We start from the raw sequence: 71,504 nt of genomic DNA on the forward strand, positions 1-71,504 counted from the left end.
TCAACATTCACATTGACTCACCCACCTGCAAGCTGGCATCCGAATTCACAACCCTACTGGACAATTTCTCTATCACCCAACATGTCACCTTCCCCACCCATGACAAAGGACACATTCTTGATCTCGTCTGCTCTACCAACCTCCCAGTGATTGACCTCCACCCTTGCCCATTTCCCCTCTCCGACCACAAACTCATACAATTCACCATTGCCTCCCCCACCCGAAAACCCTGCCCACCCAGAAACATCATCTTCCGTAATCTACACTCCATTGACCATAACCATCTCTCCGAACTGCTATCGTCTAATCTCCCCCTGGACGCAACCCTCAGCTCACCTGATGATCTGCTCAACCACCTCAACTCCACCCTACTCACCTCCCTCAACACTTTAGCCCCCCTCAAAAATAAAACTGTTACTTTCAAGACCTCCTCACCCTGGTTCACACCCGCACTGCGTAAAATAAAGCAGCGAGGCCGCCAACTTGAACGTCTTTCAAATAAATCATCCCTGACGTTCCGTTACATAAGCTACAAACTCCATCTCAATGCATACAGAGATGCTCTTATTGCCGCTAAATCTGCCTACCTCTCCAACATCTTCACTGACCCCTCCCGTAACCCCAGGACCCTCTTCTCCACAGTTAACAAGCTCTTCAAACCTCGTGCTGATAACCTCCCTACTTCTATTTCCGCTACTTGCAGCTCATTCCTCCAGTTTTTCGCAGACAAAATTAACGCCATTAACCACTCCTTCTCAGCTCCATCTGATATACAAGCATCTCCCCCAACCTCCACCACTACCATTTCTCCCCCCATCTCCCTTGACATCCTGACTCCTCCTCCCCAGCGCCTCCTTTCCCAGTTCAACCTCGTTACCCCACTTGAAATACTCCATCTGATCGGTTCCTCAAATCCCACAACCTGCTCTCTTGACCCTCTACCCCCTCCTCTCCTGAAGTCCTGCCTCCCCGTCCTCTGCCCCTATCTTGCTAGCCTTTTCAACTCCTCGCTGTCCCATGGAACCGTCCCCTCTGCCTTCAAAACTGCTGCCGTTACTCCAATCCTCAAAAAACCTGGTCTTGATCCCTCCTCCCTCACTAATTACCGCCCCCATCTCCAACCTACCATTCCTCTCAAAAACTCTTGAACGCATTGTAGCCAAACAAATTCACTGCCATCTCCAAACCAACCAGCTTTATGAACCCCTTCAGTCTGGATTTCGTCCTCACCACAGTACAGAAACTGCACTCGTCAAAGTCCTCAATGACCTCCTCACCTCTGCTGACACTGGTTCCCTCAATATTCTCATCCTCCTCGACCTGAGTGCAGCCTTCGATACCGTGAGCCACAACATCCTGCTCACCCGACTCAGGGACATTGGTATTGAAGGTATTGCACTCAGATGGCTCCAGTCCTACCTCACTGAACGATCCCACTTCATCTCCCTCCCCAACCACTCCTCTGCCACAGCTTCAGTCACCCAAGGCGTTCCTCAAGGATCAGTACTTGGACCCCTCCTCTTCATCATTTACATCCTGCCCCTCGGTCAGATACTCCGCCACTTCAACCTGGACTTCCACTGCTATGCTGATGACACTCAGATCTACCTCAGCACCAAATCCCTCCATAACCCACCCCTTACCCATATCGATTCCTGTCTGACAGCTATTAAAACTTGGATGCAACATAACCTCCTCAAACTGAACAGCAACAAAACAGAACTCCTCCTAATTGGCTCCAAATCCACCCTCAGCAAGGTCACTAACATAACACTCACCATTGATGGCACCATTGTTTCCCCCTCCAATCAGGCACGCAACCTTGGCGTAATCTTTGACCCCACCCTCTGCCTCGAACCTCACATCCGCCAAACAGTCAGAACCTCATTTTTCCACCTCCGCAATATTGCAAAAATCCTACCGTCTCTCATCCGCCCCGCAGCCGAACGACTAATCCATGCCTTCATTTCCTCCCGCCTTGACTATTGCAACTCACTTCTTTACGGCATCAGCACTACATCCCTCAACAGACTCCAACGGGTTCAAAATGCAGCTGCACGTCTCCTCACACATACCAAATCATGGCATCACATCAGCCCAGTCCTCAAAGAGCTCCACTGGCTTCCTGTCTCCCATCGCATCAATTACAAAATTATGGTCCTCACCTACAAAGCACTCCACCATTTGGCCCCCCCTTATCTCACAAACCTTCTCACTCCTTATCAACCCCCACGGTCCCTCAGATCCACCGCAGCCGGACTCCTATCCATTCCCACATCCACACTCTGCAGCTTTGGGGACATAGCCTTCTCAGTGGCAGCTCCTAGGCTCTGGAATTCCCTCCCCCAAGATCTCCGTGACTCTGAGTCCCTCACAGTCTTTCAGTCCCGCCTCAAAACACATCTTTTCAACTCTGTCTACCCATAAGCCCCACTCCTCTCAATCAACTTCCTCTTGACTGCCTTTTTATTTATTTTACTATACTTACTTGTTTGCCTGTCCTTGTTTGTCTACCCTCCCTCATATTGTAAAGCGTCTTTGAGTTGTGAAAAGCGCTATATAAATAAAATGCATCATTATTATTATCTGCCAGTGTGTGTGTGTGTGTGTGTGTGTGTGTGTGTGTGTGTGTGTGTGTGTGTGCGTGCGTGCGTGCGTGTGTGCGTGTGTGTGTGTGTGTGTGTGTGTGTGTGTGTGTGTGTGTGTGTGTGTGTGTGTGTGTGTGTGTGTGTGCTGGTGGTGAGCGTTGCCGCGTGTGTGTTAGGGGTGGGCGGATCGATCCCAAATATCGATACTTCTGATATTACGTTACGTTTCAAAATATCGATACGAGAGCCAATAGGATCGATACTTTTATACTTTTTTTCCCGTCTCCTCTACTCGTCAATTTATTGTCTTCTATGTGTGCAGACGAACACAATATGCTATTTTCTTCTCTCTCCACTGCTGTCCTCCTCTCCTCGAGGCTCGCGCAAGCGCAGCGCGCTCCCTGCCTGAACGCCGATTATCAAACTGACTGACAGCAGCCAGCAGGGCAGGACAGCAGCAGCCAGCGACTCTTGGCTGAGAGAAAGAGCAGCGTTGTGTGGAGCAATTTCACAACTGGCAATTCAAACTTAGCAAACTGTGATGTGTGCAAGAAGACAGTTCGCTACTCTGGCCACTTTGTATTGTTATATTTCATGTTTGCACTGTAAATTTGCAAAAGTAAAACTTTTTTTTGTCTATAAAAACTGTTCTGTCTTTATTCATGAAAATGAATTCAGATTTAGTCTATTTATGATGATTTCAGCTCAAAAATCATGTCATGCAGCTCTCCCCTACATAAGATGCTTTCGGTATCGATATCGGTATCGGCGATACTGTAAGGTGACCTGATTTTCAAAATTAAAACCGGGGACATTTTGAGTTTTGCGGTCAAAATATCATTAACATATCCAATTTTCTTCACTGTTAAAGAAAAAAGGGGGACAATTCTGGTTCAATGTAGGCTAATTCGAACATTTGAACGACGATAGCTCATGATACTTCAAAGGTCTTTTATTTTGAAACTGTACAGATTGTCCAGATTCTGTGAGTGATTAGATTGGGTGTCCTGCTATCACCCTGAAGTTAAATAAGTATTTGATACTGGATAGTTTTTTTATTTATTCTTGTATAAAAACAGAAACACGATAGCCCATATATGAGATTTCAAAAGTATTTTATTTTGAAATTCTACATCAGATTGTCCTGATTTTCTTTGATGGACTAGATGGGGTCTCCTGCTATCACCCTGAAGTGAAATAAGTATTGGATTGACTTCGAATGACTCTTTCATTATGGACGGTTTCCATTAAATAATAATCAAAATATAGATGGACAATAGATCTAATTTGAGATTTTAAACAGCATACATTTTAAATAGTCACCCAGTGGAAATGTCAGATATGTCTTCATAACTGTATAGGCCTACTTACATTTTACATTCACTCAGTTATAATGTGGTAGTTATACGTAGTTTGTTTTAAATTATTATTGATCACATTATAGTACATATTTCTTAATTTAAGCTCCAGTATATATGAATATGTTTGGTGTGTTTTTTAGGTATATTTGTTATTGACCGAGTAAACGCTTTTATTTTGAAGGCAGTTTTTACAGGCCTCTACCGTAATGCATAGGATATTCGCTCACCCAAAAACAACGTGCGGGCTGGCTTGACTGTGTTTTCCGAAGTGGGGGCTGGCTTGACCACAGTCTGTTTACCCAGTGTTTCCTGACATGAAACGTTTTATTTAACCTTACTATGTGTTTTTAACGTATATTTAAAAAACGGGGACATTTCCGGGGACAGTTTCAAACGGGGACAGGCCAATACAAACGGGGACTGTCCCCGGAAAACGGGGACGTCTGGTCACCCTACGATACTGGCCCTGAAATACTTGGTATCGGATCGAATCCAGATTTTGTGGTATCGCCCACCCCTAGTGTGTGTGTGTAAGCATTAGCAAGTGTTCGTGTGTGTGTATTTTCCCCATAAGACAAGACCCGCCCAACTCTGTCTCTGATTGGCTTACCCTGAAATGTTACCCCGCGTTAACCAATCATCACTCCTCTCTGGTTACTTTCACTTTTCCATGGTACTGTGAGAGGACATCGCTGTATTTGCCTGTAAATTACATCCGCAGGGAGATTCGGTTCAGTTCCATCACATAATGTAACGCAGTAACGCACCCATTTAAATCACAGTAACTATAACGGCGTTACTTAACGGGAATAGGTAACTAGTAACGCTATTAGTTACCGCAAAAAGTAGTTGCGTTACAGTAACAGTTAGTCCCAACACTGCTTGTCACTGAGGGCCCTCTTTACTCAAGGGCCCCTGGGCACTTGCCCAGGTTGCCCATATGGTTAATCCGGCCTTGACCAGGTCAGGTCTGAAACCTGTCACAGGGCTAACTCATTCAGCCTTAGATACAAATATTTGATTTATAATACTGATTGTCTATTTTGCATGGATAACCTCAATTAGCAAAATAATAAAAATCATTATATAAATAGATTGGAGTGTTTGACAAAACAAATGTAATAATGTACATATAAAGCTTTTAATTAAACCTAACCAATGTTTTAGGCAAGTACCACCAGTATCATAAGCGGACTAAGCTCACATTATCCAAGAAAAAAAAAAAATGTAGTTACTTGATGGCATTTTAGCATACATAACTAATAAATGTTTCCTTCTTAGAACAATGGTCTCTTTAACAGGAAGGCAGCTCTTTATGCTGGTTCCGAAGTGGTGCTTGGATCCCTAATTATTGTTGAAAATCTTGTGGCACATCACAATGAGGCAGCTGAGCATGTTGGTAAACTCGCTGAAGTCCACACTGTTATCCTGGTTTGCGTCCAGTTCCAGTTCCATTAAAATGCTGCCCACAGCTGCCTTGTCATTGGCTTTCTGCAGGTGTGAAACGAGTTGTCACTGGGGACGTGCACAACTTAAAAGCATTCAGCATCCTCTCCAAATGCACCACAGCATACATGTAAAAGAAGGCCATGCATACTGTTGGTTGTGCAGAACGGAGATACAGAGAGGCCAGAGGTCACTTACCCCCAGCAGATCTCCAAGTTCATTCTGAAGTAGCTCCTTCAGCACAGCCTTACTCAGGGTGTGATTGTCCCTCTTCTTGCAAGCGTACTTCCGACATGCTAGCTGGTTTATAAGGACATAAAGAATAAGGGGTTAAAAAGCGGCAAATAAAATGTTTCCTCATTACTCAGTGTTGGTTGCATGGTATAATGTTATGGGTTCAGGTCAGGTTGGACTAATATTTTCCCTATATGTCTTCTGATGACTAACTGAAGTTTCTTAACTGCTGCTATGACTCCATCCAGAGTCAAATTATGGGTCTTTTCACTTTCTATGACGCACACTATAACATAGAGTGTGGCATTGGTCGTATATTGGGATGTCGGCTAAGACCACATTTCTGAACAATAGGGGGGATGGTTGGAGGTTCAAGTGTAAATTGATTTCTGAGAATTAACCGGAAAAAACAAGGATGCAGAGACTTGAGTGATGTCAGACACTGAAGGCTTATTGACTGTTTGGGCCGGAGAATTGACAAATGACAATAGCATGGACACAGAGATGTGCCATACTGTCATCACCAAATCTGAAGTTTCTCTATCCAAACATACTACTGAACACACCCAGAGAGGGCAACCAACCTTGTTCATTAAAGTGGACCTATCATGCTATATTTGAATAATATAGTGTAGGACCATACCTATATAAGGCATATTTATACTTTTTATTTTTCAAAATACCAAACAGATCATGCATTTGATCCATTCCTCATTTCGCTCAATTTAACACTGTCTTTGCATGGGCTTATTCTGTGAGAACAGCACCATCTACAGGCCTGGCATATGTACTACAGCGTCTCCAGCGCTTTCGAAGGGCAATGTCCGTGGCTGTCTCCTCCTGATTGGTGGAATTGGACCAATAGCCGTAGCGCCACTTCTGTGACGAAATAGAAGGGTTCAAATCTGGATCAGTCTGTATCAGATCCGTTGCAGCCCCTTTTTTAGAGATTTGGGTGGAGGAAAATAGAGAGAGTTGTGTTTTCTGACACTTGGTGAGTTCCCTGGAACACCGGGGACACACATTCATGTATAAAAGACGTACAAAAGTGCATTTTGCATGATAGGTCACCTTTAAGTCATAACAAGTTGTTTCCTTTACAAGGGTGGCTGGCTCCAGAATTTAGAGCAGAGGCCCAATATTAACACAGCTGTCGTTACGGCAACAAAATAAATAAGCATGGATCACCTAGTCATTTTGAAGCTGTATTTCATACAAATAAAAACACAAATATTCCATTTAAGTTGTTGCATTCAAAATGACTTACTATTAGAAAACCTCTGCCCAGATCAGTTAATCAAAACAATCAAAACAACATTGTTTGGATGTTTTCTCACCAAAGTGGTTTTGCAGCAATTCAAGAAGATTGGAGAGTGAGACTTAGTCTTGCAGGAGCTGTCATGATACATAAACCATATTTCCAACCACTCATTCTCCCCTTGTGGGGGCTTGTTGGGGTTCTGGGTTACTTTATTTATAAAATAAATGCATTCAGGACAAAAACACAGGAAAGCCCCCCATTCACAAATGCAGTCTTACAAAGCGAAGATCTATCTATCGAAGTATTTAAGCCCCTTTATCTAAACGGATTTTGAAACAATATTACAAAAAAAAAATCTACTTATCAATGGTTACTTGGGTTTCCTACTCCCCTCCCCTCTCTCTTATTTTCATTACACTGATTTGTTGTCCTGTGACACGGTTTTAAAACTGACTTTATTTCAAATGATCTTGGTAGTTGATCTAAACTGGGACAGGCAGTCATGTGAAACCGAGGTGCTGATTTCTAATCGAAAACAACTTGTGGCAACTCACTGTGTTACATTATTAACACTTCATGAGTCATAAGAAGACTGTTATGTATTCCTCGAAAAGGAAGTCTTGCTTTAAATAGAGTGCTTTGCTGAATGTGCTCTACCTCTATGATAATAGCAACATCAGTGACATCCTTCCTGTCATAACCTGCCATTATTTTTGTTCCTTTTCTGAAGTTAATCCAGCGCTAAGATTTTAAGGCAGAAAAGCTTAGTGTCAACAAAACCTAACCACTTCAAGTGTTTGGGCAAGTATCACTAGTACCATGAGCTTACTCAGTCTACACTGACTTGTCTCTGCAACAATACAATATAGTACCTATTATAATTCCCCCCCACACATGCAGTAAAACACAAAGAGCACGATCATGTCTTTCAAAGAAAAACCTTTATTTCATTGTGCATTACAATATAATGTTTTGTGACTTCATGGCTATTTAGCATCATCTCTCTCACAGGAAGGCATGTCTTTATGCTGGCCCTCAGAGGACGCTTGGATCCTTATTTTTTGGTGAAGTGTCCGTGGCACATCACAGTGAGGCAGGTGACCATGTGGATAAACTCCTTGAAGTCCACACTGTTGTCCTTGTTTGTGTCCAGGCCTTCGAAGAGGCGGTCCACAGCTGCCTTGTCAGTGGCTTTCTGCAGGTGATAAAGTGTTGTAACTGGGCATTAGAAGCATTACAGACTGTTGTGATGGACAAATGCATGCATCCTATCGGTTGAGCAGAACTGAGATAGAGAGATGTCAGAGGTCACTTACCCCCAGCAGATCTCCAAATTCATTGTGAAGCAGCTCCTTCAGCTCTGCCTTACTCAGGGTGTTATTGTCCCCTTCCCTGCCAGCGTACTTAGTGAAAGAGCCAATGAGGAGGGCCATAGCATTCTGGACGTCAGACATGATGATAGCTGATTTAAAAGAACACAAAGAATGAAGAGTTAAAAAGTCACATTATGTAATCCTGTGTTGGTTGCATGGTATTATTATCATGGGTGCAGGACCGATTGGCTTAGTGTTTAGCTCATAAAGCTTCACACAACAAACTGAAGTCTTCTTATGCTCTCATTTAGTGCTGCTGTGTCTCCATCTAGAGGCGGAGTCTGTTCACTTTTACTGACGCACACTGTAATGGATCATGTGGCATTGTGGTCAAATTCGGAATGTTAGCAAAGAACATCATTTACATCCACAACAAGAGGGGCTGGTTCCAGGGGAGAGAAAGACACTGATTTCATAGAAATAGAACAGGAACACTTTTATGATCATTGTACATAATACATACAATTAGGAAGTGTCACTCAAGTTAAGTGAAGGTAAGAATCACAGAATAAAAACAAGTAAAGTATTCACTGTCGATATGAACAAGTTTCAAAATAGTTAACAAAATACAATGAAATATCACACGATAATAAGAGAAAATTGTGCAATGGAGGTGATCTACTTTTTTCACTAACTTAATTATGATAATTATTTTGCCTGTAATAGCTGTTTTTCCTCCTCTCCTCCTGCTACAGTTCATGGCTGTATTTTTCAATATCCTGTAATTATAGAGACTAGTGTACACAAAGGAATGCAGGATAATTGTATTCATTTTTGAGTTCTGGAGCAGCAGACAGTGGCTGAGTGCTTTTGTTTCTTCTGCCAGTGTTGTTCTCTGGGCTTTCCATTGAGCTGGGTAAAAACAAACCCCAGCCACTTTTATTTCTACGCCACAGGACTCTAAAGCACGGTCTCTGCAGAGTGAGATATTGTTATGGCAACAGTTTAATCTCTATAGGTAACTCAGCTGAACTAGGTATAGAAACAGGTCAATACTTGATTAAAAGTCCCAGTAGTGATGTGTGATGCCTGTTCCCTCAAAGCTGTATGTCTAAAAAGGGTTTTTCTTTCCAAAGACTCCATGAACCCCAGAGAGTCGGTTCTGGTTGTATTGTGACTCACGTGACGCTGCTCCCTCTCTGGGGTGTGGTAAACGGAAACTGTGGCAGCAGAGGGTTTGTAAACAGATGGAGATTCAGGAGAAGTACAGCACAAAACAAATATCATATTACTGTTCCAATCTTTGATTTAGTTTGGATTGGAAGCAGGATGTAGATGCTAAATTCTGAATCGACAATGCCTCCGTAAAAAGCACATTCCAAACTAAAGTTAAACAGATAACTGGCACCGGAGCAACAGGAGAAATGTCCGTTGCAACGTTTGTTCCACAAGTAACTATGGTTTGCACTAAAACACATTAAAACAAAAAGATAACTCCGGAAACCCAGTAACTTTGAAGTTAGAAATGAAAAACACTGACGTTTTTGAAAAAATGTGTTTGTGCATTCCTTTTGAATGAAGTGAATGAAATCAAACATAAAAAAACAAACATTGTTTAGATGTTTTACTCACCAGAGTGGATTTGCAGAGATTTAAGAAGATCGGAGAGTGAGAGTCAGTCTTGGAGGATCTATAGTAATGGAGAAATACATGCAAAGGATGTTTTATACACCACCACACCCTTTATCCCTCCCCCCATAATGCTCCTTTCATCTCCAACCGCTCATTCTACTCCCCTTGTGGGGCATTAGGGTCCGAGCATGACAACTGTGGGAGGACCCTATTCACTTTGGGAATTATTATTGCGCAAACAAACCACAACCTTATGCAATGGTTTGATTTATAGGCATTTTATTTTACTTTAATAATAAATAAATACAACTTTATATCTGTATAAGTATCTGATAGTGGAGCATGCACATGCAAGTCTTGCAAAATGTTCAGGGGGGGTTGCAGTTATCTGACATTGTAGTATGACCTTAGAAGAAGTATGACTAGCTAAGTACCATCTAAAAACCTAAAAGATGCAAAGTTATTGAAATATTTTGTTTTCATTGAATGCACTTTCTGTGGCATGCGGGCCATTTTGCACAATTTGAAAATAAACAGGAAGTTGATCTACCCAAAATGTAAACAGTCCAATCAGCACCAACCCTCCCTTGCATGATAAGGTTTCAGGCTTGAGGACTTTTACAAGTCAATATTGACTTGAAGTCATAGCGCCATTTATGGAAAACAGGAGATCAGTTTTATGTGACAAACATCATCCAAATTACATGAAAATCACATTGTGTCATTTCCTTAGTTACTCTTCAAGAAACACTGGATTTATTATTGTTGCTAGAAAAATATCTGATTATACAATTTTTTAACAGTTGAATAACTATATTTAGCATTTTGAATCGTCATTCCTGTTTGCATTAAGGATAACTTTTTAAAATGCTAGAAATGTGCAAAATGTATCACAAGAATCTTGTAATGTTATGATCTAGTTAGTTATAATCATATTAAGTCTGTTAAAAACATGTAGAAGTATAGCGGGGTGTGCTCTTAGTTTTAGAAAGCAACATTTTTGCCATACTTGTTACTGCAACAGTATAATTTAAGACTTAAAAAAGTCTAAGTCTTAAAAGAAATTCTCCACTTGCTCTTGGATGGAATGCAAAATAGGAGTTTGGGATTTCATGTTAACTGTTTGTTCACTTGTTTAACCCAGATCATTTTCTTTGCATTTCACTTGTTCATTGATGACATTTTGCAAGCTGATGAACACAGCAATTACTATGTAAACTGAATCACTTTTTGTAATGATGCAGTACACAGCTGCTCCATTTAGATTTAACTTTTGTCTAAAAGAGAATCCCCGATTTGAGTACAACACTTTAGCCTCAGACCCTACAAAAACAACTCTCTTAAGACTTGAGACAAAACACTGGGGCTGTGAGTAATTATTTTGTTCTTCTAAAAAAATAACTAAAGTAATATCAATTTTTTGCATGTGCATGATAAATTATAAATCCACCCTTTTGTTTGAGTGTACTGTTTGTCCTATTGTATGTTGGTTTTGAGTTAAAACTGTTTTTTTTCTTCTTTTGCCCAACCAGGTATCAAATAACACTTTTAATTGTAACTGTTCCACTATTTCATTCTTTATATATAATGACTTTTTCTATTTTTATTCAATTGTTTGAGATGTGCATGATTAAAAAATGAAACTTTTGGGCACAGTGACTCACTGAGGGCCGATGTTATGGTCTTTCGGAGTTGGTCCTCCCTTTCTTGCAATTTTGTGGTGGAAGCTGTGACTCACAGTCATGTCCCTGAAGCTCATGAGTCACGCTGCAGAGACCAGAAATCAGAGACATACAATCTGCACGGTGGCAACTCTCTGTGCTTGTGCTTTTCAATGTGTGTGTGGTCTGTTGCATGACTTTGAGTTAGAGATATCAAAGGTATTTCCTGCTGTCTGTCCTCTTTGGAAAGGCTGCAATTGTTTTGGTCTCTAATTAACAACTTCAGTCAAAGTCCAGCAGGCATACAGATCATAGGATAGAAATCAAGTCACTGTCGCCACCTCTCATTTACCAAAATCTGAGATTCGTATGCACTTTCCTTTTAGCTTTGCAGAAAACTCCCCTCAAACATTTTTCTCTGTTTTTTTCCATACCCAAGTCTGCCAAACAGTGAGGGAGTACCCATGGAAACCACATCCTGTTTTAATTCCTGCTGTGAGTCATATGAAACTATTTGCAGTACAGCCAAATACTCATGGCCAACATTATGATTACACTCTTGTTCCATCTAGTGGTCAAGCAGATGAACACTGACGAGAAAGTTTATTTGCCTTGCAGCCATGTTACTTAAAAACAGATGTCCCAACTGGACCTAAAACGCCCTTACCAGCAGTACCCTTAACTAACATCCAATGTTAGTAGTCACAAATCTCCACAATAAACCCCACCCCACCCTCTGAAATAGTTGCCCAGACACAAAAAAATGAGGTTGCGAAGGAGGTAGAATCTGGATTTTGGTGGCATTTTAAGCCTTTTTTAGAATGAGAAAGTAGAAAGATGATGGAAAGTAATGCAAAGAAAAAAGGTGTGTGTCAAGAAACAAAAGTTTCTATAGTAGTGGCTCACATTTAAGTGACAGGAAAAAAAACACAGACACAAAGTAGATCATCTTTTTTATATTTCAGCATGAGCACAATAGTTTGAAGTAATTTCCCTCTGCAGCAGCTTCAACCCGGATGTTGGAAGGGTTGGGTGCGTTCAGAACAACATTGCTTTTATTGTTTGGCAGATTGAATTGTCCACAGAGAGGGGCTGTTCTGCCTCTCTGTGTGTCCAAGGAAGGTGAAGTACGCATTAGTGACCTCACAGATCCAGAGTTATTCATCTTCACAAATGATTGTTTTGTTTAAGGTCATTTGATGAACGTATGGCATGTGTTTATCTATCATTGCATTCAGTAAACCTCAAGCTCAACTAAACAAAGGGATATTGAGAAAACAGACAGCAGAGTGGGAAGTCCCTGCTGTAAACTCAGCTGTGGGTCACATGGGTGTGATGCTTTTGTAGACCAAGGGGTAAAGACACACACACACACACACACACACACACACACACACACACACACACACACACACACACACACACACACACACACACACACACACACACACACACACACACACACACACACACACACACACACACACACGCATGGTATCCTAGCAACGTTGGTATTTGTTCTGTAACCATGCACACTGGAAGGCCACAGATAGCTCTGCCCAAGGAGGTGTGGTTAGGGCTTTTAAGCATTTTTCCCCCTGATTTTTGACTTCGAGGCAGATCTGACCTATGTTGCTTTTAAGAACGTTTTTATTATTGTACTCTTTTATCTCACCATTTGTATGTTTTTGTATCTGTTATCTTTGTGTTCACATTTGTACCTTTCCTTGCTTTTCTTGGCCTTTCTCTCTACTATACTACTCAGTATAGTACTCAGGCTGTTCAAGTTCTTCCCAGTTAACTGGGATCGTCCAACCCTGACCTCAACCGTGGGCCAAACCCTTATTTACAGGAGACATATCTTTCTAACATTTATGACTAACGTGTTAGTAAGAGCTTTTCAGTGCCAGCAGCATAGCCTGAGCAGAAGTGCTGCCTGAGAGACTTTATTTAAGCAAAAAAAGCCTCTTTTCAGTTCAGAAATTGAGTCAGAAGGCGAGTGTTATTCTGATCATCTCTCTGGTGTTATCCAAATTTCACCAGACTTTCTTTCTTTCTTTATTCTTTATTTCGAACAGATTAAAAAAAAATTAAAAAAATGTGAAAAACAGAATACCGCATTGTTAAAATACAGTATCCATCCACATTCATGGTAATATCTGTATATTCAACAAAAAAAACAAAAAAGTCTTCATATTAATAATAATAATAAATCATATGTGTCCGAAAGGGAGTAGGAGGAAGCAAATGCTTATTAATTCCCACCCCTTACTTTATCAATGATTGTCCTTTAAAATCACTATGCAAGTTATTCCTACATACATTTACATTTATACATACATATACAATAATTTCTCATCTTCAATTACCTCTCTTCATTCTCATAGTTTTTCAAAAAAGTGTTTCTGTACATCCTTTTAAACTGAATTATGCTTGTGCTTTGTTTTAACTCCTGCTCCAAACCATTCCATAAAATCACCCCACAGTTTGTTATACTCATACTTCTCAGAGTTGTTCTGAACTTGAGTTGTTTAAAATGTAGATTTCCTCTCAAATTATACCCACCCTCTCTGTCTATGAACAATGTTTTTAATTTCCTAGGAAGTAGATTATGTCTTGCTCTGTACATGATTTGTCCCGTTTTAAATTTAACCAGATCAATGAACTTCAATATGTGTGAGTTCAAAAATAATACATTAGTGTGTTTAAGATATCCAACATTATTGATAACTCTTATAGCCCTTTTTTGTAATGTACTTAACGGCTGTAGGTTGGTTTTGTATGTGTTTCCCCAAATCTCCACACAGTAAATCAGATATGGAAATATTAGTGTGTTATATAGAGTATACAATGAGTTATAGTCCAGAATGTAGTTTTAGCCAGTTTTGCTTTTACATGAGTGACTTGAAACACAATGAAAATAATTTGGTGCATGACCCACTGTGCCATGTGATTCAGCAGTCGAAATGTCGTGCTCAGACTTGACTAGAATGCAACAACACAAAACGCACCTTTCACTAGTATAGAAGAAAATATACATAAGTGGATGTATATGTATCATGATTAAATCTGTGATATTAACATAAAAACGTTTGTGTGACACATATAAATATAGTTTTAAATTCATCTGCAAAGATATTGTGCATTCTTTCCGTAACAGGATGCATTTGCGTAATCCCCACTAATCTCCTTGGAGACACAGCAGACACACTGTCTTGTTTTATTTACTCTTTTATATAATTACAACGTGGGAGAAGCCGTGGGATTTGGGAACAATGAGTGTTTAGGGTCACACTAAATCACATAGCGGCTTTTTAAAAGACAAAGGCTGCTTGATTAAGGGTTTGGGCGGGGAAATATCTCTCATTCCCCTCAAGTATCAACTGTTGCAACACTGACACGATAAATGTTTTAACAATGCTGTATCTGTATTCTTATTCTATATTTGATCTTATTAGAAACTGGAGGTATAACTGACAACTGTATGTGGAATTATCTTCTCAACTACACTAGTCTTGCTTGATCTACATGATTCAGTACTTTTTTCACTTGTAGATTATGTTTTTATGCTACAAAAAGAAAATAATCAGGTAAAAGAAGTTTCACTAAATAAATGGATCCAGCAGGATATATAAATATGTTTTATCAGTGTCTGCTGTTTTATCTGTTCATGAATTTATCATAGTTTAGAGAGTTGCAACATCAGCTTTACAGAGAGGAGTGTTAATTACTGGAACATTCTGCAGATTCCTCAGAGCAGCGATAAGCAGGACTTTATCAAACAGAGAGGGAGAGGTTGGTCTGCACTTCACACTCAGGAAGCCATAAAGTACAGGTGGGAATGGCATTATAACATCTATTGTCAGTGCCACAGTTCCCAAGGGATTGTAGCCATTATGGAAAGTGCTTTTATGATTAAATGAAATAGATTTATGATAACTTGGAGGCAAACACATGTGTCAAAGTATACAGTAACTTGTGCATTTAATAACCACCAGACTTGACAGGTTTGAAATTCTTCAGTATATTTAATGAACAAAACTATCTTTACAAAACTTGAAATGCTTTTTGGTTTCTTTTCCTTTCTTCCGCTGTTGTTGTTTACTTCTTCCCCTGCTTCTTCATGTGCGTCTGATAGCATTGCTCACAGGCAATGGAAAGTCCAACAACCAGAGAAACAAACTCCTCAAAATCCACTTGGCCATCACCGTTGGTGTCCAGGTCCTTCATGATTTTGTCAATAGCAGCAGGGTCCTTCTGGGACTGGGTTGAAGAAGAAATATGTTAGTTGGGCGTCAACAAGAAAGCTATGTGATATGTGATATTATAAATGAATTCTGGAAATTATGCACTCTACATGTCAGTCTCCACTCACCAGGAGGAAGTTGGACAGCTCGTTCTCCATCAATTCTCTGAGCTCTCGACGGCTCAGTGTGCCGGATCTCCCATCCTTAGAGGCGTAGCGGTGGAACACCTTGATGAGGGACTCCATGGCTGTTTCCAGTTCAGAAGGCATGGTTGCTTTCCTTCTTTAAGACTAGAAAACAGAGTTCAAATAGACAATGAATTGATGATATGATCAACTATTTGAGTTTATCTTCTTAGGGAAACTTTAAAACAAGACCTTAAAGAACTTTCATGAAAAAATGGCAGTGATACTTGATGATGAACTAATCAAAATGCTCTTTTACAAGAACATGGTTTACTGATGAGCTTATCTGAGGATGTTAACGGGCATGGGGGAATGAAACATGAAACAAATGCTAGATTGACATGTAAACAACAATCTCCCTTCTCCGGTAAGCTTGAGCTCCATTAGGGGATCTAGCTGAGAAAGTACTTTTCTTTTTTTCCCAACGCCCTTCCCATTGATGAGTACTACTTATGGGAAGTGAGAGGTCTGTTATTAGTGCTAAAATGGCCACTGGCATGAAAAATTACAACATCAACCACAAATCTCAATCCATGTGCACTGTAGAATGTAAACAGTTAAAAAGCAGAAATGGGAGGGCAAACAGGGGTTGGATGTTATTCGTGTTAGAGGGAATGAAAAAGTCTAGCTGAATGAGGGGGGAAATGTGCATAGTCAAAGAGGTGGTGATGCAGCAAACTATGGCAGCGGAGTACATGTGTGTACAAGCCCACATAGTCCAACCACACCCTTTGCTGTGTACCTATATGATATACATGGACTCAACTGTGTTAAGATAACAAGAAAGAGACATTCCACTGGAGTCAATTGTGATCAACTTGAGGAAAAATAGTTAGCGTGTGCTTACTGTAATAACCAATGTTCTATAATTCTTATATAACTTTTTAAAAGATGCAAAAAAAACTTTTGATAAAGTAAAAACTTCTTCTTTATAAATGCTTCACTACAGAAAACAACTTTTACAGATAAAATGAACTAAACTAAATCTATTTCTTCCCCACCCTACCGTTATTTCCTGCTGTGAAAATCCTTACAAAGCAAAGTCAGACAAGTCCGTTAAATTCCGTTAGTTCTTACCGTCAGAGCTGAGCAGTGGTCGGCGGAGGAGAGGTGGGAATGTTCAGAGGTTGCGAAAAATGTGGAGCAGAGGTTTTATAGTGAGGCGACGCCCTGCTGCTGTGAGTCAACCTGCGGTGGACACTGGACCCGTGAAGAGAAGTGAGAATGGGCACACGGTGGTGGGCGGTAACTCTAGAAACACACTTTATATTACTGTCTTGGAGTTGTTGGAACAACTTCTAATTCCTTATGAGATTACAGTTTAGTTATGAAAAGGGACTTAAATAGATATGCTACACATAGACGGATCTCTTCAGACTGTATAGAGAAAATGCGACTATAATGCGAAAAATAATCAATAAATCGTCTTACAAATGAAACGTTAAAAAGTCCGTTCCTGGCACTTTACATACTGCATACAATGGTATAAAAAGTATCAAGATTCTTTACTTGAGTACCGCACTGTCAACAAGCTTCATTTCAAGTAAAAGTAGGCCTACTGCATCAAGAGTCGTAGGCTGCTATAGTAAAAGTACAATGTAAGATTAGGAAAATGAATTTAAAGTATTGGGAGTAATAATTTCTGAAAAAAAAAAATATTTTTAAATGTTTTAAGGCAAAGTAGCAAATCTAAGAAGCTGGAACTTTGACACATTTTTAACAAAAAACTTAAGAATTGCTGCTAATTTATTTTCTATTAATTCACTCATGGTGTTAGTTACTTAAATATAATGTTTGATGGTTTAATATATACCAAATAATCACATTTTTATAAGATTTTCACTTACTATCACTATTTTGTGTCAACATCTGAATTTATAAACTAACTAGTAAATACATCTGAAAAGAAACATGTAGTGCACTAAAAGTACAAAATTGATCTACAAAATGTAGTTGAGCACTGAGAGCAGAAGTATAAAGTAACAAAATACTTGGGTCAAGTACTGTACTTAAGTACCTCAAATGTGTACTTAATTACAGTACTTGAGTAAATGTACTGAGTTACTTCCATCATCATACTATGCACAGATTTTGTTCTTAGATTAATGCTGAATTACATCATTGCAAAATAAACAGGTTAATGAGCCACCATGAAGAGGCTTTCTTACAGATAAGCCTTTTGGACTGATGTCAACAGGAAATGATGAATGGGGCGTAATGTAATCAGCAGGTTAACCAGTCAGTAGAATTTTACCACACAACAACTGTCTCTGAGTGACTCAGAGCAATCAATACAAATCATAAATTACTGTTACGTCTGTTCTCTATGAGAGGCGTAGACTTTGGGCTGAAGTCAAAAGCTCTTCTAAATGTACAGTGTTTTTTTGTGTGTGTTTATCTTTATGAACTGCTTTAAAGCATTTATCTCGTGGAATTTGAGCATGCAGACAATTATTAAAATATATATTTTTTACTTTTCACCTCTCTTCTATTCCCAAATGTTGCTTCCATTTTGTTTCCAAGTACATCAGGTTGCCTGCTTACTTAACTATCTCATAATATTAACATTTTCTGCCATTTTATAACATCTTGCACAGTACTGATATTGTATGCTGAAATCTTCAAACTTAAACAAATACATGTATATATTACCAAATCCCACACTTCTCCCAAATCTTAATCCAATAACTTTATAAACATTTACATGCAAGGAGCTATTATCCAAAATGAGTACTTTTACTTTTGGTTATTTAAGTTAATTGTTATGCCAATTAGTTACTTTTACTTAAGTGAACTGCATACCTTTTACTTCCAACAGTATTCATATTTCTGCACTGTTATTGCTACCTTTACTGAAGTAAAAGATTTGTGTACTTCTTCAACCCTTGACTAAAACCTCACTGTTTGCTCGTTTTATTAGATGAATTGCAGCCCCTCTTGTGGTTGAAACACGGTATTACACACACAGATAAAGCTCTGTGTTCTTCATCAAAGAAGTCTGCATTATTCCTGTCATGCCCATGAACAGACTGAGCAATGGATTGTTTAAAAAAGAAAAGATTATTAAAAGTGGTAAAAGTATCCAGATACAAGTTAAAGTAAAAACATACTGAAACATAAAAATCCTCCATTCAAAATAACAGTTCTGCATTCATAAAGTAAGTACATAAGCAGTTATTTATCCGTAGGTTTACTTGAAACATCAAAAATATGGCGATGTTATTTTTCTATATATTCTAATGTTGGATTATCAGGGACGCATTATTGTACATGCAACAATGGCATTGCTGTTCAAAATATAGCTAATTTAATTTGTTTATTCTAACATAATTTACTTTTTGACATCCAAAAATCAGCCTTTATGTAAATTCCTTATCTGAAAAATAAAATGTCAGATCAATGTACAGCAGTAGTAAAAGTTGTGTGTGTGTGTGTGTGTGTGTGTGTGTGTGTGTGTGTGTGTGTGTGTGTGTGTGTGTGTGTGTGTGTGTGTGTGTGTGTGTCATCTTGTGGATTAATGAAATGATATGTGCCTGAGGGTCTGCATTTAGTTTCTACTGTAGCCAAACTTCATGGTTAATGGATTGCTGCCCAGAAAATAAACAACAATACCAGAGCTGCTGTTCTTCCTCTGTTATGTAAGCTATTGTGACTGAAAGTATTTAATTACTCAAATCCTGTCAATGGAGGTGGGCCTACTGGTACTTTATTGGAGTATTGTCATTTTAAAGCTACATTATACTTCTACTCTAAGGGAAATGTACCTTTTATAGAACCAAATTTTTTTGAAAGCAGAAAAAAATGTGTGTTTTCTCAGTTTACTTGACAACGCAGTGACAGTTTCAGGTGTAACCATTTCTCCATACATTTCAAACTCCATACCTTAAACTTGGGTTTGCCTGGAAAATATATTTTTCTGTTTATGTCATGGCCAAAGTGGACCAAGTTAAGGTCACAGATAAATTGTAACAACGTGTTTCTTTGCATCCATTGCATGCATCTGTGACGGTGTTTGTTGAGCGGTGAAATTCAGACTGCACATAAGATTCCCCTAAGTTTGCACTTCCCCTGCACTCACAGTGCTTTCTTTCATGCATTTCCACATGATGTGCAGCCTGGTTATGATACTGCAGGAGAGTATGATTTATTACAGAATGAATGCAATGTTTCCTAAATGGCATCCCTAAATATCTGCTGTGGCTTAATCAGATTCACCCTTCCTTTGTTAAAACAGTATTGTGGTTTATCTGGTTCTGATATAGGGAAAACATCAAACATCTTAATTAACTAATGCAATATGAACAGTGTTCACATTCCTGGTGAAGTTTAATGCTATTAAATGAGTGTTTAGCAGCATTAGGCCTTGTTCGACAGGATTCCTTAAACACCAAGGTGTGGCAGAGCCAGGGAGCGTCCCCATGTGCTCCTATATTTAAACCCTGCAGACGGCGCTCTCTTCACCGTGTCAACTCATCTCTCAGGTAGGAACGGTTGTATCAATGCATTCAGGTGTATATTTTCTTTTACAGCAGGGTTTTCTCCGTAAACGTTATGCCTGTTTTGATGCTTGACTGTATAGTGACTCGTTGGTGATTTTATCTCAAACTGCAACCAGCAACATGTTGATAAAAAAATGTTTTAAGTGTATGGTTGTGATTTCAGGTACTAACTTCAGTAAGGCTGCCTAACATTTTGACAGGTGTGTACAAAAATATTTTAGAGAAATGCAAAAAATGTGTTAAAAAATATTTTTTGAATTTGGTTTGTGGATGACTCTCCATTCCTATTCTCCATCCTGTTAATATTTTTGTATCATTATGACAATGATTGTCATTGTTATTGATGTTTTTCTATTATATGTTCAGATCATCTACCCTCTGGAAATGGAAGAGTGCATGAACCTAACTGGATTGGAAATCTCTCTGGTTTCCATGTATGCTGTCTTCGACGGGAACAAAAATGAAAATGGAAAAATGGACAAGGATACGTTTTTGAGAGTGTTGAAGGAGGAACTGCCTTTCTTTGCGGTGAGGGAGTCATTTTATTTGTGTTGTGTACACTGCGTCTTGTTCTACAGGCATTTACTTAATAAATTACTCTTTCTATTATTTTTAATGAATATATTCATTTTTTTCATTCTAGCAAGCGGCAGCTAAGAACAATTGTGACATGTTCTGCAAAGTGGACCTTGACAACGACGGGTTCGTGGACTTTGAAGAGTTCTCCAAAATGGTTTGCGGTTGTGCTTGTGCCAGCCATGACGCTTTGGAGGAAGCCCAAAAAAAACATGAGCAGGAGAAGAAATAAAACAAATGACCGTTTATGAACATGGCTAATACTTTTTCAGTACTTTCTGACAAATGTGATTTCACCTTACAATAATAAAAGTGTTTTTGTTCCAGTATTACTACTTGTTTAGTTTTTTTTAATTCTTTTTTTAATAGGATTCCGATTGATACAACTTCCAGTAGTTCCTACCTGTATAAAAAAAACGTTTTTATATATTAAATGCTCTGTTTAGTCGCTCTGCTTGTAACTGACCCAGCCAGCAGCAACAACATTGGGGAGTGTGATGTAATGCCAGCTTGTAATAACAGGCAGGTGGATTTTGCAAATAGTGGGGATGATGAATACAAGTAGAATTTCAAGCAATTAAAATAGAAATTATTTTTATTTCTATCACGAGAGACCCCAACACTTTACAGAATTAATTCAAAAGAAGATTTAGTGTCTCATTGTGTTCTACACTATATGACCCTACAGCAGAGGAGAAGTGTATGGGAGGGAATGGGGATGACATAACTAGTTTTAACATCACATAATACAAAGTGGTGTAAGTAGTTTACTACATTTGACATTTTTTTAATATTTCTATTTGATTTGGGTATTTCCATGTTCGTGGAATTAATACTGTGACTCGGAAATGTTGTTTATTCCAAAATTAGTGAAAAGAACATAATAGAATAATGACATGTCTCGCTTTTAATATTATAAATACACTAAATAAGTAGAGGAATTGAATGTCTTTGTTCATGGCTGACAAAACAGGCCAATTCCCCTTTATGTAATTACACTTTCAGTTATACAAAACATTGTGACCTATAGGCCTATGTCTAATTTTACCATATGTTCTGACTATCCTGCAACGTTTAACGCAGCCTTTAAATGAATGGTCGGAGGTGTTGTTCTGAGGAAACAGAAAGATTTTATATAAATGTATATTTGTTTTATAATTGAGGATGCAGACCGTTTCTCCCCTCCTATGACATCAAGCTTCTACCCTGCTGTGCCACATCATTTGAAGGCATCCGGTGCGGGATGGGAAGCGAAGGGTGGGGGGCGGGATGTCTGGGTGGAGAAATAAGCCACAGGCATCTGTAAGTGTGAATGTACATTGACGTTAACAACCAATACAGAAATCGTTGTCTTTCTATTACAATATCTGTATCGACAGCCCAACATAGGTTGATGCTACAGCGTTTTTTTGCGTGCGTAAAAACGCGCAGACCGAGTCTCTTTTGAAGAATCTCCAGAAAACGAAGGATTTACTAAACGGTATACCGGCATAGATTGTGCTGACGCGGCCTTGAGTGTTTTGATATGTACCTTGTGGTGTATGGAATAGATACATCGCGTTTTATATCCAGATGATGAAATCAGGAGGTGGCTATTTTCAGAAAATGGCAGAGATGGATTTTAAAACAACAACGATGGAGGCATTGGCTCGTATGAGTGTGAGTATCCATGTTCTGCTGTCAATGGATGTATTTTTACATAATATTCTTCTTTACTCTTATTAAAATACATGCATTTCTGAATAGAGAACAGACTTAACTGGTTGTAGGCTGTCTCAATGTTTCAACTGCGGACAATGTATGTGAATGGGCCTTCATATCATTTTCTTTACCAAGATTAAAGGCAGTTGAAATGAAAAAAAAACATTGCTTAGATAATCTGAATTCATTTTCTACCATGGAATTGTAAAATATTTCGTTATGCAGGCTAGTGATGCTGTTAATGTTCCTAAAAATGCCTCGTTACACGAGACTGAACTCCTCCTCTGAAATGTCAGAAAAACAATGCTCTTTCTACAATTTGAAACAAGGTTGTTTTAAACACCATCAAATGCAAAAACAGTGTGGTTGCAGCCACAAATTACACATTTTATTTTTTGGGGGGGTGGGGGGGTGAACGGGTTTCCATGGAGACGGGATGCAGGACATCGGGTTGTGTGGCTGCACCAGCCGGTATAGGGTTAAAACAAAACAGAGATGGTTACAATACACCATTGTGGGCTGACTAGATGCATGTTAACGTCGCCTTCACCAACAATTTGGGATATAATGTACAGCATCTTTTGCTGCTGCTGCCACCAGCCTCTCATCTAGACCCCATCTTTCTTGCTCATTCCTCGCGATGCCTCAAACCCCTCCCCTATTTCCCAGAGACAGCGCTCTCTTGATGCTGCATATATACACGTAGTCTACTGCTATGGCGCCTAGATTCCAGGTGAAGGTAAGGATGCCCTGTCGCATCGCCTGTTTTACGCCTCCACCTCGCTGGGCTCAGCTTTAGCAATGCGCACTATCCGTTTAAGATGGATACAGCAGGGCCACAGGCTCGCGTGGTGTACATAGCCAGCTGGAATTGCAATATCCTGAAAAAGAAATACGCTACATTTGCTAGTGGATGAGAGAAGGGCAGGCCGGAGTTGACATTGGAGAATGACACAGAGAGACTGAGGTGGGCTGATGGAGAAAGTAGGTTATTTTTGATTTATCCAATTAATCCAATGTAACGTTTCAGAATGGGTCTATCATTTTTTACCATGCTGCTGTAGCCTCTTTCTGGGTCATCTGAAAACGTGTAGCAGTTATTTTATTGGACTATTTAGCTTTCATCAATCAATTTTTTTATATAATAACTGTGTTAACATCATGTGAGTGCTTAATAAAATCAAGAGATCATGCAGGAATATAGTGATCCCCTGTATTTAATCCCTACTGCTTCTGCATCCACACCCCCAGGCTCAGTGGTTTTAACAGTGGTCTCCGGTGTGCTAAGCTGTCCCGTTGCTATCTTATCACACCAAAGTGACCAAATCCCCAAACCCCCAATGCAGCAGGCAGTTTGTCTTGTCCTGTTTTTGAAGTTAACTCACAGTGTCAGTGATGTTCCTGTTTTGCAGCTTACACTGCAACAGTTTAAGGTTGAGGTTGCATTTCAAAGGCATCCACAAAGCCAGCAGGCCATTCTGTAGCAATATGACAGAAAGTGTCATACTCCTCCTGTGTGCTGCACTAACAAATGCTGACTGAACACAAAAAAACTAGAGCATTTATCACAAATACTAGGGTATGGATATAGGAACAGGTCCTTCTCATTGAGGCAGTATATTCGTGTGGTGACACTGTAGCTGTGGGTCTGTGCAGCCAGTGTGTCCTTTTCAGTCAAACCCATGTCCTTGAGCAGCAGGCCTATGACACGCCAACTGCTCCAGTGGGGTGGCTTTCACACCCCCACCATCTCCAGCTTGGGCCACTGTGCTTACAAGGTGCTGGTTCAGCATTGAGGTATTCTTGTGCAGCACTCCTCTAAATACAAGAAACCAATCAGCTCTGGATTATGTGGTGAATAGCGATCAAATGACCTAAACAGTTTAAAGTATTCTCAGTGAACATTCTAATGCACTGCGAATGTTGTCCCATTTACCAAAATGCCACATTTACCTCTAAAAGGATTTTTTTTGTTTTAAATGTCATAAAGTCAGGAAAAGGCTGCAACATCTCATGATTATACAAAAGCATAAGCGACAACTGGCTAAAGAGTTGATGTTCATATGCAGTGCTGCAATTTAAGGGATGCACTCTGTGCAGTGGTTGAATAATTAATGACTGGTCTTTATCCATATTTAACAAGAATGATGGCCTATGTCACATGTCTTTGATAGCTTTTCACATTGCCCGGTCTCTCACTCTCTCTCAATTCATTTCCTATGATGCTGAATCTCCTCAGAAGTACAGACTGAAAGGTGTTCTTAGTTCTGGACTGTTCAGAAAACTGGCATTGAGTTTCGGTTTGACTTTTTTTATTAGATATTTTCTTAGTCAAATGAAAGTGTTGCAAATCTTGGACTTAAGTTATTATATGCTTGTGTTGAGATAAAATGTTACATTTGAAATCTTTGGCTACTTTTATAAGGGTTTTTTGAAAAAACAAACAAGAAAACATATCTCACAGTTAGGTGCTAAAAAGAAGGTTTTGCTATCAGAAAAAAGAATTGAGGTATTATTTCAACATTAGTATTAACAAATGCAAGTGTTACATGTCCACTCAAAAGCTGTTTATGCACATTTGTGTTCTTATGTGTGCATACCCTAATCTCTCTCCTCTTTGCCTCACAGTCTAACATGAAGAGCCTAGAGCAGGAGTTGCATTGCAGTGTGTGTAAGGACATAGTCAAACAGCCCGTGGTGCTGCCATGCCAGCACAGCGTCTGCCTCATGTGTGCCTCAGAGGTGTTGGTAGCAAACGGCTATCCGCCTCCAGATCTTCCCCCGGAGCCCAACTCCCCCGCCTCAACACCCAACACCCGCTCACCGCGTCAGGTTCGAAGGCCTACACCTAAATCTGAGCAGCGACCTATTGACCGCGTGCTGCGCTCGGGTAGGAAGTACTTTGTCATTCGTCATTTTAATCAAATGTCTTGAGGGGACGTTTATGTCTTGTTTGGATCAAAATGGAGGCCCTTTGGATTGACATGCAAATTATTCTATTTACACCTAAACCCAATCTTGATGTTACTCTAAGTCAATGATCAAAATATCTATGTAAGGAAAAGCTATCCTGTCATTTTCTGTCTCCTGCTGATCATAACTGGATTTTCTGTTTGGTTTGAGGTCCCCATCTGCCTTCGCCATCCATGCCCCGGTCTCCGGGCTATGGCACGTATCAAGGGCGACGGCGTAAGGAGGCCCCCCCCCTGGTGATGATGTTCCCCTGCGTCCCCTGCGGCCAAGATGTAGAGCTGGGAGAGAAAGGCCTTACTGACTGTCTGCGCAACCTCACCTTGGAGCGCATAGTGGAAAGGTACAACCCGAGAAACACACATATTATGTTCTGAAGCCAAACATACACAAATGGAATGATTGGGTGTGAAAACCAGACGGTGTGGAAACATTTCCAATTGAGATTAATCAGCAGAAACTAAGCTGTTGAGGAATCCTGCAGAGCGTGCACTGCATACTGTAGCTACTGACTGAGTGCTGCCACAGTCTAGTTGTTTTCTGCGTACTTTATCACCTATTCAATACTGTTTGGCTCAATGTTTCACAGAGAACCCTTTGCGCTCTCATTTCGAAAGCTTCTACAACCTTTCATTTTATGTTTTGGTAGATGACGCTTAATACAAGTTACTCAACCACTTTAGAAGAAGCCCTATACAAAGGCTAACACAATCTGTTTTCTCTCCACCCCTCCACCAGGTACAGACACACAGTGAGTCTGGGCAGTGTGGCTGTCATGTGCCAGTTTTGTAAGCCTCCTCAGGCTCTGGAGGCCACCAAGGGCTGCGCTGACTGCAGGTCCAATTTCTGTAATGAGTGTTTCAAGCTGTATCACCCGTGGGGGACACCACGGGCACAACATGAACATATCCCACCTACTCTCAACTTCAGACCAAAGGTACGAAAACAGGACAAGTACAATTTATTATATTGAATATGAATATGTCATAAGCTTTATCATACTGCAAGAAGAAACTACAAACCTAACCCTGTTTTTAAAAATCACAATTTTTTTACATTTTTGGTAAAACTTTGTAAAATGTCTTAAATAATGGCTTCATTAATGGTCAATACATCTTTAATAATACCTTACAGATCAGGTGTAAGTAAACTATAAAACATGTTTGACATTTCTTTAATTGGCGTTATGTTTGAATTATTAACTTGTAAATGCTGGTCATTTTTTAATAAGCCACACACCTGTAGTTAGAAAACATAATTATAGATTAAGTGTATATAAAGAGAGAATGAACTTAGTGTCTCATAACCAGAGCTGTTGATACATTTATTTTGGTTGGTTTTATTTGAAGAACTTCCTGATTAAGAGCCACGTAAAAATATAAAGCAATTGTTAACCTGATAGAGGATGATTTATCACAACTAGGCAACCCTAAAGAGGCCAATGGCCTCTAACGGATCATTAAAGTTTCAGAAATTATATATTTAACAGGATGGTTGTTAAATCCCTTTAGAAGTGGTACCAAGCCCTGATGTTTTTCAAGATCTAATAAAAAAAAAAAAGTCTATGCAATTTCTTTTTTCTGGATATCTTGACTGCTGTTGCCTTAAGACTTAAACAGAAGACTGGCCTTGCGACGTGCTTCAGATACACAAGTTTAGATTTAATGTGGCTCTTGTCCTCAGGTTCTGACCTGTCCGGAGCATGACCAGGAGAAACTGCAGTTCTACTGTCGGTCCTGTCAGCGGCTACTCTGCCCGCTCTGCAAGCTGCGCCGCATCCACACCGGACACAAAGTGCTGCCAGTGGCCCACGCATACCAAGCCCTAAAGGTACGAGTCTGAGTCTGACTGAGTTGATCTAAATGAGATAGAATGCAATATTGCACTCAGGATTTTTTTAGTTAGTTGAACGGAAGTGTCATTAAAATAAACTTCTGAAAATGAAACTGTATCAAACATTTTATTGGTGCCTTCTGTGTTATGTTCAATGTTAGTTTTGTTTTGTGCTGGCATTTTAATATTTGTTTTAATCATATTTTTCTCATTTTCGTGCAACCTTAGTAAACATAATTTAAAATGATACTTTTATGTTATTAAAGGGCAATATAATAATTGTTGAATAAAGGTATATTTCTCAACAGTATGCATGTTTAATATTTTTGAAATCAACCTAATTTGAAAATGTTAAAAAGAAGCGGATATTAATGTACCACAGCGTGCAGTTGGGCTGATGGAGAGTGAATATACTGCTCTGTGTAAAAATCAAGCCGTCTGATGTGCATTTGTTGTGTGTATGTTGTGTTTCTGTTGTCTCTTTGACAGGAGAAGATTACAAAGGAGATGAACTACATTCAGTCCAACCAGGACACAGTGCTGTCTCAGATTACCCAGCTGGAGAGCTCCATCACTCAGACTGAGGTGATTATTACTTTTGGCTGACTGACAAAATGTTGCTGAACATGACATTTACACCAGTCAGCAGCTAAACACCATAACACTGTTGAGGTTCCTGTCGACAGATTTGATTTGACAAGCTCATTTTACAGACAACTCAATTCACATGTTCCTTTGGGACCTTACTCACACTTGTTGAAAGTTGACTAAATATAATCCTGCTAAAAATGTAATTCAAGCATTCCCATATGTAAGCATTGAATAAATAAATAATGCATTGTTTATAACACACTATAATGAAATTGTAATCACTTTTTGTTAAAAATATCAACAACAACAAAGTTATTAATCCTCGTGAAGAGCATTTCAAATGTGTGTATAAAAGTCCACTTTGTGATTTTTATCACCGTTTTCTTTTTATACCTATTTTAAAAGTTGGTTAAATTTCATTACAAATGTTATCAAAACTCAAGCAGACCTTCTTAAGATTTCTGCTGGTGCTCTCAGCTGCCTCACATGGCCTTCATCAGCTGTCATGAGAATAACAACAAGTATTTACAGATAAATACAACATGTTTTAAGAGTTCTGATTCATACATATATTAAACATATTCCTAGTATTGATAAAACAATTTAAGAAGTTTTGCTTGATTATTATATTTTGTTCTGTAATTCATCATCTGTTTATGTATTAATAATGAGGAGTTATATTGTAGTTGTTGACAAAAACAATATCAATGTTCCTATATCTGCCAACTACATTATAATTTGATATAAATCAAAATACTAACTACTAAGAGGCCTTTCATTCAATACACTTTTATTATATTCAATGTTATAGAGTGCACAGCAGTAATCTATCCATTATAACATTCTCATTTGTAACCCTGATTGTATGAATGCAAAACTGTTTCTATGAAGGGTTTCTGAATCAACTTAATGGCTCTTATCTGCTGGGTATTATCAAATATTTAAAGGTATCCCCCTGTGATTGATCACCAGGTAAACAGTGTGTCAGCCAGAGAGCAACTGGCTCAGAGCATCAGGGATCTGACAGCAGCTCTGGCCGAGCGCCACTCTTCGCTCACTCAGGCTCTGGAGTCCACACGGAAGAAACGAGGCGAGGCGTTGTCTGCTCAAGTATTGGAGCGACGTGGATTAATGGAACATGCAGGGCTCATGGCGTTTACCCAGGAACTGCTGAAGGAAACAGACCAGCCCTGCTTTGTACAGGCTGCACGCCAGACCCATAACAGGTTTATCATATGACTATCTGGAATCACTTTTTCACTTGATTGAACAGAGTTTAGTTCCTTGTTGATCGCTGGGAAAGAAGTTGCAACTGTTCAAAGATAAATACAGATGTCTTCTTTTCAACATATCCCATAAAAAGTCCAAAAGCAGCAATGAACTGAGCTTTCTCTTTTTTTCACCGCACCAGGTTCAGCAAAGCAATCGAGAATCTCCAGCATTTCACTCTGGCTGCTGATCCATCCTTCAGACACTTCCAGCTTGACGTCTCCAAAGAACTCAAACTCCTGACGGATTTGACCTTTATAAAGGGTGAGAAGGGGAGTGATGGGAGGAAGTGAAAGGGGGGAGGTTGAGAAAGAAAGTGGAGGACAAAAAGACAGAAGCCTTTTGATTACTTTCTCATATTCCTTAGATCTATTGCAGAAATGCAGTAAGTGTAAGCCAGTAAAATAAGTGAAGGTTTAGATTTGTCTGGATTTGAGTTTGTCGTGTACATTTAAGGGGACATACTAGGAAAATCTCACTTTTTTAGTGCTTGTGTAAAATACGTTTGGGTGTCTGGAGTGCCGACTAACCCACTAACTGTTAAATATGGCAACCCAGTCAGTGTTTTGTGGGTTGTCTAAGTCATAAAACATATGATCTAACAAGCCATTCATATATGGCCCCCTTCCTAATTCACAATTAGGCTCATTAGAATATACCACCCCCCATCTGAGTATCTCCACCCACAGAAAATACAGAATACTACCTTTTTAAAAAATGTTGCTTGTCGATAATAGAGCTGGGCTTTTTCAGTTGGGGGGCTTAAAGATACATGCGCTAAACAGAGCGTTTCTGACAGAGAGTGCATAAAGGTACATTCAGAAAGACAGTATGAGGAAAATGTATGTAAATCTGTCCTAGTAGAAACCCAGAATAGAAGTATGAACATAACAATTAGACTTATGTGTCCCTTTAAAACCTCACAGCTCCAGTGGCTCCAGTGATTGACACCCAGCACACCATGGCCTATGACCAGCTGTTCCTCTGCTGGCGACTGCCCCAAGAATCTGCACCGGCCTGGCACTACTCTGTGGAGTATCGTCGTCGGGGTGTGGTACCAGGAGGAGCCTCTAGAGGTGGGGTCAGGGGAGGATTGGCCGCCGCCCGCTGGGGCTGGCAGCGATTGGATGAAGTGAGCGGGACGAGCGCTGTGATCGACAGGCTGGAGATGGACAGTGTGTACGTCCTGCGGGTGAGAGGCTGCAACAAGGCGGGCTATGGGGAGTACAGCGAGGAGGTATACCTGCACACCCCGCCTGCACCAGGTGAGTGTACACACAGAACTGTTTACTTAATCATTAATAAGGTAACTTTAAGTTTGCCTCTGGGATACCCAAACAGAGGTGTATCTGCCCTGGTGAATGTGTCATTTAGTTTGTAGGAAATGCACCTTAATACGATTCAACCCCTAGCAAAATACCGTAGGAAACAGTTTGCAAAGAACAAGCATAAGAATCCAAATTAAGCTCAGTGCTTTAAAAGTCCACAAACATCAACAATTAAGCTGGGAAAGTGCTGTGGGAATCAGGGTCAATAAAACGACATCACACAGTAGATCTTTGAAAAACGCATGACTTAGATTGTAGAATTTTTGAAGTGTACTATCAAAACACTAATTTCACACCAGCAGAAATCAGATTATCCTCCCTCTTGAGGCAAACCTTGGCAGATCAACACAAGGGAACTCAAAATAAAGGCAACTTTCAAAAAGACAAGATACAAAAGAAAAAGGCAAGACTATAAAAAATACGCAAAGAGGGTTTGAAAACACAAATATTTGAGATAAGATAAGCTAAATACACATTGATGATGGCTGTACTTCATGTACTGTAAGTATGCTATTGCCAGTGTTTTGTACTGGCACAAAGTCAGCATTTAACAGTGCCGTCGCACTGGACATTGCCATTTGAAGCCTTGATTTAGGCATTTGTAATTCACACATTTCTAAGATAAGCGGTTGAATTTGAAATGATGAACACTTGGTTATTTTTAACAACTTGTCTTATTTGTATTTGTTTATAGTTTTATGATAGCCTTGCACTTAACCAAAAAGTACATGTGAACATTGAAACAAGTTGTCAGTGCTACAATTAAGTCTGTTGGGGGAATACTTAAAAGCAAAACACTTTTCCGTAGTGATTTATTTAGATATGGTTAGAACACTAGGTTAAAGTTGGAATGTAAAATGTGAGTTGCTTGTATCATGACGGTTTGGGTAATTTTTCCTTGGGGTATAATTTTAAACTTGTACGATTGTATGACTCTGCTCTTGTTTCTTGCTTCATTGGACTTCTTTATAGAAATGTCAGTGCAATCCCAAATCTCAGCAATTATCTTTGTGATTACAATACTGTTTTAGTGTGAGGAAAACAGCCTCAAAACTGGGATAGCGTTGAACTTTCTCCATGGTGAAGATGAAGATCCTAGAAGGGTCATCCCCAACCTGCACAAAGTATCCAGAATCTTTTATACATTTTTTTGTATCTCCCCTTTACTATGCAAGAGTCTTTCTACAACATTTAGTTAATGACTTATAAGTCAGTGACATATTTGACAGCTACAAAATAATCTCATTACATCCACACAGCAAGCAGTGGTTGCTGTCACCCATCTCTTCACACCTACTACTATTATTAAAAAGCATGTTGGATGTTACCATGATGTGCAGCAAACAATTCACTCTTTCTTTTCTGCCCATTTTCTTTTTTTTCCAATTTCATTTTCTTAACTTCCATCACATCCTCACTTTATGACTCATTACTACTTCATATTTCTCTCATTTCCATGTCACAGCTTTGCACTTGTCATCGCTCCTTCCACGCTGCCAACCTACATGCCTCCTACGGAACGTAAGAAGTGCATTCACATCTCTTAACCGCCCTTCTGTGCCCCTATACGCTTCTCCTCTTTCTTTTTGTGCTCATCTGTGCTTCAACCCCCATTTAAACAAGCCCTCACCCCTGTGCCTCCCACTCTACCTCCCATAACAAAATCTGTCTGGGTGCTGATGAGGTTTGCAGTTTGTTAAGACTTGAAGCTTAACAACATGGATCGGATTCAGATCCGAGGCTTTTCAGTGGTCGAGTTGAGTGATTGATGAATTCCTTGTGTCCTTGTAGGCTGTTTTTCCTTCCTGCTGTTAAGTATGTTTTCCTCAGTGTAATGTACATCCTTTGGAAAAATCTGCAATCCCCACAGCAAGAGCTTCTTTGTGACACCTTCTGTAATTTACTCTGAGTCATCAGTTTATGTACGAGGGTCCTTTGTCTTCCAGTGCTGGAAGGAGGCGCATGAAGCTCTCTTTTCCTCTCCCTATAGTCTCTCCTCTCGATGGCTTCATTTTGTCCTGATTTCTCTCCTTGCTGCTCTGACTGTAAATCTGTTCCACTTTCCTCTGTCGCCTACTTTCTCCTTATGCTACTAAAACCCCTATATGTAATTTCTGTTTGCACCTGTCTCTTTTTCCTCCCTTTTCCTCTGTTTGCTGTGTCCTATCTCCTTGTCTCCTCCCAGTGCTCAACTTCTACCTGGACTCTCGCTGGGGTCTCCATGCCGACCGGCTGGTGGTCAGTAAAGAGCAGCGCTGTGCTCGCAGCGTCCCGGGTCTCTCTCTCCTGCAGGCCGCTGACCAGGCCCTCACTTCCTGTCACCTGACCTCAGACCTCTTGGTGGGAGATGTTGCTATTACACAGGGACGACACTACTGGGCCTGCTCAGTGGAGCCTGGGTCCTACCTAGTGAAGGTAATAAAAAAACAAAGGAATGGTATTGTATATACTCAAATATTTACTTAAAGTAAAAGTTCAATAATTCTGAACATTGATCCCTTCAATCTTGAAACTGTTGAAAGTGGATTTTTGTTATTACTGTGCTAGGTAGCTTGTTAATTTCACCACGGGATTAATAAAGTTTCACTTCAGCCTATAACAATACATGGGAACTGTTTGTTTATTTTATTTTGTATTACAAATGTACAATCTAGTCGTGAAAATGTAAAGCTGTAATTTAATTAAACATAATAAATTAATTGGAGTATAAAGTAGGAAATTGAAGTATAAGTATAAAGTAGGACATTTAAATAATTGTGTAAAGTCCTTTAAATTGTATCTATGTACAGTACTTGTGTAAATTGAGAGAAAGGACTATCATCTAGTGAAGATGCTTTTGGAAAAATCAATAACATGCTTTTTAACAAATCATAAATAAGAATCAATAGGTTAGGTAAAGATTTGCTACAAGATAAATGTTTATTTAAATGTCAACTTAAAATATATTGTTTTGTTCTTATCAACAGGTGGGAGTCGGTCTTGAGTCTAAGCTGCAGGAGTGGTTTCACCTTCCTCAAGACATGGCCAGTCCCCGGTAAGTATCTAGAATCAAAAAATATCTGACAACATTCAAAGAAATAGTAGTATGTAATCAGGTGCATTTAATTAATCCCTGTAATAGGTAAATATGTAATGTCCCTTAATTGGGTTAATCTATAGTATGTCCCACTTTATTTTGGGCGGAATATTCAGCTTTTTGTGTGTTTGATGTATTGCTTTTTAGATTTCAGAACGCAAACATTGGATACAATAAAATGTGTTTGTTGGTGAGTGTGAGGCAACAGAGATAAAACCCAGATGCAGGCAAAGCAGGCAGTTCAGGTATTTGTTTATCAGATTACGGAAACAAGGGCCAGTCACCCGGTAAAACTGGGAAAGCAAGTTCTAAAAAAAACACCTAGTTCCAATTGTCACGTAACATTGTTCAGATTACTGAAGCTGGCTAAGAAAGGCATGAGGAAGTGTGCCAGAGATGACTTATCCATAACAATAGTTAAAGCCCTCATTGTTCTCACACTGCTCTCTCTCCAGCTACGACCCTGACAGTGGTCATGACAGCGGAGCAGAGGATGCTCTGGACTCTGCTCCACCCTTCTGCTTCCTCACAATGGGGATGGGTAAGATATACCTGCCCCAGCACAACAACCACCACCACCACAGTAGCCATGGGAACGGTAACCGAGATCACATTACCAACGGCAACGGCTCCTCCTCACCCACGGGTGTCACCTACCCACTGCCCCCCCGGCTCGGCATGTGCCTTGACTTTGAAAAGGGCCGCGTCACCTTCTACGATGCCCACTCCCTGCGACCTCTGTGGGAAGGTCACGTGGATTGCTCCGGCCCTGTGTGCCCGGCGTTCTGTTTCATTGGTGGAGGGGCCCTGCAGCTGCAGGAGCTGGTAGCCAATCGAAACGCAGATCAGACTCCGGTCAGGAGGGTCACCATCCAGGCTCGCGGTTCTAATTTAAATAACAACTGATGGCAGACCTGAAGTCAAATGGTAGTTTGGAATGTAACGGTAATTGTGAAGTATTTACTCAGCTAGAGCGAAAAGTTAGACATCTCAGCGATTTTTGTTTTGTATTTCATTTACTTTGTATAAGAAAAATGTTTCTATAGCAACAAATATGCAATGTAATTAAGTTTCTTACATTTTTGTTATATGCATTTTTGCAAGAGTTAATGCTTAAGTAGTGTTCGGTTTATCCAGCACATTATATGTAATTATATCTTTGATGCTTGCTGTTGTAGACAGGCTAAATGCATACATTTATAAAGCTTATGTAGATACAGCGCCACACAATGTCGTCCTTACTGTAGAAGCGTTTACTTTGTTGTTTCATGCCTATAATGTTAAAAGCTTAAAAACTCTTTGTTTTAGAGATATGAACCCTATGAAAAAATGCCTTGTCTATTTGATTGCATCTTATGGTAAACTTGGTTTTAACCACATCTATTTGTTTGTTGTCAATCGCCCATTTTGATCCCAACCAAAGTTGTTGTTTTACTGGGATGTAAATGTGGTAAATTAGAGATAGAGAGGAACAATGGGGCAATACTGTAATTAAAAGCTCCAATTATACCTCTGCTGCACAGCTAATTACTAGTTTCCACTGTTCTGTTTGTGCATTGCTGTTTTGTATTTCAAATACGTGTGTGTGTGTGTGTGTGTGTGTGTGTGTGTGTGTGTGTGTGTGTGTGTGTGTGTGTGTGTGTGTGTGTGTGTGTGTGTGTGTGTGTGTGTGTGTGTGTGTGTGTGTGTGTGTGTGTGTGTGGTTTGACTGATAACAGCATTGATTCATTTGCCGACAGTAAAAAGTTGTTTTCTCGCAAACAATGCTTTTTTTTTTTTTTTTTTTAATCTTGCTTGATTATAAGTGAATGAGCAGTGCTTCTTATGAAACTATTAGCAAAATAAATCCATATAAAATATAGCTGCTGGCAGATTATTCGCAAAAAAAAATGGATTAAGAAAATAAACACTGAATAAATACAAATTGTTTAAATTATAAAAACACTTTGTTGGTTCTGTTTTATACACTTTTTTTTTTTTTAACCTCTACAGCTGAATTTACATTGGTTTGCCACTAGGGCGCAGCAAGACCTAGTAGAACCTCAGATCTAGCTATCCGAACACACTGCAGCCATTGCAGTGGTCAGAATATTCTTTATTTGGAAAGGAAAATAATTGGACCCATTTTCCATACAAATAGCCATTCTTTATAGCATATTGGCAAGCACAGAGTCCTGAAATGTGAAACTGGAAAAATTGGCATCATTTTCCAAATCTCCTAAACTCTAACAGATTTGCTTTTATGGATCCCTTACTTTTATAGAAGTATATATCACCAGCCTTTTTTGGTTATTATGTTTCCAATTTTAAAGGACATGTTCTGTCTTTGCTTTTGAAGGATCAGACTGTCTATGAAATACAAGGTGGTGTGAGGCAATAAGAAAAAATAGGGGAACATTTTAAATCATTGACATCAAATTTTTTTTTTCTTAAACGATAACCATATTACATTCCAACCTTTGATTGATTGTCATTGACAACTACGATAATACATTACTCAGATTACAGCAACCTTTCACATGTTGGCCCCATTTTTCAAGTTTTGGATTCTACTTAAAAGCATATTTTTTGCCAAGGGGTCTCTTATGTGTATGGATGGATTTATATGTATTTATAACCACAGATAAAACTTTATTGTACACACGTGCAATAAAATGCATGATAACAAGCCATAAAATGTGTACATATTATATAGTATGTATGTAATACATGGCATCTTATATGCTGAATATAACATGAGTTGTGATGTGTAAAGTGCAAAGGACGCCACCTATTGGCCAATGACAATTAAAACAACAGACGTGTGCCTGACTTAAGAGATGCTTACTCAATGAGCCCCCCTGGAAGAATAATGAATAGTGATTACCATCTGCTTTTGATAAAGATATTAACACCTCACATGTGTAGGTGCTTAGCATTCCTTATGTAAATGTCATGTAAATCGCTGGCGTTTACCTTTTATGAGCTTCAATATGAAAATCCACATGTGTGTTTAATTGGACCAACATTCAAGGGGAAACTATGGGGGGATAAGGGTTTGCCTCAACCACAAAGGGAAAATAAAAATGTAGGAAAAAAATAGAATTGAGAAAAAAGAAATGAGAAAGGGCACAGCCTTGACACAAGCCAAGGTTCTTTTTTTTAACGTATTAATACACACAGATAAAAAAAAACTGCCTCCATAGGGAGGTTTAGCTCTGATCCCCCATGATGTAGAAGAAGTGGAATGCACTGTAAAGCATGAATACATCACGGCACAGCCTTACACCCACCCCCATGTGCTTGCTGCACCTCTCTTCTTTAGTCCAAATCTCTAACAGATTGGGTTTAGTCTGACTGGAGGTATGCAGCCACAACACCACATGTAGGGGTCTGCATAATCCCTGCACTGAGTATTAAGCACACAGCATGGGCATTATTTTAAAGACCTGCTGGAATGACCAATACATAATCTCCATGATCATCATTTAGTATAGGTCAGAGGGAGAGGATGGGGGCAGGGGGGATCTGAATTTATGACGGATCTTCTAAGCGATATATGCAATCTGAGAGACAGTGTGTGCTGCCATCTGGAGAACAAACAGGATCCAGTCGGTTGGAATCCGCTAACACAACTGTCTTAAACAACATGAAGCTAAACCACATGTGCAAAAGTCCTGATTTGTTTGTTAAAACCTGCTATGCGGTTTCTATAGCCTGAAGTGTTAAACATTGTTTATAGGCTACCTGCTTAAAACTATTCTGCTGAATCGTGGATCTCTGGGATGGAAACCTGCAATGGAAATGAAGTAAGCAGGGGGTGAAATAAAAAAACATGAATGTAATGTGTTCCTGCTGCCAGCTCTGTTTATTACAGCTGCTACCTACACTTTATAGACTTTTTATTTGATTAAGGAAGTAGATTAACTATTTATCTTCATATGCACACACCTCTACATTACTATCACAAGAGGTGACAACTCTTCACTTCTGTCTCTCCATATGTAACAGATGATTTGTTGAAGGGATTGAATCAAACTCACGTCATTCATTTATTTTACATAGCTTGCCCTGCCTTTAAATTCAATAACGTCATCTAGACATTATTCTTCCAGACGTGACCACTGTTAAAACATTTATGTTTCACTTTCTCATCCATCCATCTACCCATTAGACTGAACCGCATTAATTATTTATAACTTCCTGCTTTTATCACATTGATAATCTGAATAGGGGAAGCAGAAAAAAAATCAATCCGCTAAATGTTGGCTAAGAGGATTTGAGGGGCATAGCAGAGCCATCTTCCCTCAATATAATAAATGAGGGGTGACAGTAATGCTACACAGAGCCCATATGGCCACATACTGTAAACAAGTGCACTGCAAGAAGACACAAGGCTAATTCTGTTCCACATTCACACTCCGGTGGCATATCCTCCTGTATTGGATTTCTTTACTGTACTTTGTTTTCTGGTTAATGAGGCGGAGTACAATGCTTGAGTAGTTTATTGCATAAATCAAACTGCATGCAGTGAATAGTGAGACAATTAGAGGGCCCTAGGCTGTGATGTCACAGGATGCATTTCAGGAATGATAAGACATTCCAGAGAATATGCTTATTCCCTTTATTGCGTCGAGTTTAATTAAAAGATTGATGACACTTTCATGTTTCTCCATTAAGTATAAGGCTTTAGCTGGGTAGAGCCTACCACGTATAACATGAACAAAGCTACTTAATCATTAAGTTATATCTTTCTTTTTGAAGACGTTAAAACGCTCCTTCTTTATTATACGATTGTTTAATTTGCACAAAAGAGCTGAACTACTTCACTGCTTCTGGGTGTTTCCCTCGTCTACTAATCTTTATGCTAAGCTTACATTCTGCTGGCTTTATCATAACACTTCATAATTGTAATTGACGTATTTTTTTACCATGGTGTATTATAATTGCCATAAGTCCTAAATCCTTTTTATTATGCATCATAATTTGATTAAGACTTACTGTAAGTTCTCATTGGGTGCTTTAAAGGAAGTAAAAACATACCAGGGGTTAAGGTTTATGTCATACATTCAAATCTGATTTTAAGACACTAAAAGTGAACAATATTTTCTTTAAAACAAGTAATATAATATTTAAATCTGAAATGTCACAAAACCACCAGCAAGTATCAGCTTTTAAGATAATGTACCTTATAGGTCATTATAAAAAGTCAAATTATGTTATGATTATTCTTTTAGAGTATTATAGAGTATATATATTTAAGGATGCTTATAATTCTACAATGCTATAAGCAGATTGTAACACTTTATAAGTATATTTATAATGCATTAAAGACATGGTCATACAAGATGTTATAAAAAAAGCTCTTGCAGGTTTACAGTCTGAAATGTGGGGATCATATCCCTAAAAAACGATTTCATTTTGAACCTAAAGTAATGGTTCACTGGTTTGAACCATTAAAATCTGTCTTATGGATCACGAGAGAGAGGTGGACCGAACTATATAACATAGCTTTTGGCTCTCAATTGTAACTTTAAGCTGGCGTAACTTCAGATATTCTTTTTTACACTCCGTCTGTAACTGTGATATTATTATTTCCATAAAACCAAGGTGTGGAATAGCATTTTAGCGAGACTAATGACACAAAATTCTTCGTAACAAATGGTGTGAGCAGGTGTGGGACCGTTGCACGTGTGGTAAGAAACCATGATTTTGAATGGAGCTTTATATACTATGTGACATTTCCATTCAGTGAATAAGTCAGTCAGGACGTAGCAGATTTTGAGTGGTTTTCCATGGTGGTCAAACATGCTGAGTCCGACCTCAATAGCCCCCTCGCTGTTAAAATTCCAGGTCCCTGAAAAGTGAAAGGCTAGTCAAATCAGTATGTCAACAGGGGATCTGTAAACCACACGTTTCCTGGTCGGCTCTGTCAAAACCAGCTGTGCATACATCATAGCCTGCGTGATCTGTGTGTACAGTTGAAGAAAGAAAGAAAAGACGGACAGAGGAAGGACTGACGTGAAGAAAAAAACAGACAGAGAAGGAGACAGACGTGTAACAACAGATACCAACAGACATTTATAGAATTTGAGGAGGAGCAGGGGGAGTTGGTATTTGATTTGTGAAAAGAGAAAAACAGTTTGACAATCTCTCTGAAGTCTGACAACTCCATATTCCTATCTGTTACCGTGTCCAGGCTTCACAACAGCCCACCCTGGCCTCCTTGTCTGCCCCTCCTCACCTTCCAGATGCTCAGCCAGTGAAGGGTTGAAAGGTTGGCAGGTGCCTGGGGGAGCAGCCAGGAGCCTCAGGGTCAGATTTCTGAGGTCAAGCAGTCGGAGTCTGTGGGTTAAACAGGGGTGGGGCGGGAGGACGGGGGACAATATGGCTAGTGTCCAGAGCAGGGGATAGACGGGACCACAGAGCAGCAGTCTGCTCTAATCAACTTCATTTACGAGCATTGACAGACGGACAGCCACGCCTTAGTGAGGCGGCAACAATCAGCTTTCAGGGTATTACCCACTGCCCACCACAAATCCAAAATCCTTGACCTTTTGCATTTCCAACATAAAGTCAATGATGGCCACAATTGTATAGACAAAATGTACATTGCATTTGTGCGATAACAATTCCAAAACTCATCCGTAATGTGAAATAAAAAAGTGGCTGTACATTTCAAGTGGCATTTAACGATCATATGTGACAGACAAATTGCACCATAATTGAACTCTGCGCCGTGTTTAAAGGCAAACTCCACTGTAATTAGTCTGAAAAATCCATCAACATATTGATGTGAGATTTCTCTGATCTCCCAAAGCAACATGTCTTCAGCCCTGAAGGCCGGACATAATCTGGTTAGCAGGAAAAGGACATTGTCCCTATAATGAGAAACCACAGGCAATATATCGAATGCAGTGAGTGATGATCACATCCATCGACTGGACTTAATGCATATATGTAACTTCATGTGCAGTTTGGCGTGTTCGGCTATCTATTGCATGCCCCAGTTTCTACAGTGCCCCTTCATTACATCAGTGAAATGAGGCGATAAAGTTCTTGATGTCTGCTCTGAAATCAAGGTGGTATTGGAAAGAGTTATGTCGTCTTCCTTATGGTTTATAGCTGAATTCATCTTGCAATAAAACTCAGTTCAGTAGCTACTTCTCCCCAAGTCCTCTCTGCAACACATATATCAAGGCAATACCATGTAGTGAGCGGATCGTATACTACCCCCTCTTCCTCCCATTACCGTCCATTATGTAAATACACGATAAAGTCAGTTTGTTTTAGTCTAGACATGAAGCCCCACATCATCCGCCCCTTGCTGAGCGCCTAGCACTGACCTACATTGATACATTTATAATCAATACCTCCCGAGGTCTCGTGCGCCGACTCGCCTATCGGATGTTGAAGGAAATTGTCCCATCCAATTTAAAATGGCCAAGGGGAACTTTCATAACCATGTGCCAATTAGTTCCACTGTCAATATTGGTAATGCTAAAGGACATCGTGTTCCAGGGTGAGCGCAGAGGAAAGATAGAGGGAAGAGGGAGACATCATCAAGCTTATGGCCGTTGTTCATTGTTAATGGCTGTTACACTGACAAGAAGCATTTGATCAGACACACACACACATATTGTGGGCCATGGTTGAGGGGGTTGTGTTATAGGGCAGAATTACACAACCCATGAAGATAATAAGTAATGACGTCTTATAAAGGTCAACAAACAAAGCACTAGTGGGACAAACACAGGCTGTGTGATGAGATTCATTAGGACAGCATTGAGAGCGTGGAGAGAGAGAAAGAGGGGCTGAGGGGGGGAGTAAGGGGAGGGAATTCCTTAGCTGTACCACTGCGGCCGACACAACAGCAGCTGAAACAGGTGTGTGTCTTTACGCGGGGCACCGAGGGCAACACAAGTGCTATTCTCACATGGTTCAGACCGGTCACACTTGACCGCACTTTGACCTTACACCCACTTGAGGAGCCCGAGACTTTATTAAGTAGGCCCTAAGTAGCGCAGGGGTCTCACAACTATTATCCCAGCAATTAAATACAGACTGTCCCCGTCAGTAAATTACCTTGGCTCAAGGATATTTATGAGCAGTGTGCTTGTCAAAGTCAAAACTCCAAGAAGCCCTGCTATGAATTCGGGACCCCTAATGCGCCGTATCAAGGGGCTCTCCACCCTGATGCTTCTACTTTGATTCGTGGTCACCTCGCCTGTCCGAAGAGACTCTTGGAAATTCGTCCTACAAACTTTCAATTAGTAACTTAAGATGTGACGTCGGAGTTGAGAAAAGACACGTACGAACTGATTGTAGGAAGTCTACAAGCTGATTGCCTGCATTCAACCAAAGTGTTCTTGAATGTGAGTTATTTGTTATTATTTATTACTCGCACATCAATAGAAATGCATTAGTTGTGGAGCCTGCCACATTACTGTGTGTCTTGGTGAAGACGGCATAAGAATGAAACCAGTAGCATTTTCAAATAGTTATGCCTGAGGAAATATAAGCTTACAACAAAATGTATCTCCTTTCTCAGCCAAAGACAACTCTAGAAAATGGCGTTAATCTTTTTACAAGATGTTAGGTTTGGTATAAACTTCTGTCGAGTGACTTAAGACTGTAATTGGCCCAAAAACTCTTAAAAAGAGCTTTATTACTGGTCAGTTCAGCTTTTCAGACTAGAATATCATCAATTTATGGTTCAATTGTAAAGATTCTCCTGATTGAGGTTTGGCCTTTTTTAAATAATGCTTCATTTTTAATCAACGATGTGAAGTTTAAATAGAATACAACTTCTAAGAGGTTTGAGAAAGTTTCTCTGAGTCGATTTATTTTATTTCCACATACATTTCACAGCTAAATCTTTAAAGTAAAAAAAACTAAATCTTTTGAGCTTGTTTTGCCAGGCTCACCTCTCTGTGGCACCAAACCAGTATCACTTCTCGCTCTGCCACCAGCGATATCCCTGGAAGTGACGCACTTTTAGTCACTCTTTCCCTTTCCCAAACACATCTACACACTCATCTAACGACAACATAACACACAGCTATGGTCTCCAACTCAGGAAACAGAGGGTTCCTGTTTTTGAGTCCGAGCTCTATTGTTATCTTAAACAGCATTTTGACAGCACATGCTCTCTCTCTCTCCCTCTCCCTCTCTCTCTCCCTCTCTCTCTCTCCCCCTCTCTCTATCTCTCCTGGTTTTCCCTGCCTCTCCGGCTCTTGCTTCACACACTTGAGATACAACAGAATTATTATCAAACCATATCTTGACTCCAAAAGCTCTTTAGTAGCACACCTTCTTATCGGGACCTTTCACTCTACTAATATTGACAAAGCCAGAGAGATAGAGTCAACACAATTCTCCATGAGCTATTTTCCTGTTTTATCTATGCCTCTTATCTTTGCTCTGTGGCACAGTCACTGATATTCCTGCACGTGAGGATCAAGTATCTCCTCTTCCATCGCTCTGCCTTTTCTGATCCCTCTCACACACCGCTTTCAGGCTTTTTTCCGGCTATGCATCTCTACCCACACTGCATTGTGGGAACCAAAGTGCTGCATGCAGCCTATTGCGCAATGGAAGGTGTTAGGGGGATTGAAGAAAAGTCTGGATAAGCAACAGCTGGATTTAATGCACCGTTAAGGTCATTGGTTGTTCAAGCTGCACCTGCAAATCCCCTGATTCACCCCCCCAACCCTCGTCTAAACCTCTCTCCCCTGTCTGCTCCCTCCGCTCCTCTTTTCTCTGTTGCCCTCTCCTCTTTCATCCACATTCTCAGTCCCCCTTTCTTTTCATTCCTGGCCCTCTCAGCTTTCTCGCTGCTGCCCTGTCAGCTATGAAATCCCCCCCCTGCACACTTTATTTTCTGGTTCAAAATGAACTGATGCCACTGCTTCACCCCTGTCTCACTTTGATTCGCTGTCTCCTTTTCTGTGTCTTTTCTCCTTGTCACCTTCATACTCTCTTTCTCGCTCTATCTCTGTTTCAAAGCCCCTTCAGCTCACAGGCTGTTGTGTTGTGTCTGCCAGGCCTTCTCGGCTGGAGCGCAGGTTTCCTGAGTCCTGGAACGGAACAGGAGCTGGCAGGGAGACACATGAGAAAATCCAGCTCCACTGTTCCCACTGAGCGTCACACTGAAGCAACACAGGCAGGACACAGCACACACTATGATGTATGTAATGATGCAGCACGTCAGGGGTAATCCCATCTGTATTCAGTTTAATCCATCGACTAAATGAAAAGAAACCTTACCTTCACAGTCTGATAGGTATCACATCTTATTCAGTGTGGCAAGTAGCTCCAGGCTGTTTTGAGTTGCCTCAACACAGGGACTAATACATACATTTTATTATTTCATTTAATTCTGAAGATGTTTTTTTCTAGTCCCCACCATTTAATTTACCACTAGAGACACCATTTAGGCAATACAATTCAAAGACAATTTAAGGACAACATTGTTGATAACTACAGAATCAATTATTTTTGCAAGTTTGCAAAACATATATTGGTTTTGAATTCAAATACAGGATTTAAGTTTTATAATGTTGGAAATTGAATATCATAATTTATTCTTTAACCGGTCAGCGAACATTAAACCTCATTTTAGTTTCCACATCATTGTAAATACCCAAAGTTAGTTAATCGGCTAATTTTCATAGTCCAGATCAACATATAGTGACTCATCCTTTTAGGGCAGTGGATTTTCATTTTGAATAGGAAGATGTTACTTTAAGTATAGGGATCCGTTTTTTTGTTATTTTCATTTACTATTAGATTATGAAAAGATAAATACAAATAGTAAACTTATCAATTACGAAAGTAAAACTTATTTGCAGCTCCTTGGTAGTACAATATAACTGAATAATCATGGGCAGACAATAGCAGATCATGGCTGCTACACAAAGCCACAAAGATAAACCGTACTCAAATTGTAGCAGATTTGGAAAGATTTACAGATTTATGTTTCAGCAAACAGACAAAGACACTAACTATCTTCTAGCCGTGCACATAACTGTCTTCATAAACAGAAGAAACAGGCTTTGCCCTTCTGGCAGACAGACGCGCAGATCGTCGCTTACACTATTAACACTGGTGCAGACAAACGTAAACACCACCGTCCTAAGAATAACTCTCCATTTTCCCCCAAAGAATGATGTTTATTTCTCAGTGGCTCTCTGCTGAATGATGTTTACATCTCTCACTCCTCCTGATTTCGCCCTGGAGAGGTCCATGCCCTCTGCACCTGGACAGTTCACCGCCCTGAATGAACAGAAGTGCCCCTCAGCACCTAAAGAGACTCTGGGATCAAACAACAGTGTGCTCCCCGAGGCCCCTAATGAAATTGTTGTTGCATTCTCAGGATTTGGAATAGTACTAATGGTAAACTAATTTTCAAAATGGCTTTTTTAAATTAAGAGGATGGCACAGAGAAACAGTGAAAGGTCTACTGTGTGCTAAAAGCCTGACTGGGGCCTCATTATAAACTCAGTTGAAATAAATTGTTTTGTGTCTCTCAGCTGACAGGGTGCCGCTGTTGTTAATTTATCAGACAACAGTTTAGGGCAGCGTTTTAATGAAAAACAATGACAGCGACAACCATTTGAGATTTTTCAAAGTAGAATGAGGCATGTAGTAATTCATCTTTCAGACCACTGTCTTCTCACTCCACAAACAATTATACTCTTGTATACTTGTATAATTGAGATGTAACAATAAAATAATCTTGGGACAAGCAAGAAAAAAGGACTTAATGGCCTAGAATATAGTGTTAATTCAATGATAAAAGTAATATGATTGCATTACCACACATGTAGATGCAAGTCCACATTTTTATATTTATTAATGTGTGAATTCAGATTAAAATGTGCTTGCGATTAATGAATTTTGCAAAGGATTATGACAATTATTTAGGTAACTGAGGGATTTATAAATGTTTCTTTTTTAGTTATTCTGCAGCCAACATAGTCACTTTTTTAAATCTACATTAATGTATGTATGTTAAAAAAACCTGGCACTACTGTGGTGTTGATGGATTTACATGCCAGAGAAATAACAACCCACTCAGCACTTTTATTACTGCCATTTGGTCCCTTTGAGAAAGATATATAGATGGATAGATATGTTGTTTTATCTTAAATGCCACTGGAAAAAAATCCATGTTATGCATATCTATCGACACAAAGGTAATATTCCCCTGTATCTGTCACAACCATGGATGTATAATAAGAGGTCATAACCATGGTCACAACATATCAGGGACTACGTTTCCCACAAGGCGTTTCGGTCTACGTCATAAATCTGCGCAGAGCTGAGGTGGCTTTAGAGAGGAGGTAAACACATCGGATTACTTCCTTTAAACCTGTTTATTGAAATTGAAATGATATCAACACGAATGTAAATGTTATTGGAGTTGCTTGTGTACGACTGTTATGTTCCCGTAGCCTTCGTCCTGTCTTTCTCGTGTGTTGTTGCCACATAGCTAACGTGCGGCTACTTTGGTGTGCTAAAGCTAAGCTAATTGCCTAACAGCCTTTCAAACGTTCGTTCTTCCTTCAGGTTGTTTTCCCAGCGGCTCACCTGAATTCCCTGCTGCTGCTCTCACCATGACTAAACTTCTGGAGTGGCTGTTCGGCGTGTCCCTGGTGTTAGCGGCTTGGGCTGTGGTGTCTTTCGACCTGTTGAAGCTGAGGCTGCCGCAGAGCTACCGAGAGGCGGCCTGGCCGATGCCCCTGTACCTGCTGGTGTCTTTCGGCTGCTACTCCCTGGGCACGGTGGGATACCGGGTGGCCACCTTCAATGATTGTGATGACGCGTCCGCCGAGCTGCTGGGGCAGATACAGGAAGCCAAACAGGACTTGAGGAAAAAGGGCTTAAAGATATAGCTTCTAAAGGACTATGTAGACGTTTTTGAGAGACTGCAAGGGATGCACGGACTACTTTTACTAACAACATAGTGAATACAGAACACATATTGTTGTTTAGGGTGTGTGAAATGTGTTGGATGAAACTTTGAACTTGTACACTCTTTTTTTGTTTACAGCAGACATTGAATAATCATCTATCACAATAACCATGTATGCAGCAGTGTTTGTCATTATTCAGTGTCATCTCTTACAGATTAAATACTGATCAGATGGTCTTCTGGAAATTAGAAATAAACAGCCTGATAGCTACTTGTATGAAGCAACATATTATTTAACAACACCATATTCTGTTTGAGTCCTTTTTAAGAGCAGGTGGTTTTACTGATGAACACATCTCAAACCAGATAAAACAAGCACAATTGTGATAGGTGCTGTGTTTGGTTAATAACTAGACATGGTTAACCACCCCTGAAAATCACTGCTCTGCTTAAGTTTCATCTGTAACAATTTGCCCATCATTGAAATGCTAACAAATGAAACCAAACAATGGGACAATCTCACTTAAGACTGTTACCATGGGGAATGTTCAGATGCTTCAATTTGTATCAAGCTAGGACTACACAGTGGGGACCGTGTGTGTGTGTGTGTGTGTGTGTGATGCTTGTCTGTATAGACGCACTAGATTGTATCTGTGAAAAAGTGTACATTCCATTGTGCTATTTCAGATGCTATAACTGGAACAAAATTAAAATTGAGTCTATTTTTCTTCATATTTTCTTCTGACATGTTTATGGGTTGGGGGTGCAGATAGGGCCAGGAGGTATGCAAGTATGTGCATGAATGCTTCCATATAAGAAGCATTAGGACCTTAGGACTTAATATATACTGTGCAAGAAACAGATCTCTTTTGTCCCATTGTGTAGTTAATGACATGATAGAATACATATACAGCATCCCCTTATGTATTCTCAAATCAGAAAATGTAAGCTAAATGCAAGCTATGGACTAATCTGATGTTGACAAGCCCACTTCTTTTGTGTGAGCCGTAAATCGCTGCCTATGCTCATTTTCAGTCAGTTCCCGCTGGGCACAAAGCATAGCCCGGCCAAGGCATCATTATAGGGTTTCAAAAAGCTCCTGTAACTTCAGAACAAATGCGAAAGACTTGGCATTTTTTTGTGAGCAAGCTATGCCTGTAGTGCTGTTTGGCTGCAGCCCCATCATGCCTTGCAACTTCACCCCCCATGAATGTCTGCAAGCTGTTGCAAGAGCAGACTGGATGAAAGGCAACCTGTTATTTACCAGCAAATGTTCTACTTTGGCAATTACACCAAAGACTTCACTTGGTAGGCAGTTATATCTTTACTCGTAATCACATGTGAAATAGTTAATCACTTTTTCTTTGTCATCATTCCCTCTGAATCCAGCTTTCAAGACATCCATCTGTTCATTTTTATTCTGCGGGCTAGGAGACAGAAGTATAAATCAGATTAGGCCAAACATCTTTTCCAACATACAGTACAGCTTCATCCTAGACATAACCCTTTACATGATGTCAGGGGAAATCAAGTTTAATCTGATGGACAGACATAGATGTATCAAAGGCTGTCCTAAACAAACCTCAACTACTCACGTTACTCAAATACTCTTTTGTTTTAAATCTCCATGCATTTCATTTGCAGCACACATAAGACAACTAGCATCAGCACTGTTGTTATTAAGCCTCCTTTCTGTTTAAAAGCAGATTTGGCCTCACCAGTTTTTTTTTTAAATGTTTCTTTCCCTGGCAATAATATGCTCTCATATGTAGCTGTAGGAATCAAAGTTTTACACAGTCGTTTTTACCATATCCTATTTGTATTATATAATTCGGATAACTTTCAGTTAAAAGCTTACATAAACTATACCAGAAATAATGTGACATCAAAGTTGAGCTTCAGTTCTTTTACACTGAATATGTGAGGCTGGTTTGCTATGAATCATATAAATGGTGTTTTTGCTCTTGTATCACAAAGTGGTGAGTTTTGTCCACTTGACTCATGTGTGAAAGTAAGCTAAAATATCCCAGTGATGTAACATGTCTAAGTGGCAACTTCAAAATCCTCTCACTTGGATTTTTTCTATCTTCTGGTTTTGGGTTATGAAAGCCACTTACAAGTGATTTTCATAATTGCACTGTCTGTCATCAACAGGAAAGGATTTTGACAGTAAAGATGTCTGAGAAAGATGACAAACGTGCACAGAATGTTCTTCACTTTCTGCTCCAAAGTGGCACGTTGATAAAGTACAGATAAATTAAGAGAGGAGCTAAAAAAACAGGAAGAAAACCTATGGGGTTAGAGACAGACTGAGAGAAGGGCCATTGGGTTGAGCCTGCAGCATGGCCCTTCTGAGACCTTAAAACACAATACAAAAAGCTTTCCCAGAGACACTCAGTGACACTGCTGGGAGAAAATCCATCTCGACAGGCTGAAAACAAGACTGAAAAATGATAGGTTATCATTTTTCTGCAGAGAAAATACTCTTTTTTTCCCCACCCACACATTTCACAGCAAAACCTCAAACCCATCTAGAGACGCAAAGAAAGAGAGATGGAGTTAGTAATCGAGGCTCGGAGCTGAAAGAGATGGAGATTTGATACAGACACAGAATGATGAACAGTAATGACAAGATGAGAGAGTTGGATCGAAACAGGAGATAGGATACAGAGATGGTTTAGAGAGGCAACCCAAACAAAATGTGGATGTGGGTATGAATAAAGAAAAAGGAAAGCGACTAAATCACACGAACAGGAAACCAGAGCATGAGCTGGAACAAGCAGGATGACCCTGGAAGAAAGTATGTGACAAGACTTTTTCGGGAAGAGAAGACCACACCCCGACCGCCGGCGATGGCAGGGGACCAAAATGTGCCCGGATTGGCTCAGCAGCTCTGACTTTAGTCTGTGTAACCAAGGTGCTTCCTTCCCATCAGCCCAGTCTGACCCTGCAGTCACCTTAAGTTTTTAGGCACTGAAGCAGGATTCAGGCAAAAGAGGGAATGAAAGAGCTTCCAAACATGCCGCTACAATAAAACGACATTTAATCCGAGCATGCAGTAGGCCTACATAATCGCTGAATAAAAATAATGTGGATGAGGTTAAAAAGTAAATCATGGGATTGTTCTTTCACTGCTCATAAACAGCTTCTTTGATACTTAAAGGACACCGGGTTCACATTTTAGGGCAGCACGGAGGCTTATAAATTCTACAAATAGCTTCAATAACATTAGGTAACTTCCCAACGGCCCTGTAAGGCAGATAGTCCTGGCTCATCCGAGTAGTAACATACGCTAGCAGGCAGACAGGGACTGGATCGTCATGTGTCCTGCTGATAGTGAGGTATGACTCAGTCCAGAGATGCAGAGATACACCAGCTGGCCATGCCAAAGCTACTCTGAATTGTGGATTTTTCTGCGCCTCATGGCCTCCTGGCAGATTTGAGTTACATACAATGTCCCGCTCGGTTTAAACGCTGATGATGATAAATTAATAAAAGCCTATCGTTTTCCTGCTGGTTGGGAAATGTTTAATTTAATATAGAGTCTCCCATGTGTTGCTATTACACAGTCATAGAGCTGTGGAGGCATTCCGATGTTTAGAAGCAAGGTTTGCCATTTTCAAAATTGTTATCATTAGTTGTGCAGGTGTTCAGTCATAAAACAACGTATTGGATAATACAGTTCTGACCCAATAAATTGTCAGCGAGTCACCACCTGGGGAACATGAATGTCTGTCGAACATTTTATGGTAATCAATCGAATTGTTTTCGAGACATTTCACGCAAAATCGACTCGTTTCAACCTTATAGTGGTGCTAGAATAAAAGTCTGCGATCACTAAAAACCAAAGGATTTATCCTCTGGTGACCATGAATGATGTGCGAATTAATCCAGTAAATGTTGCAATATTTTAAATTGTATCAAAGTGGTGGATCAACAAATTAAATATGCTATTCATAAAGTATGCAGCAGAAAATCCCGGAAGTTGCTGTTGAATTCCTAGAATCCTTAATGATTCTTCTAACCATCCGATTAAAAGCAATCTTTTCATCATGCAGCTTTTCCTTTTCACCCGGATGATTGGAAAAGTCTTTGTAGATTCTAGAAATGCAGAACAGCTGTAGGTGTTATGAAACCATCCAAATATATATAGGTTTATTTATTTATTAAACTAAATGCTTGGCTCTGTGAATACAATGTTTTTACACAAGGCACACAACTTGGGAGAGATTTAACTTACAATATAGAAGATGTTGCTTTGAAGAGTTTTGAAAATTGATTTTTGAGATTAAGATTCATGCTGACCTTGGAATATGTATGGTCTATAGATTTAGGCATTAAAATGTTATGCAAACATTACATGGAGATTTCTTGGCCCGTGAAAACATTGCCCTCGGGTTGTTCGTGCTCAAAGGTTGTTCCGGTTATCTGACCGACCCTTAACATTTAGTACAGCGTTAAGAGTTTCACACTTGCTGTTCATATTTACTCAAGCTGGTACGCAGAACGAGTGAGTAAATACAAATAATCGTCTCCTCTTGACAAGCCACTACTCAGTGGAGGCTCCTCTCGGGGTCGGGCGGTTAAGAGGCCTGTCTGCCAGCCCTAATTTATGACCAAGCCTTTGAAAACATTTGGGAGTTGTGGGGCCGTGGCACCAGTTTCTGGTGCTACAGCTGTTTTTATTGTCACGGCCGTAAAGCTCCCCTGGGAAGGGAGAGACAAGAGAAGGAGAGGCGAGAACAATGGCTTGACATGCAACTTTGAGCAAAGTATCATGGTTGGAGAAAAAAGGAGGTGAGTATTTTGGGAGGGGTGTTGTAGCTCAGAATGGAGGTTAATCAGAAAGTTGAGATAGAGACAGTTGAGGGATCACACCTTCTCATGCCAAAAGGCAACCTTATCAGTAATAATAAACAGTGCCCTCCCCCCTTTAATGGTTTATCTCCAGTATTTGTCTCCAGACACCATGGCCCCGGTTTTAGGTTTGTGTTTAAGTCATTATCTGAGCTTTTGTCGCCTTCTGTTGAGATATTTTCTGTAATCAAAAGTAGAAAGGGGCTTGGTTTTCTGAAAGCATTTAAGCACCACAATCACCTAAGTTCCCTAAAGGCGAACAAATTATCTTTAATTTAAGATGATGCTAGGTTGTTGGTTTTTTCTTAGGCTAGATAATTAAACCATTACCCAAAATAGCATGGGAGGCTGTACTTTGGAACTGTGTTGCAGCGAGCTATAAATGGCAAAGCTAGCGTGCTAACAAACTCAACATGGCATTCACATGGTGAACTTAAGTAGGATTGTTCACTATGTTCACCATTGTTGTCAATGTCTTTTGAACACATTTCAAGCCTATACAACAGACAACTTATCAATAAGGTTATTATAATTCTTCTTGAGAGGGAAATACAAATCTGAGCCAAATATTTTTGCAATCCATCAAATGCTTTTTGAGGCCAACATTTCAACCCTTAGACTCCTGCAAACCATACCACAACACACAAAATCTCAAAATAACCCCAAAAACACGGTCATGGTTTTCCAAAAATATCTTTTTTTATTTCACATGAAATGTTCACATTTAGCATATTTATCAAACAGGTCTTTTTATATAATCTTCTATATATATATATATATATAAATATATACATATTATACACTTTTCTTACTTACACATGTACAAAATTAACAGGAATTCAGATTTTAAAAAAAGAATGACTTTTAAATCATACACAGTTGTGCTTTGTGGATCAAGCCAGCCTGTCAGGTGAAGTTGTGCTCGGCAACTCAGTTTGATGCCTTGTCTTGTCTGTTGTGAACTTGTTCAAATCATAAATTAGGGTTTTAATTATTCTGAATGTCTAGTCAACTTTACTTTATGTTGCTAGATGTATATGCTTGTGTTGAATATATGAATGAAAGCACCGTGGCACACAGGGTTAGGTCCTGTATTTATAAAAGACACCAGCACTTCATGTCAGGCAGTTTAACTAATACAGCGGCAAAGATCCAACAAATAGAGAAGTCCAGCCTCTCTGCACGCACACACAAGCAGTGTTTGCTTTTGGCAGAAAAACATTTTGTCTCACCACTCTTTCAAATCAATTGCTCCCTTTTTTTCTAACTCTCACACTCTTTTTCTTTCACACAAGTACTAACTCTACCAGGAAGAAAATAAGAAAAAGTCCCCCGGTTGCCAACAGTAAACATTTCTTTTTAGGAGCACATGGTATATACAGTAAACTTCTCAGCTGCAAATGTTATAAATTATCTTCACAGAATGTACACATAACACAGTAAATGTAGTGTGCTTTAATGTCCGTCATCTGATGTCAGTGTGTGTTTGTCTGTGTGTAACACAGTTGTGGAGTGTGTGTTGGTGTTTCCGTACTGTGTTGTATTAGTGCTACAGTAAAAGCACATGGTCGATTTTGCAAAGGAATTGTAGAGCCCGCGTGCCTGTCGATGCTACATTTAGAGAAAGTAATCACTTGGGACATCAATGCCACTCAATACCATTACGATAACAATACAACAAATAGTACACAATACTCAAGGGTGGAATAGTGTACAAGTTGGAGAGATGACTGATCTTTGGCTCAAAAGGTAGGAGATAACTTTTCCATTGAACGTGGATACATCCCGTCTAAATGTATACAATTCAAAGAGAGTTGCGCTTGATTGTTCTTCTGGTTCCAATTCAGCTTCATCCCATTATCATTAAGGGTTATCATCCAAAGAGGTTCATGTTTTTCTGGAATGAGTCCTATAAAATAAAAAAATCAAGGAGAGCTTTTCCAAGAAAAAAATAGTCACTTTTTGAAAAATGAGGCAAAGCTCACACACTTTGTCTCAGGAGTTAGTTACTCAGCACGTGAAAGTGCATTCGAGTCCATCTGTACTTTACAAGCTTCAAAGGTCTTTGCCAGTGGCCAGCACTGGGCACAGAGAACTGTCTTTTTGAGTCAGTGGTTTCATCCCCACGGACTGTCTTCATTGTAGTCCCTGAAAAAAAAGAAGTCTGCTAACAGCAGTTCTTTCCTGTCCTTTCAGTGCAACAAAAGCAGTAATGAAAATGGGACTAGCAGTGAGAGGATCGAGAGGGAGGAAGCCGTCACTGCAGAGTTTGACCGTGCACTCTTCTGGACGTCTGGCAGGACTACAACTGGGTCATCTGCTTGAGAATGAGAGATAAAGAAGACACATTAGGACCACATATTTACACCCTAATGTAATCCTGAAAGTGGTCGTATTGTTCAAAGGTCAAGGATAATTAGAAAGGACTCAGGGTTGGTCGACATACCTGCAGGCAGTCTGTTGGTCGGGTTGTGAACCCCGCCCCCGGCTCCAACTGCAGCCCCACCTGTGCCTCCTTTAGCCACTCTGGCTTCTTGAGAGCCTGAAAGACAAGAAAATTGCCATCAACTACTCTGCTTTGGTCTCACAATACCTTAAAGGACTGACTGTGGCACTCTCTTAACAGCCACAAGGGTGGTTAAACTCACCATCAACGGCTACGACGTCCACCTTGAGCCTGAGGCACTCCTTTCCATGGTGGTGCAAAGGTTTGGCTGTCGGGAAGAAACAACACAGTCGTTAACATCCCAACTAATGCACTTATCACTTATCACACACACACACACACACACACACACACACACACACACACACACACACACACACACACACACACACACACACACACACACACACACACACACACACACACACACACACACACACACACACACACACACACACACACACACACACACACACACACACACACACACACACACACACACACACACACACACACACACACACACACACACACACACACACACACACACACACACACACACACACACACACACCTTAGGAGGCCATCTGTGACCCGCGAAGTGTGTCTTGTCCTGCAGTTTATCTAATTACAGCCATGGTCAGGGTGACAACACCGCCTGGTCTTTGTAGTTACATTCTAGCGGGGTATTGTATCAACTTTGGCAAACTGAGAAGCTTAATAGGAGCATTTGTGTTCCCCTTTAAGATTAATTTAAATTAAATGTATATTTTATTTTCTGAATTTCTTCCCTGTATAACCAAACTCCATGCAACATTAATGACATTCACTTTGCCAAAGCTCTACCTACTGCTGATAAGCAATTAACAACACCGCCCTTACTTTCCATGCTTTAAACATTCAGTACAAATATTGGAAAATATAACTTATCGGCTAACACGGTGACACATCTACAACAAAGCTATATTGACACTTACAGATATAATAGTAGCTTTCTCCTTGGCGGAACTCCTTTCCCAGAGTAAAGGGAGTAAAACGTTGGAACTTTTCCGAGAACTTTTCAGCGGCGTGAGGAGCAAATGGATGGCCGCACTCCCAACGCATCTGGTCGTATGACTGAGGCTTGCAGATGTCAAAGTCCTCACGCTCCACCATGTAGAGCACGTATCGCTCAGCATCCAGCAATGGCACCTCACCCTCTGGGTAATGGGGGCAGACGATGTCCAGGTAGTCATTGAGCTTGACCTCAACAGTGTAGTCGTCCTTTAGAAATCTGCGGGGAGAAGTCAGATAGGGACGGTTAATCAAGTGGCAGGAGACTGATAAGCGTGGTTATAGCATTGGAGCGGTGATAAATATCAGCCTCAAAACCTGTGATTATATATTGATCGGCTGCACGCCCTATACAACAGGGAAATCAGAAGAAAGACTAAGAGGCCTGGGATTGAGAGATAGAGAGTGTTTGTGAGTGAAGATGTGTGTGTGTTGGAGTTGAATGAAGAGAGAAAACGCAATAAGGGGAAGAATTATCCTAGAGGACATGGGCATTAATATGGATGAACATGAAGCCAGTGTAGCATGGCTGCTTTGTGGAGTTAACATCGAGTGCACATTGATCCCATGTCCACCAGGAGTTCAGTGATGTTTACAGAGAAACATTAGCAGTCAGTTAGCCCGCCAAGACAGGAGATGAGTATTGACATCTGCAGGGCTACACACACACCAACACCCAAAAGGCAGAATGCGTAATCCTAGTTTCACCTTAACAGAAGCAGACACACACCTGAGTTTACTGAAGATAGGGATACAAATAAAAATGTCACATGTTTAAGTCATTCATTAGGGTCAGAGACAGGCGGGCACATACAAAATGCATCTGGTGACAGCCTGTAACCGTTTCCCACCACACTCCCTCTCATTACAAACACAGAGACACAGTCAGACTGTCTGCCTCCCCTCATCCCTCCCTTCACTCCTCCGCCCTTTTTACGAGTAAACTAAACTCCTGCCCTCTCCTTGGACATGGGTCAAAAGAGCACTCTTAGAAAAAAAACTATTTAGCGCTTCCACTTCTAATGTCCCCCACCAACACTTTTTAAGTATCACTGAAAGAGTTCAACAACACACTCCGAGGCAGTTTAAAATGACCCTATCTCAACTTTCCATGATTCCTCCTGGATTTTCTTCTTTAGGAGGCATTATGAATTTATCTCCGGGGAATTGTCACTGAAGGTATTTCAGCTTTGTCCCCTTCCCCCTGACTGAGTGACTACTTTAGGGGCGGCTCACAGCTAATGCTCTCTTCTCAGCCAAAGCCATCTATCACCGGCCTGGAGCGGTAGCTGGCAACACTCACACACTCACACACACTTCCCAGTAATTCCCATCTATCAACAACCTAAAGCAGTAGCTACCTACCATTTGCAGCCACCAAAACCACACACACACACACACACCTCCTCTCCCGGTACTGAGCTCCAAAGCGATGCCTATCAGTTTACCGTCTCCTACTGTTCTGCATCACCAGGGGTTCTGAAGGAGTGGATGATATTTGACAGACTTCAATATTTTCACAACACATAGGGAGAATGTGTGTCTAATATAGGGTTTTGTTGCTTTTGCAATGAATACATGGCCGGTTCACCAGGTTTCCAAAAATCCAAAGCAAAAAAGAGGCAGGGAGCCAGTTTTGAGTTACTGACTGCTATTTAATCTACAAGATTTCAAAGACTTATGAGTTCCCAAAAGCCTAAAGGGTGCTAATCGGACACCTTTAGCTTGGGAAAAAACAAAACCTTCCCACTGTAGTAGGTTTTTCTTTGAGAACTCTGCTGTTTTCTCATAAAACCCCTAAATGTAACAAGCCACATTTGGGGAGTTTGTGTTTGTGTGACAAGGTCCATATGTGTGACTAACGATCAAAGTGCACAGGCCCCTGCCGCTCGTTAGCTGCTGTTGTTGTTTTTGGCCAGGGGTCTCCCTGGTACCCCCGGTAAAAGGACAGACGCAGTGGCTCCAAACACAGGGCCCTGACTCCTGCACCCCCTCTGCCCCGCCACCCCCCCCATCCCTTTACCCCTCTGCGCCTGACTGCATTCCCTCTATACTGATGACCAGATTAGCCGGCAACACCATTACAACAGCAACACGGCCCGTTAGAAAACAACCACCTTTTCAGGACTCCGATGAAACTTCCATCCAACTACACTGATTATAGTGTGCCCCGCCAACTTTCAGGGGGAGAACAATAATTATCATTTTGCCACGGTCCAGACAGCTAAGTGCTTATCTGCCGTTTGCCTGCCACGCTCTATTTACCAGATTGACACTAAAGTGTTTTTTCCCCCTGCCACTTTCAATTTCAGTTGAATCGATAACACTATTGAACAAACAATGTTGTCTGCTTTTGCCTGACTGAGTTATCATCCCCTTGCAAACAGTGAAAACACACACAAACAAACTCCCTATCCCCAAACCCTCCCTTGCTCTGAGCCCGGATTACAAACCGGTTGTGGTATGCTCCCAATGTGTTCATCAAAAGGGGGTCGAAGGGGGGTGCAATTAAAACACAAAAAAGGGTATTAAAGTCACCCTGAGGGGGGTAATTATGCCCTCCTGCTCCCCACTTCCCAGCCCCTTTAGGCTGAACGTTTTGAGGGGAGGCGTAGGGCATGAATAGTCGTGGGCAGGGGGGGTCAAAGGGCTTGAGTTGGAAATGGCTTTTTAAGTTTCTCTCAGAGTTTCCATATGAGCGCTACTGTTGCTTTATCAATGCCACTGTTTCATACAGTGTCTCTATTCACAATGTGCCTGCGCTGATTGAATAACTCACTTAGCAGAGAGAACAGTGTCTGAATACACACCCGGGGAGGCTGGCTAGCTCCTTTTATTAATGACAAATAGTTTTAATTATCCTGCTGCCTTTTGTTCCCCTCCAAGGCCCCCGCATTGAGACGTTCCACATCATCTGCTTAATCAACTGATTGGAGAAACGCACTTCAAAGCGAGTTTAGGCCTCAGTGTGAAAAGGTTTAGCTAACAGAGTCAAATCATGTCACCTTCACTTTAGCAGACACAATCCTCCCCCCCCCCCCATTGTGTGTCTCTTTTTATTCTCCTCCGCCAGACTGTTCCCTCTCTCTGTCGATGGGCTGCCTTGATTTATTCCCATTGTTTATCCAAGGATGCTCTCTTGAAATGACAGTGACGCTTTGAGCTCCAGCAGAAGTAACCGCATGGAGATGTTGTATCCTCTCCTTAAGGATGATTTGTAGAGATATGGCAGAAACGCAGTGAATGTGTGCATGTGTGTCCGTCTCAGCGCGAGACATTTAAATGTGTGATTGTTTGTGTTGGAGTATTTACGTGTGTGTGTGTTACGTCGGTAGAGCTCTGAGAAATGTGGGAGTGTGTTTCAGTCATGATAAGGTAGAAAAATGCAAATAATGAGCACCAACGATAACAGAGAGGGAATGTCAAGTGGACAAATGTGTGAGTGTGAGTGTGTGTGTGTGTGTGTGTGTGTGTAGGGGTTTTGGGTGGAAAATTGACTACAAGATGTTCCCTGCTACTCTTCCTCCTACCCTAAGAAGGAATTTCTGATTTATTGGAGCCTCTTCAGGAGCAAGAGTCTAATCTCTCTTCTTTAATCTCTCTGGCCAGCATTTTGCTTTCTTCTCCACCTCTAGCCCCTCCTTTCATCCGTCCATCACCCTCTCATCTCTGCACTCTATCGGCCTGTGGAATGCTGGACCTCTGAGACGAAGAGGCCGCGAAGTGGATCAAAGGTCGGACAATCGCCGAGTCAGCACCGGAGAATTTTATACATGAACAGTCAGCGAGAAGGAGCTTTGAGTCTTTTAAATTCTATAGACGTTCACTACAAGGGAAATCATTCTTATTGAACATTGATTAAGATCTATTTAAAAAAGGGCACTAAAGGCCATCGAAGGACCAACTGCACATACTGTATTTTACCAATAGTGATGCAACTAATGATTATTTTCATATTGGTTATCCTGCCTATACTTTGATTAAATTCTGATTGATTGTTTGGTACATCCTAATGTCTCAAAGGGGATGCCTGGTTGCCAGTCCATAATACTTGATAGATTGTAAGATACAAAGCAAAGGAATATCAGGAACTGTCCATATTTGAAAAGCTAAAAAACTAAATGTTCCGCCATTTTGGATGTAATATTAAGTTCAATCATTCATTCAAAAAGTCTGCAATTATCGCGCTGTGGTTCAGCTAATTGCTGCAACTCTACTGACCTCCATATCTAAAAACAGGGGCTTTAGTCTACTTAACCTGTGCCATCACCCTGACCACATAAACATGATTATTTTCCTCCCGGCTTTTACACACACCATTAATGTGACCCAGTAAGGTTGCTGGCCTTCGTCACAGATGAGTGAGCCGGAATGTGGGGACCACCTAATCGGCTCGTTCAAGCCTGGATTAAAGGGTGGCGCATAGGCTGCGCTGTGGTCCATTCATCAGCACCAGACCCTGCTTAATACAGGGGCTTAGAGAGTGGACAGTGAGGGCCAGAGAAGGGGCCGAGGGGCTGGGGAAAGAGTAAGGGGTGAGTTAGGCAGGCAGGGTGGAGCTTTTTTTCCATCCCCATTGTTCTCACACAGAGAAGTTTTGGAGTTCAAAAATAGACACACTGACTATGAACATGTGTGTGTGTCCATGGTAGCAGAGGGGAAAGTGAGAGGTGTTAACAGAGTAATGAAAGACACATAACACAAGGGAGCCATTTCTTTCAAGATATATCTGTGATAGCAATACTCCACGGGAAGGTGGCACATCAGATAGAGTTGAAATATTTGGAGGTGCATCATAAATTTAGTCAAGCGCCACATTTTAACGTAATTGCTCAACTGTTTTTGTTTCATCTGCCTTATCTATTCATCCATCAATGTCAGCCATCCCCTCCCACTCTCTGTCCGTCTTTCATCGCCCAATAAGCAAACCAGATCCTCATGTCAACTCTGTTCCTCCCCCCAAACCAAGACTTGCTGAACCAATCACAAAACTGTTTCTGGTGGTATTCCAAATATGCAACTTTTTGACCCACCATTTGCCGAGCACAATGCAGCGTGGGTTTGCTTGAGTCGTCATAGAAACAAATAGGCTCTAACTCATTGGGCTCCTCCTTTTTAAACATAATATTTCAGTCTTCATTCTTTGCATCGTTTGACTTTATGTCATCCATCTCAATCAGCTTTCCGACGTCTTTCATTCAACCTTTGTCCGTCTGGTTCATTGGTCATTCTGCCGGCGTTTCTGGAAGACCTCGCCAAGCGACAAAGCTTTAAGTCCAGCAGAGAAATAATTGGCCTATTCCACAGCACTGAGGAGGCTTAGATAAATACATATGCTCTTTCCAACTGTGGCACTTTGTCCCATGAGCCATTTGTAACTTATAAAGGTCATAACACAAAGGTCACCACATTTCTCAGGGGGAAAATATCTGTACAAGAAAATTGATTTTTCTGGATTGATTTCCACAAGGAAAAACTTCCATAGTTGTGCTTTTTGTCTACAACATGGTCTGACATGTGGATAAATGAATTCCATGGGGAAATAATATATGAGTATAGGGCAAACTTATTAAATGGCCATTTTAATGAATGTAGTGGTAGTACTTATTCCTAGTAGTAATAGTACAACTGGCCTCTAGGGGGTGGCAGTATTTGCTGTGGATACATGTTTACACACTGAGCCCAGACATCCAACAAACGGGAGATAAAAGGCAAGAAAAAACTTAAGTTACACAATGAGCCTTATTTACACAGCAAGGCAAACACAATGGTTTATTTTCAAAGATAATATCTGACTCTTGCTGGGAAATTCTTCCACATCTAAACACATATACACTGCTGAATGTCACCAAGACTTGACAAACAAGTCTGGAGGACACACATTCTCCATCTCTACCTCACATTAACCATGAAAAACATAATTAAATCATAAATCTGTGTATTCATTCAGTTATTACTCTATGATCTTTGTGTGGGGTTGCAGAGATGCAAAGCATTGCAGAGAGGAGGAGCAGAGTTGAAAGGAGCACGGGAAGTCTGCTGCGAAGATAAGGAGGAGGCACAAGGATGGGCAGGGGGCAAAGAAACACTGGCAGGGTTGAATGGGGTGACACGGATCAGAGGAGAATCCCAAATGGAGACACAGAGGTTTGACAGCAGTGCAGGCGGATCCGTTACCATCCTCAAGGCTTCCACAGTTGAGCACATCCCTCATTAAAACAATGAATCTACTTATTCTGTGAGATTCAAACTAATTCATTCCTCAAACAAGCCTGGGAACTTTAATCAAATCCCAGGTCCAGGCTTTTAAAGTCTTGCGTGCCTTGGGTGTGAGAACTGTATTGTTTATTGTGCAGACAGGATACGCTGTTTTCCCGGGAAAAGACGTAGCAAGGAAGTGCAGCACTTCATAGGGAAACACAGAGCAGACAGCATGCAGACTTTTGTAACGCCGTAAGCACGCCTGCGGGAAATGAAACCTTTGGCCTGATTCTCCATGTAGTGCAGTCAATAAAACAAGCCCTCTCGCCATTGAGACTGCAACAACAAGTAGGAATATTGAACTGGAAGAGTATAAACACAGGGAAAGGAAACTCAATCTTGTCAATTTGATCACCGGCGTTAAGTCTTCTTCCAGACGATTACAGACTGTTAAGATAGGAAACAACAACACACTTCAATGAGCACCAAGCCCATAAGAGGCGATTACCATCCGTTGGACAATCACTCAGAGTATTTTTCCCCAGATTGAATTCACCAGACAGATTACAAACCAGATTAAGGGAGGTGGGAGGGGACAGGCGTTTCGAGAAAAAGATAGACAGAGAATTCAGGGAAGGAAAGGAGCTTGGGGTTTAGAGCGAAGGCTGGATTAGGAAGTGAACTGGGAAACCTGGATGTTTTTCAAGGAAAGTATGTTCGGTTCAGATTACTTGGAAATCGCAGAAGGCCCGTATTGTGTGCACGCTGACTACCTACAATCTTATCTTCAATCCCACAAACATGTACGCTCCCACATGCACGGAAGGCAAACAGACACGGCAACCCACTCCTATGTGTATACCTTTGTTTTTTTCTTCATTCTATGTCCTGTCTTTTACTGATTTGAGTTCTCAAACTGGCTCTACCACTTCCAGAAACACACTCAAGAGGGGAGAAGCACACACAAGTGAAGAAGATGGGGAAAAAAGAAACAGGTTTTCTGGGAAGACTTGAGTGGCTTTTCATAGAGAGGTAGAAGAAGGAAGCTTTAAGAAAAGAGAGCAGAGGGGGGGAAAGCATGAAGGAAAGGGTGCCTTGTGACGGATCGCCATGGGTGCCAAGAACGATAACAAAATTCCACACCTCTTAGCCTGCTTCCCTCCTTCCCCCCCTTCTCAAAGAGCCAGAGTTGGAGGTGAGGAAATAATAGACTGAAAAGGGACAGCTTGTAAAGTTGAGATAAAAGCTGGTGAAGGAGCGAAGGGGACCAAAAAGACAGGAGGGGGAAGAAAGAGAGTTTCCCAGAGGCTGAGCCACGGCCTGAGTGGCAGCCAGTATTCAGGGACCACCGCCGTGACAGAATGACTGACAGATTGATAGAGGCTGTGCCACTTCATCACACGGCCAACTCTGACCCACAATCAGTCACACCAGTTACTATTCTCTTTCTGTGGCTCACTGTGAAGACCATTACCCAATTTGTATAGGAAGGATCACAAAAAACCCATATTGACTGGATAACTACCAGAAAAACCCTCCATGTGGGTGAAACATACCTTAAATAACTCCCTCATCAAAATCTGAATACGGGTAATTTCCAACTGGGTTTTTCCCATACAGGGAATTTGCTTTGGTGTATTGGTACATGGCATAAACAATGTATGAGAATTGAAATTTAAAAGCAGGTTTCCAAAAGCAGGAAACATAAATATAGAAGAATCATACCAGAATATGAACAAATACTGTAAAGATTACAATAAGAATCTTAGTATATAAAAGAAAACATATATAAGAACATTAAAAAAGACAATAAAATATGTACAAGAGAAATAAAACAATGTATAACAAATATTTGTACAATACATTTGAAATAAAAAAAGGTTGAGTTTTATATGTTTGAGAGGGGCTTTTGTGTTGTCATTTGAGCCAATACGACAAAAAGAAAGCATATTCAATAAAAAAAAAAATGTAACCACTGTGCCAGCCATGGCTAACACAATCTGGAAGTTGTTTTTAGCTAATTTAACTAAATCCAAAATATTTTTAGAAAGGCATTGCAAAACTTCAGATTCAGAACGGATTAGCTCAAAACGGTGTCATATCAGAAAAGGTGATGATGAGGATGATGTTAAATTAACAGCGGATCAAACACGTGCATGGAGAAAGCCATGAAACAGTTAACAGACTCACACAAGTGGAGAGCACAGCACCAAGTTGAAAAGGGAACCTGGCCAAGAAGAGGGGGAGGGAGGTGCTGGAGCGAGGGAGAGACAGGTACAAAGCAGAGGAGGGGTGGGGTGCGGGTGGTGGTCTACTCATGCTCTGTCAGCAGGGAAAATAGGGGAAAGGGAAGAAGAAGCAGTGAAAGAGCAGATTATTGCCTCACATAGGAGCTGTGGAGTCCATAGGGCTCCAGGGACGATGTTAACATCAATCACAACTGTGTGGCACATGTGTATATGACTGGGGTTAATGTGTACGAGAGTGTGTGAGTCACTTGAATCTGGTGGTCACACACACACACACACACACACACACACACACACACACACACACACACACACACACACACACACACACACACACACACACACACACACACACACACACACACACACACACACACACACACACACACACACACACACACACACACACACACACACACACACACACACACACACACACACACACACACACACACACCTCTTTCTGGGAATAAAGCTGTGCTGGTGATTAAGCTGTTGCTAATCAGACACAATGGTTACATACAAACTAACAACGAAAAGGTCCGAAAATGCTGAAAGACACATTGTCAGGACACATTTCACTCATGCTGAAACAAAGTAGTCGTTAAAGTACTGGCAGATAGACCTTGGGAGGAGGCCCAAAGGTGCGCTTTGCACACACACTTCAGTGTTGAGCAGGGCAACTGTGCATGGATGAGTGTGTGTTTTGCTAAATCCCTCAACAAACACGCTGAGACAAAGGAAATGAGTTGCACCACATGGGCCATAGTGATCAATCTGAGATTAATTTAACGTTATGACCAGCGGGAAGGAACAACAAACCGAGGCTAGGAAACAACCCCATCTCATGAGAGAACAGATGGACGTCAACACCCTGTTTCAAGTAAGGGTCAAAGGGTAGACCAGAATCCTGGGGTTGATGAAAGTTTTCTGCGAAAACAGGATTAAGAGTAGCCAATGGGAGAGATTTAGCACAGTCATCCAGAAAAAAAACAGCAAATGCAGAAGGACGGATTACAAGTAAATATACAGGAATGATCACATAAGCAGGGCGACAACAAAACACTTTTCCATCTGGGACTTCGTTCTGATTTTCAGCTAAAGGCTTTGTCACTATCATTTTGACTTTTTCTAGAAACTTTAAATTCTGTAGTTTTAACCACAGGGGAGATCCAACGGGAAGCAGTGATTGCAAGTTATTCGGAGAACATTTGGAAATCTGGGTGTTTGCAACCAAGATAAGACATGTGTTTGCACAGCGGAGAGAGTGAGCCCAACACTGATTGATTTAGTAGCTGTGATTGAATGTCCTGGTTTGTGATTGAGTGATTGTCTGCCAGGAGTCTCTGTTTGTGCTTGCCCGGCACAGCAGGAGTGTTTGTGTGTGGGTGAAAGTAGAAGTTCATTTGTGGTGTGTAAAACTAACCCTCTTTGTACCCCGAGCCATTTCACCCCAGTCATCATCAAACATAATTCTAATTGACCCCCACTTATTGTGAATGGCCCCTAACCCCGACAATTTCAGCTCCAATTTCTCCTCCCCAAGCAATCCATCTCTCTCCCACAGCATGACCTACTGGCCAGGCCTCAAGTTACCTCCTCAGTCTCTGTCATACAGCATTATTACTCGTCTTACCACCTGAAATATGAACACCCCTATGTCTCCCTGACAGCCACGTAAACCCCATGCGATATCTCTTGATTTAGGAGATACTGCAGCCTCCCACTCCACACAAAGGTTAGGGCTCTGTCAGATGTGGAGGATATTGCAACTGATATTTCAACACATTGGGCTGTGAGTCAGACCTGTAAAACCAACATGAAAACTATAACTTTTTCCTTGAGAAAAGAATCCTCCCCTATAGGATTTAAGCTCAATGTAAGGAGATGCAACAGCACCAAAATAAAACAAATCACTCTCTTTTAACAGTGCAAATAAGCTGTTTGATACATGGTTAAAAAATGGCTGCACTCTTAGAATAATAAAACTCTAGATAAGACACATGTGTGCATAAAGAGTACAATAAAGTTTCCAGAATCTGTCAAAACATAACCTTGCATTTTTCTGTCCATGAAACACATCATTTAAACAGATTAAACCGAGCTAGCTTCCCTCAAAAAATGAGCTGTTATCTCAATGTCAGCTGAAAAAGATAAATAGAGAACCTGATGCAACAAATCCCAAAAGCATAACACATATTGCGAAAGGACTCAATTTGAACAGGTTAGACAAAGTATTACAGATAAACAGCAGCATAATAACAGGTTCGAGCCCAAAGGGAGGAAGGGGGGGAGGGAGAGAGGCTCCTAAATGTCTTGCATTATCATGTCAACAGCAGCCAGTTGCTTCAATCACAAATTCATCACAACAGGCTCACTGAAATGCATCTGAATATGGATCATAATGATGCAACATGCACTGAGAATAAGCTTAAAAGATATTGAAATGTTTAAGATTCCAAACAATCTTGTTTTAGCATTGCTGGATAAAGAAGTGTGTGAAAGGGTGCGTTAGGGGCAATGTATAAAAATAAGAAAACATCAAATTAAAAAAGGTATATTTACTTTGGGTTGGTGCTGTTCCAGTAGACGCTGTGTCGCTCCGCTGAAGCAAACCAGGCGCAGACGCTCACAACGAAGCCCACAATCCAAACCAAATCCATGGTGGAGAGGAGTGGAGGCGTGCAGAGGGAACACAACTCAGGTAGGCTGTGCAAAAAAACCCGAAAAGTTCACAGAGAAGAGCTCGTTCGCTCACCTGTAACCTGCACGCTTAGAAAAACACTTCAAGCACGCAGCGGTTGTAAATAAATAAATAAAAAGTAACTAGATTCGTAGAAGAATATCAACCGTAGACGGGTCAGTTTAACTCGTCAAATCCGTAGTGAATGAGAGCCTGTGTTGCGTGGTGGCTGATTTTGTGAAACGCCCACAGCCACAAGCCCCGCCCCTATAACAGCGGACCAATCAGAGGGCTATCCGAGAGACGCGAGCTCTGCAGCCTTCTCCATATGTAACCCACTGAATGTTAACGTGCTTTTATTATTAAACCTGCAGCATGTCTGAATTATTTTTATTTTTATTTGAATTGATACATTTATATTTCTGGATTTATACAATATTTCTGGAAGTATGTAACATCACACAGTTTAATTTTTGCAAACAAAATGAACAATAATCTTACGTTTTTTCAATGTAAAAATAAAGTCACTTTTTGTGAGAAAAAAAAACTATAATGTGTTTGTACCTTTTACCTTACCTTTAATCTGATCATGCTCTGTGATTGACTGTAGTTATAAACCACAGTGTGAGTCATTGCCTCTGTCATGTTGCATGTGGGCTCAAAACTAGTGTTGTGAAACAGGAAATCATTCATCGGCTATTCATCTGATATATATTTAATGTGACTCGCTTGCATGTAAAATAAACATTTCAATTGCACTTGCATCATATACGTTCTCTCCTAAACAGGTAACATCTAACCAACCTAACACCTAAAAAAATACAGGTAATAAAACACCACATATTTAATAAAGCAGCTCTCTGTAAATTGCACACAGTTGTTGAAGTTATATATAACACATTTAAACTGTTAATTTTTCCTCCAGAGCTCTTATCACTGCAGTTTTATACCTTTGCATGAGTCCTGGCAACATCTGGTGAGTTTTCACAGTGATTTCCGGAAGTGAAAAATAAGGGTTTTTATCTTACAGGTTTTCTATGACTCCTTTCCCCTATGTGTTGGTTTTACATTTATTCTAAGGGTGTTCATTTGAAATATTGACATTGAAGTAAAATCCTCCCAAAATGTATGAGCTTTTGTAATCATTTGCGTAGAGACTGTGCCTTAAACTGGAAGCAGATAACCTCCATGCTGTCAGATACATTGCAAATCCAGATTCTCATTTTCTGTTCCATTGACATGGATAATCTGGACAGCGAGCTGCTTGCTCAGCCTAGTGAGTCATTTTGCCAGAGGGGGTTTTCAAGCCTGCTTCTGCTTGACATGGCACTTTATTTGCTATGCCTGCTAAGCAGCATAACAGCTTTCAAAGGTATCACAGCAAACAACAACATTGTAAAGTGAGTCAAAAAGAGGGGCACTCATTGTGGATAATAGATTGTAACAGCTAATTACACAGAGTTTGCAGAATTTACTCCATATTGGGACATAGATAAGATTCAGGGATGTAATCAGATACACTTTGTGTGATTTTGGTCCATGTTTAAGAACAAAATGAAGGTCAAGCAGAGAGGCATACACTCCTGATGTAACAAGAATGTAACAGTAAATCTGAAATATATTGCAGAGCAAGAAAGGATAGAGTAAACAGTGCATTCTTAGAGTATATTAGGCTTTGTGCAGCCTTGAAATGTAGCCTTTTTAAATGTGAAGTTTTGGCTTAAATTCCTCCCATTTAAATTGGTTTGGCTACAGGAGACAGTGCGTACATTTTTTGGAAATCTCTGCTGTCACAGAAGGCCTGACAGCTATACGAGATGATTACACGTTCAGGTAGACTGCTGATGAAATCAACAGTTTATCTGACAGCTTAATTGTCACACTGCAATTACATCCAACTCATCTGGTCCTTCAGGCAGATTAAAGCTACCACTAATATGTCTTTACATCTCCTGTAACTCGCTTCAACTCTGTGCCGTGTAAACATCATCTTTGAAAACCACCTCTATGAGACACCCACACTATTCCATCAAGCACTTTAGGTAAAGCTTTTATGTCAGTATTTACTTTACATAGCAAAATATGTAGACTCAAGTGGGGTCCTTTGCATATAACCAACAATATATTCTATGTTTAGTGGTTATGAGTATTCACAGTTCAGGCAATTTGCACTTAAAAATTCAGTCCAAACTGACAAGCCATTTCAGATATAACAGTACAAACACAGAAAGCCACATATATATGGTAATTGTGTGCTCTTCAGTGTCAAGCAGGTCATCCCAAATAATGTGTTTTGTATTCATGAAGAGCGCGCATCCCTGTGGATCAATTTTTGAGAGTTCAATTGTTTTCTCTGGCTCGGCGGAAAGATAAAAGGGTGAGAGGGACTGCCAACGTAATTGCCATTTGCATTGCAATCGAAAACTGTTGTGGAAAAGCTTTCGCCACGCCGCAGACATTATGTCAAAACTCTATCAGGAACCAAATGAGGAGACCTTTAATTTCAAACCAACCTGAATTGCTGAACGAGTAAATAGAAAGATGAAGTGGAACAAAACTGCATCTCAGCCCTGATATATATATTTTTTTCTACAGCAGACAGACACACAGGCATGGATCTCTGCAGGATCACATTGAAACCAACACATTGGCACGTACACACATAAACACAACCCTCTCCACCTCAAATCCTGACAGAATTTGCACTGGGCCTGTACTGCGGCATGAAAATAAGATATAGGAAAATGATAGGGAAACCGTTTCATGTAGGCATGGGAACTTCAGTGTCCATAATTTGTTTTTTTTCAACCATTTCGACCGGAGTAATTAGATGATGTCATAGACTTGCACTTTCTGTGATCCTGAAAAGAGGAATAAAAACACACCGGAGTTTTCCTTCTACAATATCTTCATCTGTGTGAAAACACTTTATAATGCGTGATTTGGAAAAATCTCATAACCTGCTGCTTGACGGTAATCATTAACACGTTCTCAGATCATGTGCAGTGAGTCGTCTTATTGTCACTTTCTTCCTCCTTGCTCTCAAGCATGGCCATTAAAGGAGATGTTTGTGTGTCCCTTCACCGTGAGCCCTAATGACAGACTATCATCATGTTCCCATCCCCAAACAACGCGCCACAATCTATTACCATAAGAGAACTGTGTTGGTGTGAACTGTGCAGTGTCCGGCCCAGTGTGTGTCTTATTCCAGCAGCCTCCATTGGTTTGTGTTCTCCATTGTTAATCAATGCAGTTCCTCCGCAGGAGTTATTCCTCAACCTATGAGCTCGTTCTTTGCAAACAATGGCAGTGAAGTGTTTCCTGTAATTAGCATCGCACAGGTCTGCCTCCTCTCATGAAATAGAGACTAAATAAAGATAGCAAAATCCACTCCACTCGATAGTTTGACTGGGAAGAACAAGTTTGTTCACATCACTGTTTTTTATAACTTTCTCTGGCAACAAATGTTGTTTTCCTTCGAATTTCCTGAGGCAATAGAGGGAAAGTTAATTATTAGGTGGAGCAATTTTAAAGCAAAACAGAGGTAATCAGTGAGTAACCCTAGCATTACAGTATGGAGATGAAGTGGTAAGTGCCAGTTCTTAATTAGCTGTAGTTCATTATAAGAGTTCAACAGAGAGGTGGTTGATTATGCATATCCATCCAATGATCGGATTCCATGTAAGACTATTACTATGACATCACTGAGCATCCTTGCTTAGACATTGAAGAAATACAGACACACTCAGACGCACCCACACACACAGACACACAAATATGTACGCCTGCATACCCACCATACATGCAAAACGGAAATACAAAGAGCAGCTGAGAAGGAGGCGGATGAGGAGTAGGAGGATTTGAGGAGAAATGCAAACACAATGTTGGATAACGAGAGTGTAAGACCAAGAATGAAAGCAAAAGGGAGGAGGCGTGCCAAAATGAGAGTGAAGTGCTTAAAAAAATATGCACTTAAGAAGGATAATATACTAATTAAAATAGATGTAGGGCAAAGAAAGGATATACCATAAGGTAATAATAAACATATTTTCACCTATAAATGATACAGGAAAACCTTTGTGCGGGTAATTAACAAACATGTTACCTTCACTGACCTGTAATTATGGCTCTCCCCCCTTGGGAAAATTGAAATTTTAGAGGTGCAATGCATCATTTCCCTTTCGACTGTCTAAATCTAGTAAGTGCTGCCTGAGATATTGCAGGGGACCCACAGCCAAACAAATTAACAATGCAGTGCCCTCTCTTGAGAAATGCAGAGTAATTTAAAAAAGGATGAAAAGCAGCAACAAATGGAGAGTCCACCTCATCCATCCTGTTCAGATTCGGACAGTGCAAAACCCACTCAAATCCTACATGGGAGACATACATCTACAGGAAGTGTAATAATGAGGAGGAGATATGAAGGAGGAAGGTTTAAAATAAAGGTGGAATGAGACTTAACGTGTAAACATAAATATATTTGAGCTGAAAGTGAGTGCAGAGGAGAAGCGGAAGCAGGGACGGACGCCAAATGAATAAGAGGGGGCCGGCGTGAGAGTGAGAAAGATAGAAATAGACAGGAAACAAACAAGAGGACAGAGGGAGAGAGGAGAGGCACAAGATGTAATAAGATGTTCAGATGAGAAATAACATACAAATACAGAGATAGGGAAGCAGGATACGAGAGTGAGGGTGGATGGAACAAAATAATAAAGAGGTATTCGGAGAAATATGAGTATGATTTAGAAAAGCAGAAATAGATTATTACTGTATTTACCGGAGGAAATTGGGAGCAGATGAGACCGTCAGAGAAAAATTGCTGATTCTGAGATATCAGAAAAAAGGCTTTGAAAGATGCATAAAAGTATAGTTTTCCAGCAAGATTTTTAGGGATAAACCCAGAGATATACAGAAATAACCATTTGGAGTGAGAGATGGAAAAAAAGATGGAGATGAGTGTGAGAGTTAAGGTAGCAACGCTTTGAGAGATGCATACAAGTGTTTTGATCTACAAAACAAAGCCAAAGAAATTTAGGCCGGGAGAGAAATTTGGAGCTAAGTGGTGTGAGAAAGGGAGGGGGGCTTGCATAAAAGTGGGCAGGTGGGAAAGAGTGAAAAAACAGAAATTGAATAGTTGAATGCAAAAGTACTTTTTTAGAGAGATACAGACGGATGCAGGGAGAAAAAGAGGGAAAGATTGACACTGAAATGTAAATAGGGGAGAAGAGGGTAGGCCGGATGAAAAAGCTGTACACTGGTGGATTCCTCAAAAGCCCCTTCAATATGTATGAGGGGCAGTTCCATGGACTCCGGCAGCCACAAACAAGCGACAGAAAAGAAAGGAGA

General features: G+C 40.5%; 5 protein-coding genes and 1 long non-coding RNA gene across 10 annotated transcripts; 3 read left to right on the plus strand and 3 right to left on the minus strand.

Annotated features, from left to right (window-relative positions):
* Nucleotides 1-7,812: 7,812 nt before the first annotated feature.
* Nucleotides 7,813-9,994, minus strand: LOC307023095 (ictacalcin-like). Its single transcript, XM_079656128.1, has 3 exons — nucleotides 9,836-9,994; nucleotides 8,207-8,352; nucleotides 7,813-8,085 (listed from the first exon to the last, which is right to left on the minus strand). Exons 2-3 carry the CDS (start codon nucleotides 8,342-8,344, stop codon nucleotides 7,945-7,947), a joined length of 279 nt encoding a protein of 92 aa, XP_079512254.1. The 5' UTR covers nucleotides 8,345-8,352; nucleotides 9,836-9,994; the 3' UTR covers nucleotides 7,813-7,944.
* A 5,510-nt stretch (nucleotides 9,995-15,504) lies between these two features.
* On the minus strand, nucleotides 15,505-17,162 carry s100a10a (S100 calcium binding protein A10a). The gene is made up of 3 exons (XM_079656293.1): nucleotides 17,006-17,162; nucleotides 15,872-16,033; nucleotides 15,505-15,759 (listed from the first exon to the last, which is right to left on the minus strand). Exons 2-3 carry the CDS (start codon nucleotides 16,010-16,012, stop codon nucleotides 15,598-15,600), a joined length of 303 nt encoding a protein of 100 aa, XP_079512419.1. The 5' UTR covers nucleotides 16,013-16,033; nucleotides 17,006-17,162; the 3' UTR covers nucleotides 15,505-15,597.
* Nucleotides 17,163-20,356: 3,194 nt separating this feature from the next.
* Nucleotides 20,357-21,332, plus strand: LOC307020973. Its single transcript, XR_013803045.1, has 4 exons — nucleotides 20,357-20,409; nucleotides 20,591-20,627; nucleotides 20,794-20,955; nucleotides 21,071-21,332. It is a non-coding gene; the product is annotated as an uncharacterized lncRNA (long non-coding RNA).
* A 929-nt stretch (nucleotides 21,333-22,261) lies between these two features.
* On the plus strand, nucleotides 22,262-35,716 carry trim46b (tripartite motif containing 46b). Of its 4 annotated transcripts, none has more exons than XM_079656214.1 (12): nucleotides 22,262-22,662; nucleotides 25,333-25,594; nucleotides 25,828-26,017; nucleotides 26,413-26,611; nucleotides 27,358-27,504; nucleotides 27,997-28,092; nucleotides 29,071-29,324; nucleotides 29,510-29,631; nucleotides 30,294-30,632; nucleotides 32,881-33,110; nucleotides 33,662-33,729; nucleotides 34,227-35,716. In XM_079656214.1, the coding sequence occupies exons 1-12, from the start codon at nucleotides 22,576-22,578 to the stop codon at nucleotides 34,675-34,677; spliced, it is 2,445 nt and encodes an 814-aa protein (XP_079512340.1). In that variant the 5' UTR covers nucleotides 22,262-22,575; the 3' UTR covers nucleotides 34,678-35,716. The 4 variants fall into 4 exon arrangements, with proteins under 4 accessions (XP_079512340.1, XP_079512341.1, XP_079512342.1 ...); XM_079656215.1 differs by lacking the exon at nucleotides 22,262-22,662 and adding an exon at nucleotides 23,177-23,443; XM_079656216.1 differs by lacking the exon at nucleotides 22,262-22,662 and adding an exon at nucleotides 23,471-23,688.
* A 10,310-nt stretch (nucleotides 35,717-46,026) lies between these two features.
* Nucleotides 46,027-47,401, plus strand: dpm3 (dolichyl-phosphate mannosyltransferase subunit 3, regulatory). Its single transcript, XM_079652656.1, has 2 exons — nucleotides 46,027-46,097; nucleotides 46,324-47,401. The coding sequence occupies exon 2, from the start codon at nucleotides 46,371-46,373 to the stop codon at nucleotides 46,647-46,649; it is 279 nt and encodes a 92-aa protein (XP_079508782.1). The 5' UTR covers nucleotides 46,027-46,097; nucleotides 46,324-46,370; the 3' UTR covers nucleotides 46,650-47,401.
* Nucleotides 47,402-52,203: 4,802 nt separating this feature from the next.
* On the minus strand, nucleotides 52,204-66,395 carry efna1a (ephrin-A1a). Of its 2 annotated transcripts, none has more exons than XM_079655330.1 (5): nucleotides 66,041-66,395; nucleotides 54,950-55,245; nucleotides 54,175-54,240; nucleotides 53,973-54,068; nucleotides 52,204-53,843 (listed from the first exon to the last, which is right to left on the minus strand). In XM_079655330.1, the coding sequence occupies exons 1-5, from the start codon at nucleotides 66,136-66,138 to the stop codon at nucleotides 53,719-53,721; spliced, it is 681 nt and encodes a 226-aa protein (XP_079511456.1). In that variant the 5' UTR covers nucleotides 66,139-66,395; the 3' UTR covers nucleotides 52,204-53,718. The 2 variants fall into 2 exon arrangements, with proteins under 2 accessions (XP_079511456.1, XP_079511455.1); XM_079655329.1 differs by having other exon boundaries at nucleotides 52,204-53,846; nucleotides 66,041-66,394.
* Nucleotides 66,396-71,504: the final 5,109 nt, after the last annotated feature.

The sequence above is a fragment of the Notothenia rossii genome, assembly GCF_949606895.1.
Source record: "Notothenia rossii genome assembly, chromosome: 10".
Taxonomy (NCBI): domain Eukaryota; kingdom Metazoa; phylum Chordata; class Actinopteri; order Perciformes; family Nototheniidae; genus Notothenia; species Notothenia rossii.

Coding starts and splice junctions, on each gene's coding strand:
- efna1a (XM_079655329.1), bottom strand. CDS start 66,138: ATGGATTTGGTTTGGATTGTGGGCTTCGTTGTGAGCGTCTGCGCCTGG. Junction 55,246..66,040: donor TGGAACAGCACCAACCCAAA/GTAAATATACCT, acceptor TTCTCCCCGCAG/ATTTCTAAAGGACGACTACA. Junction 54,241..54,949: donor AGAAAGCTACTATTATATCT/GTAAGTGTCAAT, acceptor TCTTCCCGACAG/CCAAACCTTTGCACCACCAT.
- dpm3 (XM_079652656.1), top strand. CDS start 46,371: ATGACTAAACTTCTGGAGTGGCTGTTCGGCGTGTCCCTGGTGTTAGCG.
- LOC307023095 (XM_079656128.1), bottom strand. CDS start 8,344: ATGTCTGACGTCCAGAATGCTATGGCCCTCCTCATTGGCTCTTTCACT. Junction 8,086..8,206: donor AATTTGGAGATCTGCTGGGG/GTAAGTGACCTC, acceptor TATCACCTGCAG/AAAGCCACTGACAAGGCAGC.
- trim46b (XM_079656214.1), top strand. CDS start 22,576: ATGATGAAATCAGGAGGTGGCTATTTTCAGAAAATGGCAGAGATGGAT. Junction 26,612..27,357: donor CTCTCAACTTCAGACCAAAG/GTACGAAAACAG, acceptor TCTTGTCCTCAG/GTTCTGACCTGTCCGGAGCA. Junction 33,111..33,661: donor CTGGGTCCTACCTAGTGAAG/GTAATAAAAAAA, acceptor TCTTATCAACAG/GTGGGAGTCGGTCTTGAGTC.
- s100a10a (XM_079656293.1), bottom strand. CDS start 16,012: ATGCCTTCTGAACTGGAAACAGCCATGGAGTCCCTCATCAAGGTGTTC. Junction 15,760..15,871: donor AGCTGTCCAACTTCCTCCTG/GTGAGTGGAGAC, acceptor TCTTCAACCCAG/TCCCAGAAGGACCCTGCTGC.